Genomic DNA, 72,089 nt, shown 5'->3' on the forward strand with positions numbered 1-72,089 from the left:
TTTACTCTTATCCCTGTTATTGGTACTCGTGATAGTTTTTTTATCAGGCCCTTCTGATCTCGAGAGCGTAGGTAATTTTGCAGCCTCGATGATAGGGGAGGGGTATCCTCTATCCTTGAGGCGATGCTCAAGCTCCAAAAACAGCCTATCACGGATTTGGCTGTTATTATTAATTCTTTCAATCCGAAGGAATTGGCTGAAGGGTAGTGATTTTTTTTGAGTGAGGAGGATGATAGCTATTGAAATGTAATAACGTATTTTTTGCTGTGGGTTTTCTGAAGACCTCACGGGTGAGGAGTCCGCGATTTAAGGTCAATTTTACATCTAAGAACTCCAACTCTGTGTCTCCAAAGACATAAGTGAATTTCATATTATAGATGTTATCAGTATTAAGATAGGTCACGAAATTTTGAAACTCTCCCTCGGATCCATCCCATACGATAAAAATATCGTCGACGTATCTTAGGTATTTTTTGATATGTCTTAAAAAAGGGTTTTGCATACTGTAAATCAAGTTGTTTTCTAAGGCCGCGAAGAATAAATTTGCAAAAACGCATGCTACGGGGGTACCCATAGCGGTACCCTCGCATTGTTTGTACCAATGAGGAATTTGAAGGAATTATTTTTAAGAACTAAATGTAAAGCCTCTTCGATGAAGTCAATAATTTTTTGTTCTACTTGCAATTTTGAAAGTAAATCCCTTATTGTTAGAATCCCCAGATCTTGTGGGATCCTAGTATATAAACTCTCGATATCGATAGATGTTAAATGAAAGTTGTCCTGCCATTCGAAGGTATCTAATACCTCTATAAACATCTTAGTATCCCTTATGAAGGCCGGGATTTTTTCCAATAAGGGGTTTAACAGCCAATCCAGATATGCTGAGATTGGTTCAAAAATGGAGTTGATACAGGACACTATGGGTCGGCCGGGTGGTGTAGTCTTATTTTTATGAATTTTTGGTATGCAATACCAGTGTGGAGAGGATGGGCGCGAAGGGAGCAATTTTTCTGCTCTGTTTTTTGAGAGAAATCCATCCGTGACTTTTCTGTTCAAAAAACTACGAAGTTTTTCTTTATATTGACTTGTGGGGTCAGACAGTAGTTTAGTATTGTGACGACATGGACTCTCATGGGTTAAAGTTTCTTAAAATCCAGCCAGACAGCATGATAGATTGTCTATAGATGGGGGAGAAGTCCCTCATTGTTTTTACAAGACTCTTGTTGACTCAATGTAATTGTGTTGGCCACTGAAAGCTAGACATATTGTTCTCCAGACATTTCCAGTAACCATTGTATTGTAGTTGTGTATTGATAATGTAATTACCTTAGTAGCCATTGTCTAGTCGGTGACTCCCAGTTTACATGTACACCCTCAGTCTTTCTATGCACATCATTTAAATAAACATTATCCATGTAGCTTGAAATTCATCCAATGGGAGAAGCAATCTTGTCCAACCAATCAATGAGAACGCAGTGTATCGTAAGGGAAGGTTATGGCTATAAAAGGGACTTCTTTAAGCCACCAGGGTTGATGAAGGTTGATGGATGCTGATGGATCCAGTCTAAGCTCTTTGGAGCTGACTAGAGGATCAGGATATCTTATGGCTTCAATCTAGGGACTCCGGACCCGGTTGGAGACCATATCCACAGCCTAGGGATTTCGACTCCGGCTGCCAGGATTTTAACATCAAACCAGGACTACCTAAGGAGGACACTCAGGTTGGGACAGTTCAGTCACCTGTTACAGACTTTGCAGACCTCACACAGCTTGGAACCTGTGAGGCAAGGACATTCTAATCCCTGGTGAGCCAGCGGAAGGGTGAGACTCTGTTGCCTGTTACATTTGTGTGTTTTGCTGGTTATGTGTTATGTGCTGTTAATTGTTTGGGGATCCAATAAAGTCTAATTATTGTGGTTCCCTCACCCTGTGTTGTCTGAGTAGTGTTACGCCCACGGTTAAGGAGGCCGGCGTTCAGTTGGGATGAGCCCTGAGCCACGCTGTCTTTCTAAAGGCGGCGGGTTTTAGTGGACGAGAGCGCCCACTGAGCCCCGTGTCTCCACAAGTATACGTGGATGTATCATTTAGTTGTTTTTTGGCTTCTGCCAAATACATGGTTTTTGGCCAAATCACGGTCCCTCCCCCTTTATCGGGCCTCCGAAAAACCACATCATCCCAAGATGACAGGATCTTTAAAGCTCTTTTCTCACCTAATGATAAGTTTTGGGGTGCTTTAGGGTATATAAGAGCCTCTATATCACGTTTAACGAGGCTTTGGAAAAGGTCGATAGAATTCCCTGGTGTAACCGGGGGGTGGAAACTAGATTTTAGTCCCCCAGAAAAAGGAGTTGATGGGCCAGATGTATCCATACTATTGCATTGATCAATAATGTGGGGTTCGGTCAGTTCCAATAACGACAGGGCGTCCTCTTTTATGGAACTTAAAGCATCATCGGCCTGAAAAAAGCCGAGCGGTCCAATAGTTATAGGATTTTTTTCAATAGCGTGTTTGTTCCGAGGACCTGTCCCTGCTGTTATAGTACTTGGACAAATGCATTTTACGGCACCCCTTGTCTAATTCAACGGAAAAATCACAGAAATCAAACTTTTCAGGGATGCAATAATGGAGTCCTTTGTTAAGGAGAGAAAGAATGTTTTTATCAAGAGGATGAGTGGAAAGATTCCAGACAGTCTCTTTTTCCAGGGAATTAATATTTAATCCCTCCATGAACTTGTTTCTCCCTGCTGGGTCCGGCGATTTTTTTTCTTCCCCGTCTGATTTTCTTTCTAAAGAGATAGGTTCAGAAGCATCGTCTGTGAGAGGGAAACTCCTCCTTCTTTTTGGTGGGGGGGGGGTTGATCGTCCACCCCACTTGAGTCTGTGGTCCAAGCCCCACGTTTTTGATGTACCGGTAAATTTGTTTTTAAACAATTATTTCTTGTTGTTAGCATTGGATTTTCTATATCCATATCCGCCTGATGCAGATGCTTCCCCTCCGAAAGTTTTTTTTCCATGAAAAAATTTGGTTGGTTTCATTGTCTTGTCGCGTATAAATTTTTCCTTCTTTCTCTCTTTTATTATAGTTTGCATAGGTATGAGTTTCTTGTCCAGTTTACTCAAGAATTGTGTCCATTGCTCTGATGAGTCTTTGTTCTAGTTCCATGGTTATAGAGGTGTGTTCACATTCATTTTTAGAGAGAACCACATCAAGAAATGGTAATGACCGGTCCTGCAGAGCTTGTCCCAGGCGGCTCTAATAGCAGAGGCCTCCTGATAAAAGGAAATGTTTAGGACTCTGAGGCCCCATTCTTTATAGGCTCTCAGTGAATGAATGCTCCTATTTCCTTTCAGCGCTGATGAATTGTAAACTCCAGGCTCTTGCTGCTGAGTATATCCGTGTCCAATGCGTCGTTACAGCTAGAAAAAACCGTCCCCGCATCCTCTCTCCCCTGTAAGATGTGAGGGTTATCCAGGCCCATGCTAACAGAGTCTGTGGTCATAAATAGAACCGCAAAATCTGCCGAAAGCAGCCCTGGCTATACTCTGCGTGCTCCCGCTATGGCTATACTCTGCGTGCTCCCGATATGGCTATACTCTGTGTGCTCCCGCTATGGCTATACTCTGCGTGCTCCCGATATGGCTATACTCTGCGTGCTCCCGATATGGCTATACTCTGCGTGCTCCCGCTATGGCTATACTCTGCGTGCTCCCGCTATGGCTATACTCTGCGTGCTCCCGATATGGCTATACTCTGCGTGCTCCCGATATGGCTATACTCTGCGTGCTCCCGCTATGGCTATACTCTGCATGCTCCCGATATGGCTATACTCTGCGTGCTCCCGATATGGCTATACTCTGCGTGCTCCCGATATGGCTATACTCTACGTGCTCCCGCTATGGCTATACTCTGCATGCTCCCGATATGGCTATACTCTGCGTGCTCCCGATATGGCTATACTCTGCGTGCTCCCGATATGGCTATACTCTACGTGCTCCCGATATGGCTATACTCTGCGTGCTCCCGATATGGCTATACTCTGCGTGCTCCCGATATGGCTATACTCTGCGTGCTCCCGATATGGCTATACTCTACGTGCTCCCGATATGGCTATACTCTACGTGCTCCCGATATGGCTATACTCTGCGTGCTCCCGCTATGGCTATACTCTGCGTGCTCCCGATATGGCTATACTCTGCGTGCTCCCGATATGGCTATACTCTGCGTGCTCCCGATATGGCTATACTCTGCGTGCTCCCGCTATGGCTATACTCTGCGTGCTCCCGATATGGCTATACTCTGCGTGCTCCCGATATGGCTATACTCTGCGTGCTCCCGATATGGCTATACTCTGCGTGCTCCCGATATGGCTATACTCTACGTGCTCCCGCTATGGCTATACTCTGCGTGCTCCCGATATGGCTATACTCTGCGTGCTCCCGATATGGCTATAATCTGCGTGCTCCCGATATGGCTATACTCTGCGTGCTCCCGATATGGCTATACTCTGCGTGCTCCCGATATGGCTATACTCTGCGTGCTCCCGATATGGCTATACTCTGCGTGCTCACGATATGGCTATACTCTGCGTGCTCCCGATATGGCTATACTCTGCGTGCTCCCGATATGGCTATACTCTGCGTGCTCCCGATATGGCTATACTCTGCGTGCTCCCGATATGGCTATACTCTGCGTGCTCCCGATATGGCTATACTCTACGTGCTCCCGATATGGCTATACTCTGCGTGCTCCCGATATGGCTATACTCTACGTGCTCCCGCTATGGCTATACTCTGCGTGCTCCCGATATGGCTATACTCTGTGTGCTCCCGATATGGCTATACTCTGCGTGCTCCCGATATGGCTATACTCTACGTGCTCCCGCTATGGCTATACTCTGCGTGCTCCCGCTATGGCTATACTCTGCGTGCTCCCGATATGGCTATACTCTGCGTGCTGCCGCTATGGCTATACTCTGTGTGCTCCCGATATGGCTATACTCTGCGTGCTCCCGATATGGCTATACTCTGCGTGCTCCCGCTATGGCTATACTCTGTGTGCTCCCGATATGGCTATACTCTACGTGCTCCCGCTATGGCTATACTCTGCGTGCTCCCGATATGGCTATACTCTGCGTGCTCCCGATATGGCTATACTCTACGTGCTCCCGCTATGGCTATACTCTGCGTGCTCCCGCTATGGCTATACTCTGCGTGCTCCCGCTATGGCTATACTCTGCGTGCTCCCGCTATGGCTATACTCTACGTGCTCCCGCTATGGCTATACTCTGCGTGCTCCCGATATGGCTATACTCTGCGTGCTCCCGCTATGGCTATACTCTGCGTGCTCCCGCTATGGCTATACTCTGCGTGCTCCCGCTATGGCTATACTCTGCGTGCTCCCGATATGGCTATACTCTGCGTGCTCCCGATATAGATCACAAGATGTATAGAAACAAAGCAAGATCAGGCACTGCAGGTCTGCCGGGCGGAGGAGCCGTACTCACAGGTTCTATGGTTATAATCTAACCCCAGAGTCACCGCCCATTATAATCTGACCCCGGAGTCACCGCCCATTATAATCTGACCCCGGTGTCACCGCCCATTATAATCTAACCCCAGAGTCACTGCCCATTATAATCTGACCCCGGAGTCACCGCCCATTATAATCTGACCCCGGAGTCACCGCCCATTATAATCTGACCCCGGAGTCACCGCCCATTATAATCTGACCCCGGAGTCACCGCCCATTATAATCTGACCCCGGAGTCACCGCCCATTATAATCTGACCCCGGAGTCACCGCCCATTATAATCTGACCCCGGAGTCACCGCCCATTATAATCTGACCCCGGAGTCACCGCCCATTATAATCTGACCCCGGAGTCACCGCCCATTATAATCTAACCCCAGAGTCACCGCCCATTATAATCTGACCCCGGAGTCACCGCCCATTATAATCTGACCCCGGAGTCACCGCCCATTATAATCTAACCCCAGAGTCACCGCCCATTATAATCTGACCCCGGTGTCACCGCCCATTATAATCTGACCCCGGTGTCACCGCCCATTATAATCTAACCCCAGAGTCACTGCCCATTATAATCTGACCCCGGAGTCACCGCCCATTATAATCTGACCCCGGAGTCACCGCCCATTATAATCTGACCCCGGAGTCACCGCCCATTATAATCTGACCCCGGAGTCACCGCCCATTATAATCTGACCCCGGAGTCACCGCCCATTATAATCTGACCCCGGAGTCACCGCCCATTATAATCTGACCCCCGGTTTCACTGTACATTATAATATGACCCCCGGTGTCACTGTCCATTATAATCTGACCCCGGTGTCACCGCCCATTATAATATGACCCCCGGTGTCACTGTATATTATAATCTGACCCCCGGTGTCACTGTACATTATAATCTGACCCCCCGATGTCACTGTACATTATAATATGACCCCCGGTGTCACTGTATATTATAATCTGACCCCTGGTGTCACTGTCCATTATAATCTGACCCCCGGTGTCACTGTACATTATAATCTGACCCCCGGTGTCACTGTACATTATAATCTGACCCCCCGATGTCACTGTACATTATAATTTGACCCCTGGTGTCACTGTACATTATAATCTGACCCCCGGTGTCACTGTACATTATAATCTGACCCCCGGTGTCACTGTATATTATAATCTGACCCCCGGTGTCACTGTACATTATAATCTGACCCCCGGTGTCACTGTATATTATAATCTGACCCCCGGTGTCACTGTATATTATAATATGAACCTTGGTGTCACTGTATATTATAATCTGACCCCCCGATGTCACTGTACATTATAATCTGACCCCCGGTGTCACTGTACATTATAATCTGACCCCCGGTGTCACTGTACATTATAATCTGACCCCCCCGATGTCACTAGTTACTATAGCCTCTGACGTCATGTGTGCGTTATAATCTCCAACCCTTGCTATCCACTATCGACTACCTGTCACATTCCTAAGAGCTGGGACGGATGGTTTGCCGGGACATTACACAGTATCCTCTCGCTTGATTTGTTGCTAGACCTAAAGAGGTTGTCCAGGCTTGGGATACACTCTGTGACTGCAGAGCTGTGCATCCTCACAGTGCGCAGGGTGTGCGCTGTCAGGATTCTTCAGCGCCAGTAGTGATTTGCCTACTTCCGGCCACATTCTGACTATCCGTATCTATCGGAGCTCACTTAATTCACCTGAGGCCACGTCCATCTAGTTTGCATGTGATCGCATTTATGCAAATCGCATATTTGCCATCATGCACCTGCCGGCATCAGTAGATCCTGACAGTGCACACACTGCGCCCTGTGAGGATTCACAAGTCTGCAATCACACAATATTTTTGGCAATTTATAGAATACATAATGTACAAAAAAATAAAAATTCAACTCGCCCCCATTTTACCCCTTTAAAAATAGACATTTAAAAAAACCTAACAAACTCATTACGTTTCCCCTTATTCACAAAAGTCCAATTTATCAATAAATAAAATTTATTATAACAGGTTGAAAAAGTGTAAACACCTGATTTACCATTCTTCAATTGCCGCGTGCAATAAAAGCAATCAAATCATCATGTATACCGCACAATGTGAAAACAGAGAAAGGTACATCTTAAGGAACGGACACTAAACAGATTTTGTTTTAGTCACAAACATAAAAAAATAAATCTAAATTTATCGCTGAGACTGAAATAAGTCTGTTACCGGGTCATTACCATACAATGAGCGCTGTAAGAACAGAACCCGCGTGAGAAAATACTAACTGCCTCTGCGTTACCTTCTCATCTTACCTGCACTGTGTATATATCCGAGGACATTATAGAATTTATCGCTGCTAGAAGTTCGTGTATCATTCCCTAGGTCAGAGCTCTGCAGGTACAACCAGGGCCATATCACAGTGTTGTGTATTCTGGAGCCGTGTCACATGACCCGAGGCCGTCTCGCACTGTCACATGACCCTGGGCCGTCTCGTAGTGTCGGACGACCCTGGGCCGTCTCGTAGGGTCGGACGACCCTGGGCCGTCTCGTAGGGTCGGACGACCCTGGGCCGTCTCGTAGGGTCGGACGACCCTGGGCCGTCTCGCAGGGTCAGACGACCCTGGGCCTTCTCGTAGCGTCGGACGAATCTGGGCCATTTCATAGCATCGGATGACCTAGGGCCTTCTCGTACTGTCGCACGACACAGGGCCGTCTCGTAGTGTTGGAGAACCCGGGGCTGTCTCGTACTGTTGCACGACCTGGGGCCGTCTCGTAGCGTCAGACAACCAGGGGCTGTCTAGCAGCGTCGCACAAGCCGGGGCTGTCTCGTAGTGTTATGCATTCTGTGGCCGTGTCGCACGACCCGGGGCCGTCTCGTATTGTCGCACGACCCGGGGCCATCTCATAGTGTCGTGCATTCTAGGGCCGTGTTGAACTACCCTGAGCCGTCTTGTAGTGGGGGACGACCCTGGGCCGTCTTGTAGTGTCGGCCGAACCTGGACCTTCTCGTAGTGCCGGACGACCCTGGACCTTCTCGTAGTGCCGGACGACCCTGGACCTTCTCGTAGTGTCGGACGACCTGGGGCAGTGTCACAGTGTTGTGCATTCTGGGGCCGTGTCGGATGACCCGGGGCCATCTCATAGTGTCGGACAACCTGGGGCCATCTCATAGCATCGGATGACCTGGGGCCTTCTCGTACTGTTGCATGACCCGGGGCCGTCATGTAGTGTCGGATAACCTGGGGCCGTCAAATAGTATCGGATGACCCGGGGCCGTATCGTAGTGTCGGACATCTTGGGGCCATCTGATAGTATCGGATGACCAGGGGCCGTATCGTAGTGTCGGACATCTCGGGGCCATCTGATAGTATCGGATGACCAGGGGCCGTATCGTAGTGTCGGACATCTTGGGGCCATCTGATAGTATCGGATGACCCGGGGCCGTATCGTAGTGTCGGACATCTTGGGGCCATCTGATAGTATCGGATGACCAGGGGCCGTATCGTAGTGTCGGACATCTCGGGGCCATCTGATAGTATCGGATGACCAGGGGCCGTATCGTAGTGTCAGAGATCTCGGGACCGTCTAGCAGCATCGCACAACCCAGGGTAGTCTCATAGTGTCGGTGTAGACGTGTCAGGCAGCCACAGCATGCTTCTTCATGTAATTCTGTCTTCTGAGCTGCCCTTAGTCATTCTGACTCTCTAAACCTCTTTGGTAGATCAGGGATGTTACCCGTGAAGCACCAGGAACCTTAGTATTGATTAATTCCCACTATCTGCTCTTCATGGATAGAAATCCGGCTTTTCATACGTTCAGTAATAAATTTTCAGGTCTGGTTTGTCTCTTTTCAGTTTTCTTATTTTTTCCTTCTCCTCTTCAGATAATTCATTGTCCCATAAACTAAAAGAGAAACCGAAACAGACCCCACTGCAGTGTTAGTGACTTTTCACATTAATCAGTGAATTGATCGGTCTGAGGATGCAATCTTTACAAAGTTCTGTTTTCTATCCACTACGACAGCGAGCGCCACCAGAGAGAGGTCCACCCATTTTAAGGGGGCTTTACACGCAACGACATCGCTAACGAGATGTCGTTGGGGTCACGGAATTCGTAACGCACATCCGGCCTCGTTAGCGACGTCGTTGCGTGTGAAACGCACGAACGACCGATAACGATCAAAATTACTTACCATATCGTTGATCGTTGACACGTCGTTCTAATCTCAAATATCGTTGCTGTTGCAGGACGCAGGTTGTTCATCATTCCTGCCGCAGCAAACATCGCTATGTGTGACACCGCAGGAACGACGAACATCACCGTACCTGCGGCCGCCCGCAATGAGGAAGGAAGGAGGTGGGCGGGATATTCCGGCTGCTCATCTCCACCCTCTGCTTCTATTGGGCGGCCGCTTAATGACGCCGCTGTGATGCCGAACGAAACTCCCCCTTAGAAAGTAGGCTGTTTGCCGGCCATAGCAACGTCGCTAGACAGGGAGGTATGTGTGACGGGGAATAACAATGTTGTGCGCCACGGTCAGCGATTTGCCCGTGACGCACAACCGACGGGGGCGGGTGCTTTCATGAGCGACATCGCTAGCGATGTCGCTGTGTGTAAAGTGGCCTTTAGGCTGCTTTCACATTGCGTTTTTACCTCCATTCACTGGTCTTGTCGGGGCATCCGTCCGAACCCCCTCTCCCCACCAGCAAAACGGGTTTCAGATGCATACGCCGACAGGACATTGACTATAATGGAGCAGACGGAGTCAGCGTGTGCTCTGTCTTGCACCATTTTACGTAGTAGACTACATTTGGGCGTCCGCCTGCAGAAAACATATATGCCCGAAAATGGGGCAAAACAGACTCAATAGTCAATGGCCCTGTTGCTGTATGTGTCCGAAACCCGTTTTGGGGGGGAGGGGGGTTTGGACGGATGCCCCTATGGGACCAGTAAACGTAGTTAGAAGCACAATGTGAAAGCGGCCTTAGGATAGCAAACCTACTTAAAATAAAAGGGCGGTACCTCTCTACTGCATCAGTTCGGTTTCCTGTCCCAGGATGGGAGACCCAGAAGAGCTGTGGCGCAGCCACAGTGTTGGACGGCTGTCCTGGTGCTAAACCTATGGCCAGAAGAATGGTGGCCCGCCATGGCATCGGTCCTCAGCACTGGAAGTGTCTCCAGGGGTGGGTTTTTTTTCCCGACGGGACGTGAGGAAGTGATAGGTCCAGGAGGACGGGTCCTCTGCTCTGCGTGTCTGGCATACCTGCTCGGCGACCGGTCACTGTTGTAGCAGTGAGTGCTTCCGACGAAGATCCAGGTTGTGTTCCTGCTCTGCGCCCGTCGGCTGTCTCTGCAGGAATCGCTCTATTTGATGTCCTTCCATGTTTCTGTTCCTACTTGGTGCCCGTGTGTTGTCCTTGCAGTAGAGTGCTCCGGACAACGTTCCTGCCCGCGTCTCTGTTCCTGATCGGTGCCCATCAGCTGTCCCTGCAGTAAACACACCGGGTGAAGATTCAGAAGCAAGTGCTGGTGTCTGCAGCCACGGGGGCGAAATTCCAAAGCGCCTGAGGAACAGAGCCATGCAACGAGTGCAAGCTGAGGTAAAGGGCGCTCATACCCTCCTCCTGCTATGGAGGACCAGCAAAATGTGCCTTTTGGCCTTCTGATTTGTGCCTTTGGCCTTGCGCTTTGCACCTTTGGCCTTGTGCCTTTGGGCTTGCATCTCATGTTCTTGGCCTCCTGCCTCGCGCCTTTGGCCTCGTACCTTTTGGCTTTGCGCCTTTGGCCTCGCACCTTGCGCTTTTTGGCCTTGCGTTTTTGGCCCTGTGGCTTGCGCCTTTTTTCCTTGCTCCTTTGGTCGTGCACCTTGCACCTTTTGGCCTTGCGCCTTTTGACCTTGCACCTTTTGACCTTGCGCCTTTTGGCCTTGCGCCTTTTGGCCTCGCGCCTTTGGCATCGTGTCTTGCACCTTTCGCCGTGTGCCTTTTGGCCTTGCGGCTTTTCTCCTTACGCCTTTTGGCCTTGAACCTTGCGCCTTTTGGCCTCACGCCTTTGGTTTCTTGCCTCTGGCCTGACGTCTTCGGCTGCATGCCTCGCATCCTGGGTCTTTAACCTCAACTCCTGTTCGAGGGGCCTTGTTCTTTTGGACCTGGGCTTCACTTAGCCTGATAAGCACCATGTTCGGATTGCCATTATAATTCCCCTCCCTCACTACTGTTTCAGAACAGGAGTTCATTTGCAGTCCAAACTCTCGCTAGTGGGGATTCGCTGTGCTTAGTTCTTTAGGTCCGACCTCTCATTTATAACTTATTGCTAAAGAGAGAGGGTTATAGAGTTCATCCTTTAACATATCAGGCCCCGGTAGATATGATTCTTGAATTTCCTCGCGGTCTGCAGTTAGACTTATCTGTTAGCACCTTAAGGGTACAGATTGCGGCCTTAGGAGCCCTTTACAATTGCAACTTGGCAGGTGACAGGTGGGGGGAGAGGTTTATCTCCATTTGTCAGAGATCTAGACCTGTCCCCTGTTTAGTTTTTCCTCCTTGGGATTGAAATTTAGTTCTTGACTCATTAGCAGGGCCGATCTTCGAACCCCTTTCTCAGTCCACCATCAGGTCCCTTACCCTTAAGATAGTCCTACTGGTTGCTTTAACCTCATCTAGGAGGGTGAGTGATCTTCAGGCCTTTTCTGTCAGTCCCCCTTATAGAGGGTGGATCCCGGCACAAAAACGTCCATTTCAGAAGTATAATATAAAACTTCACATTTATTGGAAAAATAAAAACATCATAAAATAAGTTCCTCCGATCAACGCGTTTCAGATGCGATCGTCCTTACTCATGACTTTATACTTCTGAAATGGACGTTTTTGTGCCGGGATCCACCCTCTATTGATTGCCTTCAGCCTTCTTCTTCCAGCGAGCACCGTCCGGATTCTCCTCTAAGAATTTCCCCCTGTTTTGGTGAGCTGAATTACAGTGTTTTCAGTCCCCCTTATACACGGATCCTGGATGACAGACTAATCCTACGCATGGACCCTGCTTATTTGCCTAATGTGGCCTGGGCTTTCCACAGGTCTCTGGAGATAGTCCTCCCCTCCTTCTGTTCTACACCTAGGAATCCACAGGAGGAGAGGCTCCATATCTTAGATGTCAGGAGGTCGTTACTTCATTTCTTTAAGGTCACTAAGCCTTGAAGGAAAAGTCCGGCATTGTTCGTTTGCTTCCAGAGTCCTAGGAAGGGTCTTTCAGCTTCTAAGGGATCCATAGCTAGGTGGGTTAATGAGGCAATTAGGGAGGCCTATTTAGCCCAGAATAGACCAGTGCCGCAGGGTATTACCACTCATTCTACTAGACTGTGGCAACCTCCAGGGCCAAGTGAGCGGATGTGCCTCTGGAGCAGATCTGTGAGGCAGCAGCCTAGAGCTCTCCTACTACCTTCTTTAATCACTATAGATTACATCTTTCTTCCACTGTGGATTTCACTTTCGGTAGAAGGTTCTACAGGTTGTGGTCCTGCCCTAGTGGTTGTTTGTCTTCAGAATCTCTCTGATGGTGCTGTCGTGGTGAAGGGAAAAATCTGGATTATTTACCAGTAATATTTTTTTTCCAGAACCCACGACAGCGCCACCGCTTCCCACCTCTGTTCCATATTCAACCTTCGGGGATTGCTATCCACAGTTTTGTGGTGTTTTTTTCATGTTGGTGTTGGTTTTCATTAATATACTTTCTGGTATTCCTCTGTGTGCACTGTAACCGAACTGATGAGGTAGAGAAGTGCCGCCCTATTATTTCAGTAGGTTTCCTGTCCTAAGATGGGTGGACCTCTCTCTGGTGGTGCTGTCGTGGGCTCTGGAAAAACCATTACCGGTAAGTAATGTAGATTTTTCCACACCTGGTGATACTGGAGGATTGATTAATATAATTGCACCTGTTCTGGCACTTTGTAACAAAGCGGGCTTCCATGGTCACCACCGATTTTAGCGGTTCTTTGGTTTTCACCCTTATATCGGCACCTGCACTTTGCACAGAATACATTGCTTGTATCTGAGAAATGGCTACTGACCAGTGGAGCAAGCTTAGAGAAGAAATCGAGCTGGGTTGAAAAAGGTTAAGCCGAACAAAATATAACCCAAAGTGCAATTAGCGATATAGAGTCGGAGTGAAGGAAGTCAACTAAGTATGGTTTCCCTACACCACCTCTTACTCTGGTCCACATGTCCCCTTCTTGCACACATTTTGTTCTGTACTCACAGTAATTCCTCTATCCCGCATTCTTCACTGGACAGAGCCTCCATCAAGTCAGTGAATTGAGGACCGGACACACGGTTATTAGACAGGTCAAGTATCTCCAGGGACCGGATATTCCTTATTACAGACGCCAGCTGGGTGCAGGACGCGTCTCGTAGACCATTATCAGCCAAACTGTGAGAATAAGATAATTAAATGTTGTGGCTCATCTTTTAGAGAACGAAAGTATGGTCAATCCAAAAGCAAACACACAAGCCATCGCAAGAAGGGTCAATTTGTCCCTCAACATAGTCTAAAGAGCATGAAGCAGATACAAGCCATGGGACGTTACATGGGGAGAGTTGGACATGTGTCTTGTCTTATCTCCATTATCGTAGCTTTACTGATGAATTGTGTAAATTGGAGTTTCTGAAACATGGAGGGACCAGGAGTTACTCTACTCTTCACTGTCTACCCCTTCACCGTGGTGTCTCCAAGCTCGGAAGTAGGACATCTCACTGGTCAGGTACAGTCTCTGAGACATGGACTCATCACTCCTCTCTCCTCCTATACCAGTCTGTCTTGTACTGTTAATGATTGTTGTACGTATACCCTCTTTCACTTGTAAAGCGCCATGGAATAAATGGCGCTATAATAATAAATAATAATAATAATAATAATAATAATAATCACTGCTGCATGTGAGGAGCAGAATCCGTCTCACCTCCTAAACAGACGGATCTTTCATCACTAATTTGGAGAAGAAAAGTTTTTTCATTTTTTTTATGTATATGAAGGTGCAGCTAACGGTATGTAGACCTAACAATGGAATGAAATAAAATCCAGGTATAAGTTGTCCCCACACTTCTGCATCCTGTACACGTCTCTCACACTCACCACAATTCCTCTATCCCGCAGTCTGCACTGGACAGAGCCGCCATCAAGTCACCAAAGTGAGGACCAGACAGACGGTTATTACGCAGGTCAAGGATCTTCAGAGAGTGGTTATTCCTTATGCCATATGTCAACTGGATGCAGGACGTGTCTGGTACACCATTATTGCCAACAAAACTGCAAAAATAATATGACGATGTGGGTGAAACGTCTGCAGAGCATTAATATAAAACCCGTAGATTGGGAACTTGAGTCATCAAAATATCTTAAAGATAGAAAATCAGTGCAGATGTTATTACCTCTCGTCATGAGCAAGATCATCACTTACAGAAAATGATTACTTATCAGCTCTACAATAAGATGTTACTTTATAGTCTATGGCAGGGGTCTCAAACATGCTGCCTCTCAAGCTGCTTCATGCATCTCAGAGGCACCATAGACCCTTTGATGATTGTGGCCTGGTCCAAGGGGCCGCACACATCAGCGCTTTGTTTCAGTTGAATATGCGTCCCTGGACACATTCAATTCAAAGGTATCGCGGCACAGAGACCGGCTGTCTGCACTTCAATACCAATGCCGTCCGCCAGCCAATCAGATGCATGCAACTGGCGTGGCGTGCTGACACGGCTGGGTATGATGTTATTGCCATGCACTACCCCGGCTGGGAAGAAAAGAGGGTTGGGCACATTACTACAAGAAGGAGACCAGGATGGATGCATTACTGCAAGATGGGGACTAAGATGAGGGACATAAAAACAAGGGGACCAGGGTGGGCACATTACTACAAGAGGGGGACTAGGATGGGCACATTACTACAAGAGGGGGACTAGGATGGGCACATTACTACAAGAGGGGGACTAGGATGGGCACATTACTACAAGAGGGGGACTAGGATGGGCACATTACTACAAGAGGGGGACTAGGATGGGCACATTACTACAAGAAGGGGACTAGGATGGGCACATTACTACAAGAAGGGGACTAGGATGGGCACATTACTACAAGAAGGGGACTAGGATGGGCACATTACTACAAGAAGGGGACTAGGATGGGCACATTACTACAAGAGGGGGACTAGGATGGGCACATTACTACAAGAGGGGGACCAGGATGGATGCATTACTGCAAGAAAGGGACTAGGATGGGCACATTACTACAAGAGGGGGACTAGGATGGGCACATTACTACAAGAGGGGAACCAGGATGGATGCATTACTGCAAGAAAGGGACTAGGATGGGCACATTACTACAAGAGGGGGACTAGGATGGGCACATTACTACAAGAGGGGGACTAGGATGGGCACATTACTACAAGAGGGGGACTAGGATGGGCACATTACTACAAGAGGGGGACTAGGATGGGCACATTACTACAAGAGGGGAACCAGGATGGATGCATTACTGCAAGAAAGGGACTAGGATGGGCACATTACTACAAGAGGGGGACTAGGATGGGCACATTACTACAAGAGGGGGACTAGGATGGGCACATTACTACAAGAGGGGGACTAGGATGGGCACATTACTACAAGAGGGGGACTAGGATGGGCACATTACTACAAGAGGGGGACTAGGATGGGCACATTACTACAAGAAGGGGACTAGGATGGGCACATTACTACAAGAAGGGGACTAGGATGGGCACATTACTACAAGAGGGGGACTAGGATGGGCACATTACTACAAGAGGGGGACCAGGATGGATGCATTACTGCAAGATAGGGACTAAGATGGGGGACATAAATAAAAGGAGACCAGAATGGGGATATTACAACAAGAGGGGAACCAGGATGGATGCATTACTGCAAGATAGGGACTAAGATGGGGGACATAAATAAAAGGAGACCAGAATGGGGATATTACAACAAGAGGGGAACCAGGATGGATGCATTACTGCAAGATAGGGACTAGGATGGGCACATTACTACAAGAGGAGGACCAGAATGGTAGACATTACTGCAAGAAAGGGACCAGAATGGGGAGATTACTACAGGATAGGGACCAGGAGGGCTGGCATTACTAAAACAGATTAACCAGGATCAGGGCATTACTACAAGCGGGGGACCAGGATGGGGGACATTATTACAATAAAGCAACGAGGATGAAGGACAATTCTACAAGATGAGGATCATAATGGGGCCATTGCTACAAGATGACCAGTATGGAGCAGATTACTACTAAAATGGGACCAGGATGAGGACATTGCTACAAGAAGGGGACCAGGATGATGACATTACTGCAAGAGGGGGACCAGGATAGGGACATTGATACAAGAAGGGGACCAGGATGGTGACATTACTGAAAGAGGGGGACCAGGATAGGGACATTGATACAAGAAGGGGACCAGGATGGTGACATTACTGAAAGAGGGGGACCAGGATAGGGACATTGATACAAGAAGGGGACCAGGATGGTGACATTACTGAAAGAGGGGGACCAGGATAGGGACATTGATACAAGAAGGGGACCAGGATGGTGACATTACTGCAACAGGGGGACCAGGATGAGGCATATTATTACAAGATGTGGACTAGAGTGGGCACATTATTACAAAATGAGGACCAGGATGGAGGACATTACTCCAAGATGGGGACTAGTTTACTAGGAAGAGGGACATAACTGCAATATAGGGACTAGGATGGGGAACATTACTACAAAATGAGGACCAGGATGGGGACATTACTACAAAATGAGGACCAGGATAGGGACATTACTACAAGATGAGAACAAGGATAGGAACATAGAAAGGGGAGCCAGCACGATCTGAGAGTGGCATGCATCACATAAAAGTGCAAATTCACGGATCCATTCCAACTGTAGTACAATACAAAATGAGATTTCAAGCAAACAATCGACCAATTCCCTGAGCCACCCCTGCCACTTCACGGCAAATCTCAACGGGGGGTCCCATTCTACACTATATATTTCATGTGTCATGTGGCCTCCCAGATAAAAAAAAAAAAATTAAAATCAGAACCACATTGAAGCAAACATAGCTGTAACCTATATATAACCGCTTCCATGACTCAAAAAGAGGCAACTGCGGACAAAAGGTCAGCCCAGGTCCCACAAACTAAGACAATATCATAACTGACCCTCACAGTGCCAGACCAGCAGCCATAAATAAAGGCGGACCAGATCCAAGTATGGTGCCCAATTAGCATTGCCTGTGGAAAGGGTGAGGCAGCTGAATGCGAACAGCCACCAACAGGAGGAATATATTGCAAACCAAAGTCAGGCGTGCATGGCATGGTGGTGGTCAGCCACCAGACCAATGTAGCATAACTACAACCCTGTCCTGGTGTGTGAGGTGTCTGCTCCACATGCTGGGACCTGGCCTGCCTTTTATCCGCAGTTGCCTCTTTTTGCGACATGGAAGCGGTTATATACAGGTTACAGGTATGTGTGCTCCATTATGGTTCTGCTTTTAATTTATTTATCTAGGAGGCCGCATGGCACAATGAAATACATAATATAGAGTAGGACCCACCCTATTGAGATTTGCCGTGAAGTGGCAGGGGTGGCTCAAATAATTGATCAATTATTTGCTAAAGTTCTCATTTTGTATTATAGTACAGTTGGAATGAATCCGTGAATTTGCACTTTTTATATGGTGCATGCCACTCTCAGATCGCGCCGGCTCCTCTTTCTTTTTTTTAGGTTAGGAACATAACTACAAGATGTTGGGCAGAATTACCATATGGTGCAAACTGTAAGACAATGTTACTGTATGGGGCCAATTGGGGAGGGAGGAAGGGAATTGTAAAAATGTAAAAAAAAATCAAAATAAAGCATGAAAAAAATCTATTGACACTAAAATGCTGTTTTATGTATAAACTAAACAAAAAAATGTGTTTGTTATCGCCACATCTGTAATAGTCCAGGCTATAAAACAGAACCTTAAACCATAATATTAATGCAATTTAAACAAATAAAATAAGAAAAACACCACAAATGAAAGAAAAAGTGATCAAAAGGTGTATAGAAAAAAAATATATGGTATCACTAAAAATGTCACTTCATCCTGTAAAAAAAGTACCCCCCCCCCAAAAAAAAAATAAATTCTTCTATGTGTGGTCCATATAAACTGCCAATTTTGAGACCCCTGGTATACAGCCTATATCAAAGAGGACATTGGTGCTTCAAAACGGTAAATCTGCAGGCAGAAGTCACAGCTGCTTCTAAAGGGTTAGGTCAACTTCAAATAGAGGTTCGGTTAAAAGCACGTAAGAGGAGCAAGTATTTTAATTTACACTTTTACACTCCTTTTCTGTAGCTTCTACCGACTTTTACTATTTTTCCTGTAAGATCGAGCTCTACAAAATAAAGTTACTATTTGTTCTAAGTTAACACATGAACCAGCTGTCACAAATCGAGCCGGGGGGAGTCACGCAAGAGCCCTCCGCTCGGTTGTGGACCTGTCGCTCCCGGACGACACTGCACCACGTGTCCTCACCCTGACGTCTGTAATATGTTGGACCCACGCGATACGGCCTCGTCACTTCCACCAACACGCGACGTGTTCCGTGCCCTCAAGGGGTACGTAAGGTCCACTTGATGCAATGTAACACTGACACCTGTGGGCACAGGAAAGCACGGGGAGGGGGAACAGAGCAGGCCGCATAACCTCCGACACAGCACCCAGCTCTCCCACGACCCCGACAGGCCGATAGATCCTTTTCACTAGTCCCAGTGAAACAGGACTCTCTCAGCCAGTTCAGTATGGTAGACTGCCACCAGTTCATCATTAGATATAGGCCTGGTCCGTTAGCAGGACTATGTCGGACCAGAAACCATCCCAGCTGATTCACATGTCATACTATTTATAGGAAATATGTGTGACGTACGTCTTACTGTCATGAAGCCGGAAATATACCTGGCCTATATGTGGGAGCAAAGCGCTCCCCAATATTGTACCTCTTACATAGGCACCTCGAGGTCTGGACCTTTCTTTGAAGCTTGGTTGTAAAATCTGAAATTGCCCACCTATATCCTGAGCTGAATACTCAGCTCAGCATGGGGACATGCTGGCTTCCTTGGTCTTAATTGGATTTTGTCACCTTGGCCATTTGGTGAGTAGATCTGGGGAATTATTTGCTGCACGTAAGGGTGTGTGTAAATGAATAGTGACAGCTGACTGACCTTTGACTGTCATATCCCTTATAATATTTATCAGAATAATTCTCACACCAACCATAAACATGAAGAGCAGAGACTTCAAACCTTTTTTTTAGATACTTGAATAACTATGTGAATCACACCAAAGATACAAAGAAGTCATACGTGCTTTATTCAGATGGATAAAATAAACTATCACTATCTGCTATGAGTTGGCTGGTGGAGTTAGTAGTTTGTCACAGACATAACAATGGTGCAGAGCCGAACATATAATAAAGTCCATGTATAACTTGTCCCCACATATCTCCGTCCTGTACATGGATCTTATACTTGCACATCGCCATTATGTACACGTCTCGTACACTCACCGTAACTCCTTTATCGTGCAAGATGGACTTGACAGCGCCTCCACAAAGTCACTGAAGTGAGGACCAGGCAGACTGTTATGAGACAGGACAAGTTTCTCCAGGGACCGGTTGTTCCTTATTACAGATGCCAAATGGAAGCAGAAAATCTCAGGTAGGTTATTTTCAGATAAACTGTGAGAATAAACAGATGAAATATAGGTGACCCAGCCATAGAGCGTTAGTGTAAAATCAGTAGATTGTGAATGTGGAGAGAAAATATCCCCGACTGTTAATAAAAATCCATGAATGTCATCACTAGAAGCCACCTCTTATACGTGGTGGATGTTAGGACTAGAAGCCACCTCTTATACGTGGTGGATGTTAGGACTGTCGGTAACTGTATGATGTGTCCACCAACACCAGAAATCTAGAATCCCTGACTAGTGTCCTCACTTTATGGCATGTCATAAATCAGTGATTATTGCTACCAGGGCTGTGGAGTCGGAGTTGGTGTCCATTTTGGTGGAGTCAGAGTTGGAGTCGGTATAAGATGCCTGCTATAGTTGGTCTATACTGGTCTGGTGAGATGTTGTAATCCAGACTTCCTGGCAGGGTTGTGGGGTCGGTGTCCATTTTGGTGTAGTCGGTATAAAATGGACCGACTCCTAAAATATGTAATAAATTGGGTACAGTAGTTCAATGTCCTATGTGCTAAATATTTTTTTCATGAGAATTTGGAAAAGTTCTGAAATATCCTATAAATGTTAGTTCTATTCCTGATCAAAGAATCTTGGCTTTTAGTTGAGATGAATCTGTGCTGCACTTTATGTACAGAAGTAGTGAAGCTCCTCTACAGCTAAGGGTAAAAACACACTGGGAAGGAAGGAACGCCTGCACTCCTCTCAGAACTGCTAGAACAGGCTCTTGCTATTGTAATTGACAATGCTTCACACATGGTATGTACAATACATAAATAATTGAGCAATGCACATCTCGTATTTAATGCATATGCCACTCCATAAAGGACTTTCAAAAAGAATTGGAAACGAGTTTTAAGGCTGAATAAAAGTAACAATTTTATTGAATATGAAAAATTTAAAAAGTTTTTTTTCGTTTATATAATTACAACATCAAGGTGCAAAAAGATGGGTGAAAACCCACATGCTGGTGAGAAAGCCCAGGCAGAAACACCCAAGGAATGGGAAGTCGATAAAAGGATATAGTCCTATAATAGCTGACAAGTAAAGCCCTCAAGGCATATTTAGAAGGGTAATAGGTAAAGTGAGTTACCACTGACTAGTGTCAGACTATTACTATGCAGAAGGCAGCAGAATGACTATTACTATGCAGAAGGCAACAGAGTGAGTCAGCATAAAGTTGTAAATAATAAAGTCCTAAGACTTACACATGGCTAGGGTGGTTGTCTAGACGTCTCACAGCAGCATAAAGACCATCCAACGCGCGTTTCGCGGATTATCGGATGTTATAAGCTTCTTCAGGGAAGGTACCTTCCCTGAAGAAGCTTATAACATCCGATAATCCGCGAAAAAACGGAAAAAAACTTTTTAACTTTTTCATATTCAATAAAATTGTTACTTTTATTCAGCCTTAAAACTCTTGTTTCCAATTATTTTTGATGGTATGTACAATGAAGCTTATGAATGAGAATAAGGAAGGTGAAAAGCAGCTAGAACTTTGGCTTCACAATGTTTATGATGGAGCCACAGTCCTGTTCCTGTAACTGAGGAACAAGCAGATATTACAACAGAAGAACAGCAAAATCATCCTTTAGAAAGAGATCATCTTGTTGAAGCAGCTTCACATCTCTCCTATTTATCAAATGCGCTGTGTTGTGCACATGTTGCAGCCGGCAATAAGAGATCATCTGCAAAACGGACATGCTGGAACTCTGGCAAAGTGAGGAAATTGGTTATTGCTGCCAGAACCCCTAAAATGGATTCCATCTTGAAGAGACGTGCTGGAAAAGGGGCAATTGTCGATCAAGCCACTCAGTGGGACAGCACTTATTTTTTGATTGAGTGATTGCTTGAGCTGAAACCCTTTCTTCTAGACATGGCCAACCCTCAGTTAACACTAAATGAAGGTCAATGGAAACAGGTGGATGAATTGAAGGAATTACTTCATCACCCATTGACAGTGACTAAATAATTACAAGCTGAGGATTTAACGCCTGACATTTTCATGAATGAGTGAAAGAACTTGCTGTTTTGCCTGTCCCAAATAGGAGGTTTAATTGCAGATGGCATTGATGCTTCAATGAAAAGGAGAGAGAAAATGCTATTAGAAAATAAAATACTTTTGGCAGCGGTTTATGTGGACTCAAGTTATCATATATTGCTGGATCAGCAACAGCTTACTAAAGGAAAAGAAGCTCTGACAGAGGTAGCAGTTAGGATGAAAGGCTACAGCACTGCCAAGAGTAAGAGGACTTGGATCCTGCCAGTGCTACTGCTGCCATATCTTCAGCCTCATAAGATGATGAGTTTAATTTTGAAAAGTATTTGGATGAAATAGAGCAGCAAAGCGTTGTCGCAGGAAAGAAAGATTTCAAAACTGTAGCAAACAGGTTGACCATATATTAGCAAATTTTTCACTTGCTCCCAAAGTAGAAGAGTTCAATAGTTCATCAAAACTGTGCATGAAGCAATTGCTTTATACTGGAGACTGTTAGAGATATTGGCCATGTGGTCACAAACCCAAGTTATTATAGAGACGTTGTTCTCTAACCTTAATTTAATGAGGTCAGATTTGAGGTCATATATGAAGGAGGATCTGATGGAGGCCATACTATGTCTCAGATCAAATTCACAGACTGCACAAATGTTATTCTGTACATTTTTGTTGAAAACTGTTTTTTTTCCCACTTACTGCATAGTGTATTGTATATTTACTTTTTATATTTTTTTTTTCTGTTTTCAGCTTGTATTCAAATAAATATATTTTATGTTCTATCTAAATAGCTCGATTCTGGCATCATAATAATGATTAAAAGACGGATGTTACCATTTTACTACGGTAAATTCATCACAAACATGAGTCCTGTATGAGGGAGTCGTGGAGTCAGAGAAATTGAGGAGTCGGAGGTTTGGCTTACTGACTCCACAGCCCTGGTTGTATTCCAATAAATATATTTTATATTCTATCTAAATAGCTTTATTATTGCATCATAATAATTATTAAAAGCCGGATGTTACCATTTTAGCACAGTAAATTTATCACTTAAACAGGAGCCATGTATGAGGGAAGTTGGAGTTAGGGAAATTGAGGAGTCGGAGGTTTGGCTTACTGGTGGCTGTTGTATGTTACTGCTGTGACCCTTGTGGTCTTGTATCTGTTTGTACTGTTTATTCCTGTATGTTTGCATTGTGTCTGAGTTTTGTGTTTTCCCTGTGTTAGCATTTCACCCGTCTTACTTCTCTGTAGGGGTGAACAAATTAGTTCTGGTCAGGAAAACACTAAGGCACAGGACTCCAGCATCTCCACCGTCAGGGGTAATCCAGAGGTTAGGGATAGCCTTGGGTCCCCTAGTGTGAGGGACCGTATAGGAGCCACTTTCCCTCGCTAACCTACCGTCATCACATCGTGACAGACTCTTTCTTGGAGTCGGGAACATTTCCTTTTTTATTGTATCGCCGATGTCCCAGCAGAGATTGCAACTATTATGAAAAAGCTCATGTTTTCGACATGGAACATAGTTGGAGCAATAGAGTTGGGTCTGGGTGGATAAAAGCCTCTCACTACCGACATCTCAGTAATAAAGTTACAGAGGACGTGGCGGTGTATTGGAGAACAAGGAACACACAAGTGGTAAAAAGTTATCTTTTCTCCTGTACGGAGACATTATATTACGGTATATGGTCACAGAATGGTCATATTAATGTGCGCGGAGAACGTTTACTGGCCTGATTACAAAACACAGTAAATATCTGTTCATTGGCTTGCATATGACCAGTCGTCATGGCCTGGATCTATCAGTCTAAAGGGGCCATGACAGACATGATTTATAATACAAGAAGTTTATCAGATGAATGAAATATAATCCGTATTTTACCTAATATTCTGCAGGTTTTCCAACGCTGGTGCCAGTGTCTCCATTCCTTCAGTGTATAAGGAGCATCCATATAGATTGAGTTCTTCTAGTTTTCTGCAGGTTTGCAGAATAAATGCCAACACCATATAGTCCAGAGATGAGATCTGAACACAACAAAGGTCCAGTCTTCTGTGTGATTTTAATGACTCTTGTACCAGAGCCATATTCCGGGTTTCAAATAAATAGAAGAATGTATTGAGAAGACGTCGTCTGTCCTTAATTTCGTTCGGCCTCTGTTCTTCTGAAAATAAGTCCTTCACCCAAGTGATGACTTCTCTGGAGGCCTGAGCTGCTCGTGTGTCCAGATATCCAGTTAGGGCTGACCTGGTGGAGTTATCTGATAGACCACACAGGAACCGGAGGAATATTTCACCACGGCCATCAGAATGAGTTTTGGCTTCTTGTAGTGATTTCTGTAACTTCTCAGGAGAATAATCCACATAATGAACCAAGGCGGAGAAGAATTCCTGCACAGTGAGATGTAAGAAGGAATAGGACACAGGTTCCTCCGATTCCATCAGAAAACTTGATAAAAGCTTTGATGTCTTGTCCACATGGAAAGATTCCAGATCTCGGTCATCAAATATAACCCTGTGATTCATGACCCCATGTTCTGCCATCCACCCGATGGAGCGCAGGAGCTCCTGGGCGCCACTTTTGTGCAGGCTGTGATTGGACAGGATGTTGGCGATAAATATGGCAAAGAGTTGAGTCACAGTTTTTGGTAATAATGACACCGGCTGATCATTACTTGCGGCCTGGAAGCTCCTGGATAACACTGTACAGATGATCCAGCAGTAGGACGGGAGGTAACAGAACGTGTACAACGTCTCATTCTGCTTCACGTAAGTAAAAGCCTTTTCTGCCAGTTCAGGGGTAGAGAAGAAAGTCTCAAAGTAAATCTGTCGTTCCTCTGGAAAAAATCCAACGATTTCTACTACTCTCTGGAAAATCTTACAACTTATTGATGCCAGTCTGGTTGGGCGACTGGTCATCAGAACGGAACAACCATTCAGAAGAGACTTTCTCACCAAACTGACCACAATCTGACCACAAGGTTCGGCCTGCTTAGGATGTGAGCACAATTGATCGGTTGTGAAATCCACTGTATGAAGACTTTCATCTAATCCATCAAATATAAAGAGAAGTTTCTCTGGATCTTCTAAGATGTTCCCGAGCTTCTCCTCCAGATGTGGGTACTGGTGAAGGATCAGGGTCTCCAGACTAACATTATCCAGTCTGTTCAATTCCCGAAATTTGAAGAAAAACACAAAGGAGAATCTTTGATAGAGATCGCCCCTCGTCCAGTCATAGACAAACTTCTGCATCAGGGTGGTCTTCCCTACACCGGGCACTCCGCTCACCATTACCATACGTGGCACCAGTCTGGATCGGTGACACCAACGGAATAACTTGTTGGGGGAAATGTGCTGTAGTTGATTTTGTTTTCTGTTGAAATATTCCACGTGTTTTTCACCGGTCTCTATGAGCTCATTCTCAGAGCGTTCCATGAAGTGATCGGTGGAGACAATGATTATGTTCACGTAACGTGTGTAGAATGGAAAACTTTCCTCTCCCTGGTTACATGTCGGAGGTTGGGATTCAACAAGATTCTTAGTTTTACTATGTAAATATGTCTTGTGATTGTTCCGGACATCTAGAGAAAAACGGAAAATAAAGATCAGAATAAGAAGCTGTAACAAAACCAAATATTTAGCTGAAAAATTGGGGACATGTTTTATTTTTGTGCGTGTGTTGCATATTATAACATACTCATGTGGCATAATAATGTCACACGAATTCCAGCAGATCCGGCACCAACATCGCGAGAATGACGGTGAGCGGTAAGGTGAGTGTTAATTTGTATATGGTAACTCGGTATTTTTTTTTATCTGGCAGGGGCCTTCTATTTTGTTACAGGATTTTTTTTCTATAATTAATAACAATGATCGTAATATCCATTTGACTTATTTATTTTACCATGACGAGATTGACTTTCTGGATGTGGTCCTGAAGCGTGATGCTTCGGGATTTATACAAACGGATCTTTTCTGTAAACCAACGGCTCCCAATGCATTTCTTCATGCCTCATCCTTCCATCCTGACTATATGATCAGAGCAGTCCCTGTACAGCAATTTCTAAGAATTCGTAGGGTTTGCTCAACAAATGAGGATTTTGAGATTCAAGCTAGAAAATTGATGGAGATGTTTAAGGACCGTGGATACAGCAACCGGTCAATTAAGCACGCATACCATCGTGCGAAATATGCTACACGAGACCAGTTGCTGTACCCTAAGAGGAAGCCACAATGTGACGAGACGGTTAGATTCATCACACAGTATCATTCGCAGTTTTCTGCCAAGAGAGATTGTATATCCAAATCGTGGCCTATCCTCAGGGCAGACCCTACTCTTTGTAAAATCCTTCCTGCAAGGCCTTTGTTTGGCATTAGGAGATCTAAAAATTTATACGATCATCTTGTACGCTCTCAGTATAGGCCCCCTTCAAGCCATACTATGTTTGGCCAAAAATTACCATCGATTCGGGGTGGGTGTGTCCCCTGCGGTAGGTGTGTTGCCTGTCCCAACATATTGCGCTCTGATTCCTTTTGTGATTCCACCAATCAAAAAATATTTTCTATTAAGCAACGGATTACGTGCACTAGTTGTGCAGTGATATATCATGCTACTTGTCGTTGCGGCAAAATTTATATCGGGTTGACTACCAGACAACTTAAAATACGGGTCAGGGAGCATGTGTTGGGAATTTTGGCGGCCGCCACCGTTGAGGACGCATCCACTCTTAAGACCTTACCAAGACACCTCAAATTACACCATAGCTCGGATGCAAGGGGCCTTAAAGTTAAAGGCATTGACATGCTTAATGTCGATGCCAGGGGTGGAGCCATTAGTGTGCGTTTGGCTCAACTTGAGGCCAGATGGATATGGACGTTGAATACGACACATCCATCTGGCCTCAATGAAAATAATAGCTTTTCCTCTTTTTTATGATGTTTTTAGTTTTGAGAGTACTGATTTTAATTTTTCTTTCACCTTTTTCTCTTTTAGATTCTATCATATTCTTTTTTTCTTCTGCATGTGACTTTTCTATGGCACAGTGCCTTGTCAACTGCAAGCGCCACAGTGAAAATTTCGATATGAATATATTCAAGTATCTATGTGTTATTATTGGAGACACCCGAATCATGTTGTGATATTATGCTTATTGCATTATGGATTTTACTGTAATTATGCATTTATGTATTAATGGCACGATTATGTATCTTATTGTAATCATGTTATATTATTTATGATGTTCTGGTACTATTATCGGAAGATTATTTCTACCGTTTTATCCATTTACAGTACATTACAAGCTCTTGGACTCGGCTTCTCCCGTCACCGCCGTGCTCCTGCTCTGTACATTACAAGCTCTTGGACTCGGCTTCTCCCGTCACCGCCGTGCTCCTGCTCTGTACATTACAAGCTCTTGGACTTGGCTTCTCCCGTCACCGCCGTGCTCCTGCTCTGTACATTACAAGCTCTTGGAATCGGCTTCTCCCGTCACCGCCGTGCTCCTGCTCTGTACATTACAAGCTCTTGGACTCGGCTTCTCCCGTCACCGCCGTGCTCCTGCTCTGTACATTACAAGCTCTTGGACTCGGCTTCTCCCGTCACCGCCGTGCTCCTGCTCTGTACATTACAAGCTCTTGGACTTGGCTTCTCCCGTCACCGCCGTGCTCCTGCTCTGTACATTACAAGCTCTTGGACTCGGCTTCTCCCGTCACCGCCGTGCTCCTGCTCTGTACATTACAAGCTCTTGGACTTGGCTTCTCCCGTCACCGCCGTGCTCCTGCTCTATACATTACAAGCTCTTGGACTCGGCTTCTCCCGTCACCGCCGTGCTCCTGCTCTGTACATTACAAGCTCTTGGACTCGGCTTCTCCCGTCACCGCCGTGCTCCTGCTCTGTACATTACAAGCTCTTGGACTCGGCTTCTCCCGTCACCGCCGTGCTCCTGCTCTGTACATTACAAGCTCTTGGACTCGGCTTCTCCCGTCACCGCCGTGCTCCTGCTCTGTACATTACAAGCTCTTGGACTCGGCTTCTCCCGTCACCGCCGTACTCCTGCTCTGTACATTACAAGCTCTTGGACTCGGCTTCTCCCGTCACCGCCGTGCTCCTGCTCTGTACATTACAAGCTCTTGGACTCGGCTTCTCCCGTCACCGCCGTACTCCTGCTCTGTACATTACAAGCTCTTGGACTCGGCTTCTCCCGTCACCGCCGTGCTCCTGCTCTGTACATTACAAGCTCTTGGACTTGGCTTCTCCCGTCACCGCCGTACTCCTGCTCTGTACATTACAAGCTCTTGGACTCGGGTTCTCCCGTCACCGCTGTGCTCCTGCTCTGTACATTACATGCTCATGGACTCGGCTTCTCCCGTCACCGCCGTACTCCTGCTCTGTACATTACATGCTCATGGACTCGGCTTCTCCCGTCACCGCCGTACTCCTGCTCTGTACATTACATGCTCATGGACTCGGCTTCTCCCGTCACCGCCGTGCTCCTGCTCTGTACATTACAAGCTCTTGGACTCGGCTTCTCCCGTCACCGCAGTGCTCCTGCTCTGTACATTACATGCTCATGGACTCGGCTTCTCCCGTCACCGCCGTGCTCCTGCTCTGTACATTACAAGCTCTTGGACTCGGCTTCTCCCGTCACCGCTGTGCTCCTGCTCTGTACATTACATGCTCATGGACTCGGCTTCTCCCGTCACCGCCGTACTCCTGCTCTGTACATTACATGCTCATGGACTCGGCTTCTCCCGTCACCGCCGTGCTCCTGCTCTGTACATTACATGCTCATGGACTCGGCTTCTCCCGTCACCGCCGTGCTCCTGCTCTGTACATTACAAGCTCTTGGACTCGGCTTCTCCCGTCACCGCAGTGCTCCTGCTCTGTACATTACATGCTCATGGACTCGGCTTCTCCCGTCACCGCCGTGCTCCTGCTCTGTACATTACAAGCTCTTGGACTCGGCTTCTCCCGTCACCGCTGTGCTCCTGCTCTGTACATTACATGCTCATGGACTCGGCTTCTCCCGTCACCGCCGTACTCCTGCTCTGTACATTACATGCTCATGGACTCGGCTTCTCCCGTCACCGCCGTACTCCTGCTCTGTACATTACATGCTCATGGACTCGGCTTCTCCCGTCACCGCCGTACTCCTGCTCTGTACATTACATGCTCATGGACTCGGCTTCTCCCGTCACCGCCGTGCTCCTGCTCTGTACATTACAAGCTCTTGGACTCGGCTTCTCCCGCCACCGCCGTGTTCCTGCTCTGTACATTACAAGCTCTTGGACTCGGCTTCTCCCGTCACCGCCGTGCTCCTGCTCTGTACATTACATGCTCATGGACTCGGCTTCTCCCGTCACCGCCGTGCTCCTGCTCTGTACATTACAAGCTCTTGGACTTGGCTTCTCCCGTCACCGCCGTGCTCCTGCTCTGTACATTACATGCTCTTGGACTCGGGTTCTCCCGTCACCGCCGTACTCCTGCTCTGTACATTACAAGCTCTTGGACTTGGCTTCTCCCGTCACCGCCGTGCTCCTGCTCTGTACATTACATGCTCATGGACTCGGGTTCTCCCGTCACCGCCGTGCTCCTGCTCTGTACATTACAAGCTCTTGGACTCGGCTTCTCCCGTCACCGCCGTGCTCCTGCTCTGTACATTACAAGCTCTTGGACTCTGCTTCTCCCGTCACCGCCGTACTCCTGCTCTGTACATTACAAGCTCTTGGACTCGGGTTCTCCCGTCACCACCGTGCTCCTGCTCTGTACATTACAAGCTCTTGGACTCTGCTTCTCCCGTCACCGCCGTGCTCCTGCTCTGTACATTACAAGCTCTTGGACTCGGCTTCTCCCGTCACCGCCGTGCTCCTGCTCTGTACATTACAAGCTCTTGGACTCGGCTTCTCCCGTCACCGCCGTGCTCCTGCTCTGTACATTACAAGCTCTTGGACTCGGCTTCTCCCGTCACAGCCGTGCTCCTGCTCTGTACATTACAAGCTCTTGGACTCGGCTTCTCCCGCCACCGCCGTGCTCCTGCTCTGTACATTACAAGCTCTTGGACTCGGCTTCTCCCGTCACAGCCGTGCTCCTGCTCTGTACATTACAAGCTCTTGGACTCGGCTTCTCCCGCCACCGCCGTGCTCCTGCTCTGTACATTACAAGCTCTTGGACTCGGCTTCTCCCGTCACCGCCGTGCTCCTGCTCTGTACATTACATGCTCATGGACTCGGCTTCTCCTGTCACCGCCGTGCTCCTGCTCTGTACATTACAAGCTCTTGGACTCGGCTTCTCCCGTCACCGCCGTGCTCCTGCTCTGTACATTACAAGCTCTTGGACTCGGCTTCTCCCGTCACCGCCGTGCTCCTGCTCTGTACATTACAAGCTCTTGGACTCGGCTTCTCCCGTCACCGCCGTGCTCCTGCTCTGTACATTACAAGCTCTTGGACTCGGCTTCTCCCGTCACCGCCGTGCTCCTGCTCTGTACATTACAAGCTCTTGGACTCGGCTTCTCCCGTCACCGCCGTGCTCCTGCTCTGTACATTACAAGCTCTTGGACTCGGCTTCTCCCGTCACCGCCGTGCTCCTGCTCTGTACATTACAAGCTCTTGGACTCGGGTTCTCCCGTCACCGCCGTGCTCCTGCTCTGTACATTACAAGCTCTTGGACTCGGGTTCTCCCGTCACCGCCGTGCTCCTGCTCTGTACATTACAAGCTCTTGGACTCGGCTTCTCCCGTCACCGCCGTGCTCCTGCTCTGTACATTACAAGCTCTTGGACTCGGCTTCTCCCGTCACCGCCGTGCTCCTGCTCTGTACATTACAAGCTCTTGGACTCGGGTTCTCCCGTCACCGCCGTGCTCCTGCTCTGTACATTACAAGCTCTTGGACTCGGCTTCTCCCGTCACCGCCGTGCTCCTGCTCTGTACATTACAAGCTCTTGGACTCGGGTTCTCCCGTCACCGCCGTGCTCCTGCTCTGTACATTACAAGCTCTTGGACTCGGGTTCTCCCGTCACCGCCGTGCTCCTGCTCTGTACATTACAAGCTCTTGGACTCGGGTTCTCCCGTCACCGCCGTGCTCCTGCTCTGTACATTACAAGCTCTTGGACTCGGCTTCTCCCGTCACCGCCGTGCTCCTGCTCTGTACATTACAAGCTCTTGGACTCGGCTTCTCCCGTCACCGCCGTGCTCCTGCTCTGTACATTACAAGCTCTTGGACTCGGCTTCTCCCGTCACCGCCGTGCTCCTGCTCTGTACATTACAAGCTCTTGGACTCGGCTTCTCCCGTCACCGCCGTGCTCCTGCTCTGTACATTACAAGCTCTTGGACTCGGGTTCTCCCGTCACCGCCGTGCTCCTGCTCTGTACATTACAAGCTCTTGGACTCGGGTTCTCCCGTCACCGCCGTGCTCCTGCTCTGTACATTACAAGCTCTTGGACTCGGGTTCTCCCGTCACCGCCGTGCTCCTGCTCTGTACATTACAAGCTCTTGGACTCGGCTTCTCCCGTCACCGCCGTGCTCCTGCTCTGTACATTACAAGCTCTTGGACTCGGCTTCTCCCGTCACCGCCGTGCTCCTGCTCTGTACATTACAAGCTCTTGGACTCGGCTTCTCCCGTCACCGCCGTGCTCCTGCTCTGTACATTACAAGCTCTTGGACTCGGCTTCTCCCGTCACCGCCGTGCTCCTGCTCTGTACATTACAAGCTCTTGGACTCGGCTTCTCCCGTCACCGCCGTGCTCCTGCTCTGTACATTACAAGCTCTTGGACTCGGCTTCTCCCGTCACCGCCGTGCTCCTGCTCTGTACATTACAAGCTCTTGGACTCGGCTTCTCCCGTCACCGCCGTGCTCCTGCTCTGTACATTACAAGCTCTTGGACTCGGCTTCTCCCGTCACCGCCGTGCTCCTGCTCTGTACATTACAAGCTCTTGGACTCTGCTTCTCCCGTCACCGCCGTGCTCCTGCTCTGTACATTACAAGCTCTTGGACTCGGCTTCTCCCGTCACCGCCGTGCTCCTGCTCTGTACATTACAAGCTCTTGGACTCGGCTTCTCCCGTCACCGCCGTGCTCCTGCTCTGTACATTACAAGCTCTTGGACTCGGCTTCTCCCGTCACCGCCGTGCTCCTGCTCTGAACATTACAAGCTCTTGGACTCGGCTTCTCCCGTCACCGCCGTGCTCCTGCTCTGTACATTACAAGCTCTTGGACTCGGCTTCTCCCGTCACCGCCGTGCTCCTGCTCTGTACATTACAAGCTCTTGGACTCGGCTTCTCCCGTCACCGCTGTGCTCCTGCTCTGTACATTACAAGCTCTTGGACTCGGCTTCTCCCGTCACCGCCGTGCTCCTGCTCTGTACATTACAAGCTCTTGGACTCGGGTTCTCCCGTCACCGCCGTGCTCCTGCTCTGTACATTACAAGCTCTTGGACTCGGCTTCTCCCGTCACCGCCATGCTCCTGCTCTGTACATTACAAGCTCTTGGACTCGGCTTCTCCCGTCACCGCCGTGCTCCTGCTCTGTACATTACAAGCTCTTGGACTCAGCTTCTCCCGTCTGCGCTGTGCTCCTGCTCTGTACATTACAAGCTCTTGGACTCGGCTTCTCCCGTCACCGCCGTGCTCCTGCTCTGTACATTACAAGCTCTTGGACTCGGCTTCTCCCGTCACCGCCGTGCTCCTGCTCTGTACATTACAAGCTCTTGGACTCTGCTTCTCCCGTCACCGCCGTGCTCCTGCTCTGTACATTACAAGCTCTTGGACTCGGCTTCTCCCGTCACCGCCGTGCTCCTGCTCTGTACATTACAAGCTCTTGGACTCGGCTTCTCCCGTCACCGCTGTGCTCCTGCTCTGTACATTACAAGCTCTTGGACTCGGCTTCTCCCGTCACCGCCGTGCTCCTGCTCTGTACATTACAAGCTCTTGGACTCGGCTTCTCCCGTCACCGCCGTGCTCCTGCTCTGTACATTACAAGCTCTTGGACTCGGCTTCTCCCGTCACCGCCGTGCTCCTGCTCTGTACATTACAAGCTCTTGGACTCGGCTTCTCCCGTCACCGCCATGCTCCTGCTCTGTACATTACAAGCTCTTGGACTCGGCTTCTCCCGTCACCGCCGTACTCCTGCTCTGTACATTACATGCTCTTGGACTCGGGTTCTCCCGTCACCGCCGTACTCCTGCTCTGTACATTACATGCTCTTGGACTCGGGTTCTCCCGTCACCGCCGTGCTCCTGCTCTGTACATTACATGCTCTTGGACTCGGGTTCTCCCGTCACCGCCATGCTCCTGCTCTGTACATTACAAGCTCTTGGACTCGGGTTCTCCCGTCACCGCCGTGCTCCTGCTCTGTACATTACAAGCTCTTGGACTCGGGTTCTCCCGTCACCGCCGTGCTCCTGCTCTGTACATTACATGCTCTTGGACTCGGGTTCTCCCGTCACCGCCGTACTCCTGCTCTGTACATTACATGCTCTTGGACTCGGGTTCTCCCGTCACCGCCGTGCTCCTGCTCTGTACATTTTAGTGTTATGAAAACTGAGAATTATTTCTATTACATTTATTTGCTGTGATTTTTACCTTTTATTTGTAAGTTAAGTGTGTGTCCGCATTTATCCAGTAGGATTTGGTCCAGCAGCGAATCACCTAATAACAAATGACAGATGAGTGATTTGTTTCAGTACAGACATCATCAGTGCAGGGGGCACAAATATAAGTAACATGCAGTGATCAGAGCAAGGGGCTGGATCTAAGACAAACAAAAAACAGCAGAGACCACGTGCACCCACTAATGACCAAGGTTAACTGATTTAGACTATTTGGGATTTGTTTTTGTTATTACTAGATCAGAACTTACCAATTTCTGTAGAATGCACTGTAGTTGGCACTCACTTTATGTGGAGCTCTGTGGCACTCACTGTAGGGGTATTCTTCCCTGTGTAACACTATAGCACTCACTGCAATGGTGGCGCTCACTTTAATTGTGGCACTCACTTTATGTAGAGCTCTGTGGCTCTCACTGTATTGGTGGCACTCACTGTGGAGCTCTGTGGCACTTAGTGTAGGGGTACCTCTCACTGTGCAGCTCTGTGGCGCTCATTGTAGTGGTGGCATTCACTGTGGAGCTCTGTGGCACTCACTTTAGGGGTACCGCTCACTGTGTAACTCTATAGCACTCACTGTAATGGTGGCACTCGCTGTAAATATGGCACTCACTTAATGTGGAGCTCTTTTGGCTCTCACTGCAGTGGTGGCACTCACTGTAGGGGTACCTCTCACTGTGCAGCTCTGTGGCATGCACTGTAATGGTGACGCTCACTGTAAATATTTGATTCACTTTATGTGGAGCTCTGTGGCTCTCACTGTAGTAGTAGCAATGACTGTGGAGCTCTGTGGGGTATTGTAGGGGTACCTCTCACTGTGCAGCTCTGTGGCATGCACTGTAATGGTGGCACTCACTGTATGTGGCGCTCGTGTGATGCCCCTGGACTATCAGGTCATCACAGGGTATTGCACAATTTTCCTTTCCGTGCACTATCCATCTCCTCCTTGGTTCCAGGTGCCACCTAATGATGTTGCAAACACCAGCATGCAAATCTCATTCACACACACACCAGTGGGTAGGTCCATTGGAGAAAGGGCCGCCCACCTTAGAGTCAGGCAGACGGGTGGGAGGTGACAGGGCAGTCATCAGCAGGGGAGCAAGGAGAGTAGTAGCTCTCAAGTAGCTCTCAGGGAGAGAGCAGGCTGGAGAGTTGGAGCTCCCAGGACAGCGAGGCAGCAGCCCTCAGAGTGTGAGGGGCTGAGTTGTAAAAGCTCCCAGAAGGTCGGACTAGACTGGAACACACCAAGCAATATCATTGGGAACGGTCACTTGGACGAGCTCCCCTCCTCAGCGGCAGCGGTACTACTGGACTTTTGGTTTAATTACAATCTGTGTGTTTACTGACCTTCCAAAGCAGCACCAGCTCATCCAGCACCACCACTACTAACTGTGAGTTCCCTGCTCCCTGCCTTCCAACCCCCTTGCATTTAACGGCACTCCCTTACCATCACCGAGCCCCGGGGCATCCCCCTACCCGTGGAGGGAGTCTAACACCTGTCTGCCCACTCCATAACCCCTAGGTACTCTCAGCTGCAGCGGTGGTACTCCACCTTACCACACACCACGGGTGGCGTCACGAACTTTAGACACTATCCTCTGTAAATACTCCCTTAATTTGAGTGGCCGCATGACCCCCGGGTTCGGAGACCCCTCGAGCCACCGCGGATCTGGATCCGAGCAGCCCGGCTGCTGTCACGGGGGTGGTACACTCGCATTAAGTGTTCCCCAGCCTATGGCTGAGAGTCCCTGAGTATTTAAGGCACCTTCACCTGTAGGGAGATACCTGAGCAGTTAGGTTCCTAGGGTTCCTGTTCCTGCTGGTACTCTACTCTGGTGTTGCTATCCCATTTTGTCATTCTCCGATTCCGCCTCCGGCTGATTGATCCAGTCCTGTCCTATCAGTCTCCAGCACCTGTCCCGTCCCACCTTTCTCCAGTTCCTGGTCCCATCCTGCCTGTCTTTTGAACATACTCTGTCCAGTCAGCCTCCTCTACCCGCTCCTTCCTGTCTGCCCTCCGTACCTGCGTCCCTGACTTCTGGGTCAGCTGCTGCAGTACCAGGGACTGCCCTGGACTGGTACCTGGTGTCTGCCGGTGGCCCAGTCCCTCCTCACCATCAGAGGCTCTGGTGAAAACCCAGTAGGCACTTAGTCACGGCCCCCAGGGTAAGCTCAGTCCATGGCACAATGGGTCCACACCCGCTAACGTGACCATTATTAATGACTGACATTTCATATACAATGTTATTGGGATGCCAGTCACTATATGGGTTAGTCGTAATTCATGATAGTCAAACGTTCCAGGGTCAGGTACCAGGAGATCGTTTTAAGATTAAGGGGCTAGGCAGAGGCGTAGTCAGGTCACAGTCCGGAGTCAGAAAACCTGGGGGTCCAGAGCAGAAGAACAAGGCACTAGGATGGTCAAAAAATGGCAATGGTCAGGCAGCAAAAGATTATTTCCCAGAGCCCAGATACAAGAGGCCAACTAGCACAACTGAACTGAAGAGTAAAGCTGTGAGTGTTCGGGGGCGGACCGCTCCGCTAAATAGCCGGGCCATCACACCGAACAGGACACACCGGGAAAACCTAGGACCTCCCACCAGTCTCTGATTGGACGGCTGAGCTGTCACTGAACACATCACGCTACTTCTCTAGATCGGTCAATTGAGCTGTCAATCAACATACTGACAGCTCAGCACACCCGGCATCTATAGTGCAGCAGTCATCTATTGCGTGTCGGCTACCTCTGTGCCGGAGCTCATCCAGTACCGCGTCCAGGCCGGGGGATGGGTGCCTCTTATGTAACGCATAGAGACTGATCCAAAATCCAATCACAGCTTCTTTCCTTCCAGAGCCAATATCATTCAGTAACGTTCGGGCTAATTTTTTTCTGTCATTTTCCAGACACCGGTATCTCTAAAACAAAAGCAAGATCCCACATAAGGGTTATTATACAGAGACAATGGATAGCAAAGCGTTAACACACACATCATGTCTGTCTGTATAGTCCAGAGAAAGATGGATATAGTGAATGGGGAGAAGCAGTAAGACACGCTACAGCTCAGAAGTTTAGGGCCACTTAGATAGTTCCTTATTTTTGAAAGAAAAGCACATTTGTTTTCAATGAAACTAACATTAAATTAAACAGAAATCCCCTCTATACATTGTTATGTGGTAAATGACTATTCTCGCTGCAAACGTCTGATTTTAATGCAATGTCTTCATAGGTGTATAGAGGCCCATTTCCAACAACCCCCACTCCAGTGTTCTAATGGTACATTGTGTTTGCTAACTGTGCTGGAAGGCTAATGGATGTTTAGAAATCCCTTGAAAACCCTTGTGCAGGTATGTTAGCACAGCTGAAAACAGTTCTGCTGATTAGAGAAGCTATAAAACTGACCTTCCTTTGAGCTAGTTGAGAATCTGGAGCATTACATTTGTTGGTTCCATTCAACTCTCAAAATGGCCAGAAAAAGAGAACTTTCATGTGAAACTCAACAGTCTATTCTTGTTCTTAGAAACAAAGGATATTCCATGCAAGAAACTGAAGAATTCCTACAACGGTGTGTACTACTCCCTTCAGAGGAGAGCACAAATAGGCTCTAACGAGAGTAGAAAGAAGTGTGAGGCCGCTCTGCACAACTGACAACAAGACAAGTACATTACAGTCTCTAGTGTGAGAAATCCACGCCTCACAGGTCCTCAACTGGCAGCTTCATTAAATAGTACTTGCCAAACACCAGTGTCAACGTCTACAGTGAAGAGGAGACTCCGGGATGCCGGCCTTCAGGGCAGAGAGGCAAAGAAAAAGCCATATCTGAGACTGGCTAATAACAGGAAAAGATTAATATGGGCAAAAGAACACAGACATTGGACAAAGGAAGATTGGAAAAAGTGTTATGGACAGATGAATCCAAGTGTGAGGTGTTTGGATCACACAGAAGAACATTTGTGAGACGCAGAACTACTGAAAAGAGGCTGGAAGAATGCCTGACGCCATCTGTCAACCATGGTGGAGGAAATGTGATGGTCTGGGGTTGCTTTGGTGCTGGGAGATTTGTACAATATAAAAGGTGTAGTGGGTGGGCCTACCCCCTACTAGTTTAGCATAGTTACCCGGCATTGTGATTATTAAAAGTGTTGATTTTTATTATTGTATATGATGTGTTAGGGCACCCCCCTAGTGGCCGGGTGGGACGGCTGTTGCCACCGGGGAGGAGGAGTCGGCCGGATATCTAGGCAAGGTCTGAATGTGTGTGCAGAGAGAGAATCCGGGGCAGCGGAGAGTGCACATCTGCAGCGGCAAGTGTGATTGTGTGAGCGGACCATCAAGGGACACCGGAGATAAGGAGGTGAACGCAACCTCAAAGCCTATTCTGCCGGTGTGGGTCCGGTGTATGCTTGGCTGAAGAGTGGAAGCCCGTAGGAAGTGGAGTACTTTGGGCATATTCCCACCAGAGGGTGCGTTCGGGCAGGGTGTCCCCAGCTCCACTAATATTGCCGGAATCTGCTGCCCGGAGTGTTTTATCTTGGTGAATAAATGTCGTTTTTATTGCATCTGGACTTTTGCCTGCAGCCTTTTTGTGCATCGGCCGATGAAGACACCGACATACACTCTCTCAACATTAAAGAAGTGATGAAGCCAGGGATGTGCCTTGAATACAGTGCTGCCACGACTACACAGCCAGAGGCCTCCCAGTCTTGTCACTTCAAGTGGCGTAGTCGGCAGGATACGATTCCCCTGCCAGGAACCCAAGAAGCCGGAGACCAAGTGGTGCCGAGTGCACCGTCTCCGGGCTATGAGAACAGATTTCCAGTCCCATGGTGGGAGGAAGAAGTGCCCAAGGCGTCGGACCGGGCACAAGATGGCGGCAAGATGGCCGTCGTCTGTGAAGATAACGAGAGCGCGCGAAAAGTTGGCGCCGAAAGAAGAGCCTGGGGCTGGCCGGTGCCGAAGAGAAAGCATGGAGTACTCCGCCCAAAGAGGGGAGGCGCCAGCTCCAGGGCACGGAAGAAGAAAAAGAAGTACCTCAGCGGAGGAGTCAAGATGATGCGTGAGGCTGGGGGTGGAGTCCGTTTAAGAGCGGGAAACGAAGACCCGCCTCCACTCTACCCAGTCTCAGCATTGACGCCGCCGCCGTTACCAGCAAGATTGTCAGGGGCAGCGACGCCTTCACCACCGAGAGGAGCTGCAGCAGCTGCGCCTGTGGAGCCACCCTACGCCCCTGCGTCCTTCCAGAGGATCCGTCAGCAGCCGGGACAATCCCTGGGGGCATACATCCAGGCCCAAGCGGAGGAATGGAAGAGGGCCTGGCCCCCAGAGTAAGTCACCACTGCTGATCTGTTGTTTAAGTCCGGCGCCGTTTAGCCGGCAGAAGTTCTTTTAAAGTTTCACGGGACGAGCTCCCTTCTGTGTGTTTGTACGGGCAGTCGCCCCATCTAAGACCGGGAGCGCTTTTGAAGCCTCCGGGCACCTTCAGCAAAGACCGGGAGCGCTATTGAAGCCTCCGGGCGCTATCCAGAGACCGGGAGCGCTGCTGCGCCATTAAGCGCCCCTAAAGACCGGGAGTGCCGCTGAACTGGTGCCGCTGTTGAGGACTGACCCAAAAGGTTTTTATGTGTCAATATGTTTAAAGTTTTAGAGCCTTGCCGGGAGGCTCGGATTTTAAGAGGGGAGGCATGTAGTGGGTGGGCCTACCCCCTACTAGTTTAGCATAGTTACCCGGCATTGTGATTATTAAAAGTGTTGATTTTTATTATTGTATATGATGTGTTAGGGCACCCCCCTAGTGGCCGGGTGGGACGGCTGTTGCCACCGGGGAGGAGGAGTCGGCCGGATATCTAGGCAAGGTCTGAATGTGTGTGCAGAGAGAGAATCCGGGGCAGCGGAGAGTGCACATCTGCAGCGGCAAGTGTGATTGTGTGAGCGGACCATCAAGGGACACCGGAGATAAGGAGGTGAACGCAACCTCAAAGCCTATTCTGCCGGTGTGGGTCCGGTGTATGCTTGGCTGAAGAGTGGAAGCCCGTAGGAAGTGGAGTACTTTGGGCATATTCCCACCAGAGGGTGCGTTCGGGCAGGGTGTCCCCAGCTCCACTAATATTGCCGGAATCTGCTGCCCGGAGTGTTTTATCTTGGTGAATAAATGTCGTTTTTATTGCATCTGGACTTTTGCCTGCAGCCTTTTTGTGCATCGGCCGATGAAGACACCGACCTACACTCTCTCAACATTAAAGAAGTGATGAAGCCAGGGATGTGCCTTGAATACAGTGCTGCCACGACTACACAGCCAGAGGCCTCCCAGTCTTGTCACTTCAAAGGGATTTTGAATAAGGAAGGCTATCCCTCCATTTTGCAATGTCATGCCATACCCTGTGGACAGCGCTTGATTGGAGCCAATTTCATCCTACAACAGGACAATGACCCAAAGCCACCTCCAAATTATGCATGAACTATTTAGGGAAGAGGCCGGCAGCTGGTATCTATCTGTAATGGAGGGGCCCAGTCACCAGACCTCAACCCTATAGAGCTGTTGTGGAGCTGCTTGACCGTATGGTGCCAAAAAGAGCCCATCAAGGGGGGGGGGGGAAGCATGGGGGTGAAATATCTCCAGATTACCTCCGCAAATTAACAGCTAGAATGCCAAAGCTCTGCAAAGCTGGAATTGCTGCAAAGGAGCGTTCTGTGCCGAAAGCAAAGTGTGAAGAGGAAATTATTATTTCTGACCTCGTCACTGTCTGGACGATATTCTCTATTCATTATGCAACTCATTTGATAAATAAAAGTAGGATTCTTCATGGAAAAGACAAAATTGTCTGGTGACCCCAAACTTTTGAACTGTAGTGTATGTTATATGACATACTCTGTGGGAATGGTAGAGGACTGACACTAATGGAGGTGTTCTTCAATACATATAATCTGCTGCTTCTACCAAGATGTAAATTGTTCTACGTTTTACTCTTCGGTGTGAATTAGAATCCAGCCCTTCATGGCGACATTTGCTAATCTGAAGCCCTGGTGGAGAACATCGGCAGGTCACGTCTCACCTCAACATCAGGGACGTGCTGCGACTTCAGCTCACTCAGAAGTGATGTTATATGCAGGTTCTGTACAATGTGGAGCAGATCCTCCTGGAAATACTCATGTATCCTCCTCAAGGCGTGATCTTCATACTGACAAAGCTGCTGGCGAAACTCCAAGATCTCATCATCTAGGAAATAAAGGAGACGCAAGAATGAGAAGTGCTCAGGCTGCAGAAGATGGCCTCATTTTATGCCCAATATGCCTGCTCTGGATCATTGTAGGAGGATCCATTAATTGAAGATTACACAACCCCTGTAATTTACTAATATAATTAGGATGTATTCACAAGAAATACAGATTTCTGTTGTGGTGGGGCAGGGGCTGTACCTCTCACAGAGGACTTGTCCTGTCCTACATGACGTAAACTAGAGCTGAGCAGAAAGCTTCGCCCTGTGAGCCTCGTACCCACCACCATGCTCAGGGCTTCTGTGTTCAGGCTCACCTGATGAGGTGGATCTTCTACACCCCTGGGCCGGCTGGGCACACGGATCCTGGGGCCTGATGCAGCAGCTGGAAGACATGGGTGGAGTGAGGACCTACAACTCTGGAGGCCACAGGCAGAAAGGAGGAGTGAGGACGCAGAACGTCCGAAACAGTGAAGGCCAGAAGCAGAATAAGGTGCACAGCCAAAGAAGAATGACAAAGAGGCTTAATACCAAGACACAAGTGTATGTCTTAGGCCTCCTTCACACGTCCGTGTCTCTGGTACGTGTTTGGTACGTTTCCTCACGTGCCGGAGACACAGGCACACGTAGACCCATTAAAATCAATGGGTCTGCGCTCACGTCTGTGTTTTGCCATGGGCCGTGTGTCCGTGTGGAGCATACGTGTGCCCGTGTGCTCCACACATAGACATGTCTGTTTTTCTCCGGCATCATGGGTGTCACACGGACACACACGGGAGAAAACACACGTGCCTGTGATATAAAAAGAAATTCTGTACTCACCTTCTCCAGCCCTGCTGTCTCTGCCGTTGCTGGCACTTGCTTCCGACCCCCGCTCATTATGCTCATTGCATATTCACTCCACTGCGGGCTGGAATCAACAGGGCCGGAGACCGAAGATCAGCACCACGGACAGTAACGCCAGGGACAGGTGAGCAGAAAGTTCCCGTTCTCCGTGTGTTATCACGGATAACACACAGAGAACACACGTGTGCCATAAACACGGCACACGGATGGCAATACGCACCTTTGACACGTCTGTGAAAAACGTGCGTGATTTTCACGGACGTGTGAAGGAGGCCTTAGAGGCAGATCATATCGTTGGAGCATACTGGGCCACTTGCAGAACCGACTCGGAGCACAGCAGAGCAGTGCCTATAGGCGAGAGTGTGGAAGCTCTGCCGGCTGTGGAAGATGTGAACCGTTCTGATCAGTGGCATAACTACAGTCTGATGAGCCCTGGTGCAGAGTTTGAGCCTGGGCCCCCCCCCATCAGATGTATGGGCCATTGTAGCATTCTAAATCCTATAAAGACATACAAGTTGCCCCCCCCCCCCCCCTGTCCCCTTCATCGTGTAGCTATGTCTCACATCCTGTACCAATATCCCCCATCCTGGTAAATATGTCCCCCATCCTGGTAAATATGTCCACTACATGGCCACATCCTGGTGTATGACCCCCATCATGGCTATATCCTAGTATATATGGTCTTATCCTGGTATATCTGTCCACTATCATGGCCCTATGCAGGTATATATATCCCCATCATACTATATCTTCCCATCATGGCCCCATCCTGGTGTATGACCAATATCATGCCTATATCCTGGTATATATGATCCCATCCTGGTATATGTCCCCATTATGGCCTCACCCTAGTGTATGACCCCGATCATGGATATAGCCTGGCATATATGGCCCCACCCTGGTATATATGTTCCCATCATTGCCCATCCTGGTATATATGGTCCCATCATGGCCCATCTTGGTATGTATGGGCCCATCCTGGTATATATCGCTATCATGGCCAAATTCTGTTATATATGTCCCTTTCATGGCCCCCTCCTGGTATATATTCCCCATCATGGCTTCATTCTGGTATATATTCCCCATCATGTCCCCATCCTGGTATATATGTTCTCATCATGGTTTATGTGGCTCCATCATGTCCCCATCCTGGTATATAGCCCCCATCCTGGTATATAGCACTCCATCCTAGTATATAGCCCCTCATCCTGGTAAATAGCCTCCATTGTGGTATATAGCCCCCCATCCTGGTATATAGCCCCCTCATCCTGGTATATAGCCCCCATCCTGGTATATAGCCCACTCATCCTGATATGTAGGCCCCACCGCACCGCACACAGTAAAAAAATTGATTGTACTATGTGTTTACTTTCATAATGAAGCATATGGAATTTTGTATAGATAGATAGGATGGATGTATAAATAGAGAGCTAGGATGGATGTATAGATAGATAAACAGATAGGATGGATGTATGGATAGGATGTACAGACAGACAGACATATAGATAGGATGATGAAACAATACTGCAGAAGAAAGAAGCGGAATAGGGTCTTAACCGGTAAAACACTTAAGTATAGATGTCAGGATCACTCACCTATAGTTGTTGTGTAAGTCACAACCCCTATTTTAGCCGAATTTGAGGTGGTCAGCTGCAGCTCCCCGAGGTTAATGCATGGAGGTGTATAGGAGAAAGGGTTTTTCGCCACGCTCACACCACACTGCTCCATTGTATTACATTTATGTCTTTTTATTCTATTGTAGGCACAAGTCAATGCAGCCCTCTTCATCAGGACAGCAAGCAAAAAGATCAGAAATATAGTTATGTTCTTTCTGCTTGCTGTCCTGATGAAGAGGGCTTTGTCCCTCGAAACGCGTTGACCTGTGCCTACAATAGAATAAAAAGACAGAAATTGAATACAATCGAGCAGTGTGGTGTGAGCGTGGCGAAAAACCCTTTCTCCTATACACTTCCACACAGATAGGATGGACAGACAGACAGATAGTATACACAGACAGACAGTATACACAGACAGACAGCTACATACTGCACACTATACAGGACACACATATCTTATACATTACACATACAGACAGCACAAAACATACGATTCACATTATACTCACCTCCTTCTTGGCCTCCTGGAGTTCAGAGGGTCTTTAGAAGCAGCTTCTCCAGCCGCAGCAGTGCAGGCGCCTCTCCTCCCTCTTTGTGTGGTGAAGATGGGAGCAGACGGGACGCAGAGGAGGGGGGGGCACCCTGTGCTGAAGCCTGTGCACCGCAGGAGGGGAGGGCACCCTGTGCTGGAGCCTGTGCACCGCAGGAAGGGAAGGTGCCCTGTGCTGGAGCCTGTGCACCGCAGGAGGGGAGGTCACCCTTTGCTAGAGCCTGTGCACTGCAGGAGAGGAGGGCACCCTGTGCTGGAGCCTGTGCATTGCAGGAGGGGAGGGCGGCCTGTGCTGGAGCCTGTGCACCGCAGGAGGGGAGGTCACCCTGTGCTAGAGCCTGTGCACCGCAGGAGGGGACGGCACCCTGTGCTAGAGCCTGTGCACTGCAGAAGAGGAGGGCACCCTGTGCTGGAGCCTGTGCACCGCAGGAGCAGCAAATGAACTGCTGCTCCCTGCGGTGCCCCATCTGCTATCTGCCGGAAGGGGCCCTGTGCGACTTGTGGCAATGGTACTCACATACCCTGCACTTACCCAGCGTCCTCCTGCGACGCTGGCGTGATGGCAACTGACCAGCATGTAAGTGGCACAGCACATGATGTCAGTTTCATGCGCGGCTACTTACAGCACCGGCAGATGTCTGCGTAGTCTCTACTCCCCATGCGCACAATCGTGTGCGTGGGGAGCAATATTCACGGCCTTAATTGGCAGCCGGCACATCGCAGTACAGGGACCAGACGGATCTCTGTGCTGCGATGTATGTCAGCTGGATGCCTGCCCTCCGACACACATCCATCTGAATCAGGGGCTGGGGCCGGCGGGCCCCCTGCACCCCTGGGCCCGGTAGCAGTGGTGACCTCTGTGACCGCGGTAGTTACGCCCCTGATTCTGATTTGTAGGTGCACGTTGTGTGGCATTTTGACTTGTGAGAAAACATTTTTTATCTTTACTTTACTACGGGACTTGAACTTGTAAGATAAACCTACAATATGCAGGAGAAATGAAGCAAAGATGGTGGTAACAAACGCCTTAATCAGGATTCCTTCTGCTTGGAAAGCGCAGTCGTATTCTGGGGATTGTGACCTGTGGATTCTCCGTATATTGGGAGCAATGGAGGGCAGCCCGTCACCTCTGTCCTAGTCTAGACTGCACTAAGCCGACTGCCATGTCCTGTCCTCACTGCTGAGCGGTCGTAAAATATATGGTTCTACATAAATTGTACTTATCCTGAAGAGTCATTCACCAAATCCATTGTAGAAAGAAGAGGAAGCCTCCTTACCATCCATCCCTGGGGGGTGGGACGTTCATACCTCAGTCCTAGGGAATAGTTCCTGAAAATGAGAAACGTACATGTAAGGGGTGTACACACATTTACTCTTTTAGGTGCTCAAACTCAAGGAATTTTGTAACAGATTTTGGATGACTTTTAATTCTTCTGAAGTGGCTTTAAAGTATTTTGGAAGAGATTTTCTTGAAGCATTTGATTTTTTGTTTTTTTCTTTTTTTTTGTTTGCAGCTGCATGTTGCTTCTGGTGCTATGATGAGCAGCCTATGTGGCCTAATGGGTTCCCTTGGCTGCAGCATCTCCAAAGTTGTCTCCCATAGCTGCAGCATCTCCAGAGTTGTCTGCCATGGTTGCAGTGTCTCCAGACTTGTCTCCCATGGCTGCAGCATCTCCAGATTTGTCTCCCATGTCTGCAGTGTCTCCAGACTTGTCTCCCATGGCTGCAGCATCTCCAGATTTGTCTCCCATGGTTGCAGTTTCTCCAGACTTGTCCCCTATGTCTGCAGCGTCTCCAGAATTGTCTCCCATGGCTGCAGCGTCTCCAGACATGTCTCCCATGGCTATAGCAACTTCATACTTGTCTCCCATGTCTGCAGTGTCTCCGGACTTGTCTCAAATGGCTGAAGCATCTCCAGACATGTTTCCCATGGCTGCAGTGTCTCCAGACTTGTCTCCCATGGCTGCAGCGTCTCCAGACATGTCTCCCATGGCTATAGCAACTTCATACTTGTCTCCCATGTCTGCAGTGTCTCCGGACTTGTCTCAAATGGCTGAAGCATCTCCAGACATGTTTCCCATGGCTGGAGCATCTCCAAACTTGTCTCCCATGGCTGCAGTGTCTCCACACTTGTTTCCCATGGTTGCAGCCTCTCTGGACTTGTCTTCAATGGCTGCAGTGTCTCCAGACCTGTCATCTCCTATGGCTGCAGTGTCTCCAGACCTGTCATCTCCCATGGCTGCAGTGTCTCCAGACCTGTCATCTCCCATGGCTGCAGTGTCTCCAAATTTGTCTCCCATAGCTGCAGCGTCTCCGGACTTGTCTCCCATGGCTTAAGCATCTCCAGACATGTTTCCCATGGCTGGAGCATCTCTAGACTTGTCTCCCATGGCTGCAGTGTCTCCAGACTTGTTTCCCATGGTTGCAGCCTCTCTGGACTTGTCTTCAATGGCTGCAGCATCTTCAGACTTGTCTCCCATGGCTACAGTGTCTCCAGACTTGTCTCCCATGGGTGCAGTGTCTCCAGACTTGTCTCCCATGGCTATAGCAACTCCATACTTGTCTCCCATGTCTGCAGTGTCTTCGGACTTGTCTCCAATGGCTGCAGCATCTCTAGACTTGTCTTCATTGAGTACATTTAGACATCATGGGTCGGTGATTACACAGGAGCTGCCTGCAGCAGATCCTGATTATCAGCCCAAGTGCTGGGATTTCTACATGTGGCGCTCACACTCCATAATAAAGAAATTTAGAATTGTTTTAAGTTTTGTTTTCATTTTTTCATCATTTACATATTATCAATCCTGTGATTACCATAATTTTAACACTTTTCCTTCTTGGTGTTGTAACGTAAGTGTACACATAAGCTGATGCATGCATACATGGTTAAATGTGTATAAACAGGTAGATATTATATATTCAACAAAGTCCAAAAACATAAGACATTATTTGAATCTGATGGTTATAATCATTCTGACCCATGGCGTACAATATTTATAGTAGTTGGTGTTAAAACTTGGAGGAAAAATAATGGTAGAGGTGCAGTATCTTCCAATAACAAAACGCCTTTGGCCCACAAAAATAAAAGCTTACATGTAGCTTTGGGTGACTATAAAATAAATAGATAAGTTATAACTTTTGGGCATTTTAAAAGAAAACAATAAATAAACCCCTCAGCCCCGAAGGCACAAGATGTCTCTGATTCCTGGTCTCGGCTGCCTCTATATACAGGTGACTAATGGCCCAATAACGCAGTAAGTAAATAAGTGGAATTTAATAGGGCATGGAGCAATCAAACAAACAAAAAAACCAAGACTAGCGCTTTTCTCTAATTCCGAGCTGTCGTAGAGGTTCACACTTTGTGCCAGCACCGGGTGATTCCCGGCCTACGACGTACTCTATAGTATCTGCGGCCGTCCGGTCTGCTGTGTCCTCAGGACGTGTATATAGGAGTGAGCTTGGCCGGAATCGGATCTGTCTGGACCTGGGTGTTATACTGTCCACCTTAAGAAAAAAGTGGCCCAATTGTAAATATAGCAGAGAAGAAGGTCTTACCTGGACGCCGAGCACAATGAGAAGAAGCAGAAGCAAGGCGGGTACAAAGGAAGGGCCGAAACTGGACAGGCAACATTCTGACGCTCCTCGGTGGATAAATACTAGAAGCCATATAGTTATATTCGGCTTTCTTCCCCCTGTAACAGTTTTTATGAATGTCTTTTATTATAGGAGGAAGGAATCATGCGGCACGAGAATCCTGGCTGACGTTCCCTGTCACCGGCCTCATATACATCGCATTGTGGATCCTCCATGTTACCCGCACTCCTCCGCACTCCTCCGCACTCCTCCGCACTCCTCCGCACTCCTCCTCACACCAAACAGCCACAGCCTTTGCTTTTTGAAGGAAGAGTTGTTTTTTGTCAGTCACATTTCTCATTACTTAGCTTTTATTAACTCTTCATGAACATTCAAAATGGAGTAGAGAAGGGGTTAAACGCCGCGCATCAGCCAAATGAAGATGTAGAGATGTTGATGATAATAACTTTCTTTTTTATTCCATAGGTGTGAGGCAAATCCCGGGATATGAAGATGAATTATGACTTCCAGTCATAATCGCTCATCACTCCCTGGCAGTGCCCCCCTCCCTTCTTGTCCTCAATGTCCAGCATCTGGGAAGGTGTCACATCCCCCTTACACCTCCAACAGCCATCTCCTGTGATATGGAAATGAGATGATGTGGGAACAATGGACACAGGATGACTCCCTGCCGTGACCCTGTAGTAGGGGCTGCTATCTAATTAGCAAGGCTATGGAAGTATCCAGACAGAACGACTCCAGTAAAAAATGGTTCATATCTCGCAAGCCATATTTCCGATAAATATGGCAACCATAAAAATGGTGTCTCCGCATGCGGACGATGCTGGCACACCCTTTTTATGGGAGCAGGACCTGGGGAAATACCCCAGGCGTGATATCAGCCAATGGGGAACTAGTAGACAAGTCATGAGTCCTCTCGTTCTGTAGCTAAATTCATAGCTGTCACAATGAGAGCGTCGGCGTCTGCCTACGACGCTCCCAGGCCAAGTTATGGCCATATTCCATGTTGTGGATTTTGTCCATAACTCCAGCCAGGGGTGGAGCAGTGCTCCCTCTGAGGTCACGAAGGTAGGAGGGGACCTGGATTTGCCCAGGTTGATAACCCTACTTCGGCCATTTTCCAGTGTTCTTTCGCTGGGGGTCACGTGTAGGAAACATCTGTGGGAAGGATCCTAGAAACCTGGCCTACAGCGCCCCCCTGTGGCCAGACGCACAAGGTAACTGCTGGAACTGTGTATGCCTGTTTGTAACCCATGCTTTGCTTGTAACTGTACTCTGACATATGTATATTCTGTAGATTCCCTATTGTATATATTGTAGTTTCTAGTGTGCTTTAGGCTGATTAAATTATATAATTAATCTTGGGCTGTTCTGTTATCTCGATCTTGAATCCCACGTCTGTGTGTTCGGCTAATAGTTACCGTGAAGCGGTTGGTGGCAGCGAGTTGTGCCAAGGATTATTGTGGGGAGGCCAGTGAGATCCGGGGAGGTTTTATATATTCCGCCCGCGGAGGTCGGGGGAATATATACCCTACTCTCACTGGGGACCCTTCAATAATCGGCATAAGTAGTATAGCGGCCTCCTTGCTTATTGTCGGGCAATTCCATAATTGGCCTGACTATAAGAGGGGCGCTAGAGAGCGCGTCACGTGCTCTGTCCGTCGGTCGGGAGGTATAAAGGAGGGGTGACCCCCACTTGTTACCCCCCGATTGTGACGTACTGGTAGCCAGCGCGGGGGATTTCTGAGTGACCCCCCCGGTGGTTCGTGACATATTGGTGGCAAGCGGTGGGATCGAGATAATAGTGTGTGTGAGTGTGAGACCCATACTCCCAGACACTAAAGACTGCCTGCAGCAGCTGTGGCTGCTGGGGTCTTCAGACTAGCTCAACACTAGAGTGTCAGAGTGCAGATACTGTAAGGTGTGTGGAGGCATCAGGTGTCAGTTCTGTGTCAGTGACCAAAAGTCTGCAAGAATGGCTGAGAGCACCAGGAGCAAAGCCAAAGGAATGGCCGATGCTAAGGCCAGAGACGATGAGGAGGTTGTCCACGAGTCCTCCAGGAGCCAGACGCCAGAGAACAGCTCTGCAGAGGACATCGCACAACCTGGCACTGCTGGACAAAATGAGGAGGAGCTCGCCCAAGGGTCCTCAACGAGCCAGATGCCAGCCCTCCGCTCTGAAATGGACAGTGAATCACCTGGCACTGCAGCGTGCCGCAGATCACCACTTGCCAATCCCTCCGGCCTGAGAGGTGCAGAGGCCCTCCTTCAAGCTGCCTTGGCCAGGCTTATGGCTGGAGACCGGGATACCTACGAGATACTCATGGCCGAGCGTGGGCGACAGGCAGCGCGTGACGCTGAGGCTGCGGAGCGGCAAGCAGCGCGTGAGGCTGCGGAGCGGCAGGCAGCGCGTGAAGAGCGAGAGCGACAGGCAGACCGTGACTACCAGCTGCAGCTAGCTCAGCTCCGGCCCTCATCAGCCACATGTGACCTTCAAAACACCAAACTTCCAAAGGTCCGTGTTGAGGACTTCCCAGTGCTGGAGAAGGATGGAGACTTGGACTCTTTCCTGACTGCTTTTGAACGGACTTGCTTGCAGCACCATCTGGACAAGGATCAGTGGGCCAAATACCTGACCCCCCGTTTAAGGGGTAAGGCCCTGGAAATCCTTGGGGACTTGCCTGCTGAGGCAGATCAGGGCTACGACACCATCAAGCGGGCCCTGATCCAACAGTACAACCTCACTCCAGAGTCCTACCGCAAGAAGTTCCGGAGCCTACAGAAGGGACCAAAGGACTCCTGGGCTGACCACAGGCGGGCACTTGCCCGAGCTGCCGACCACTGGACCCAAGGCCTGCAGCTTTCCACCGGACCGGAGATCCTGGACTTGTTCATCACGGAGCAACTCTTGTGGAACTGCCCTGAGGATCTCCGCCAGTTCATCCGAGACCAGAAGCCAAAGGGGTCCACGGCTACAGCTGCCCTGGCCGATGACTACACCAACAATCGGGCTCCTGAGGCCAGGAGAGCAGCCACCAGCAGCACCTGGAGAGGGGGTAAGATGAATTCTGCGACTGCCCCACCTGCCCCTAGACTGCAGGAGGTGTCCCCCTCAACTCCCCTCTCCAGGCCCGTGGCAGAGCCAAGACGGTGCCACCAGTGCAACCTACCTGGACACTTCAAGGCCATGTGCCCTCAGCGTCCCAAGGCCCCGGCTCCGTCCCCGTCCCAAGGGCCGCCCAAGGTGTATTGTGTGGGTGGGGGTGGTGGTAGGTCCCTGGACAGCTTCCAACCTGTCACCGTCGGCCGGTCTGTGACCATAGGACTGCGAGACAGCGCCTCGGAGGTGACTCTGGTGCGGCCTGAGATGGTGTCCCCCCAAGACTTGATCCCTGGAAAAACCCTCGCTGTCTCCGGGATTGGAGGCATTGACCCGGCGCTGCCTGTTGCTGACATTTATGTGGACTGGGGCGCAGGGCGAGGGGTGAGGGAGGTGGGGGTAACTGATCGGATCCCCGCAAACGTGCTACTTGGGACAGATTTGGGGCAGATAACCTCCCAGTTTGGGCCCCCACCAAGGGCTGAACCTTCAGCCAGTACGGACATGACTCCTGACAATGTTAATGTGTTATCTATGAATGATGTGAGAGAGGGGGGAGTGAACTCTGATATTTCTGCTTGCACAGACACCATAGACACACACACAGCTGCAGCTGTGACAGGGGAGGGGGTCAGAGAAAGGTGTGACAATGCCTCTACAAGTAATCAGCCTGTGAGCTGGGATCTGCTGCCCTCTGCAGGGATAAGCAGAGAGCAGGGTGCTGCAGGGGGAGGACCAGTGTGTGGGGTGGGGGCTACCACAGCAAATGTGGGGTCCCCAGAGATTTCACAGCGGGGTTCTGTTGCTGCAGGAGGGGAACAGGCAGGTGAGATTGGGGCCGGTCCAGGAGCGGAAGTGCTCCCAGGTAAGATCTCGGTGCATGGTTCCCCCACAACCGGGGTGTCAGGAAGCCAGGTCGGTCTGCCTGAACCGGCGACTTGGTCAGGAACGGAGGAGGAGCAGGCACGACCCACGGTCGCAGCGGCTGTGGCCGCTGTCACCCGCAGTGGGAGTGCTGGAAGCCAAGGGGCCTCCCGGAGGTCCGATAGCTCTTCCCCTTCTGACCAAGTGGCAGCCGAGTCAGGTGGAGGCCAGGACACAGGTCCCGGGGTACTGACCGAAGATGTGACAGTCTCGTCGATTCTGGCCACATCTAGTCAGGGGTTTCAGGCAGCGTTAGAAGCTGACGACAGCCTGAAAGCTCTTAAGGAGCAGGCGGCACAGCCTCCCTCGGACTCGGACCCGGAGCGAGTGGTCTGGGACCAAGGACGGCTGTACCGGGCCACGGTCCAGCAGGGTTCACCGGAGGCGTGGCCCAGGGACCGACAGTTGGTGGTACCCTATCCGTTCCGGACGGAGTTGTTGCGGATCGCACATGAGATTCCGATGGCCGGACACCTAGGGATCGCTAAGACCAAGGCCAGGTTAAACCAGCATTTCTACTGGCCAAAAATGGGGGCCGATGTGGCTGCCTACTGCCGTTCGTGTGAAACCTGTCAGAGAGTGGGGAAGGCGGGGCCACGCCCCAAAGCCCCACTGGTATCTCTGCCCATCATCGATGAGCCTTTCAGGAGGGTGGCTGTGGATCTGGTCGGCCCGCTGGCCATCCCCAGCAGCTCCGGGAAACGCTTCATACTGACGGTAGTGGACTATGCCACCCGGTACCCAGAAGCAGTGGCCTTGTCGTCCATTCGGGCTGACAAGGTGGCCACCGCATTGCTGGAGATTTTCTCCCGAGTGGGTTTTCCCCAGGAAATGCTCACTGACCGGGGGACCCAATTCATGTCCCAGCTGATGGAGGCCCTCTGTAAGCAAGTCCAGGTGCGACATCTGGTGGCCAGCCCGTACCATCCACAGACTAATGGCCTGTGCGAGCGGTTCAATGGCACCTTAAAGCAGATGCTTAAGATGTTGGTCGACTCCCATGGGCGTGACTGGGAGCGGTATCTCCCACACCTGTTATTTGCTTACCGGGAGGTTCCACAGGCCTCAACAGGATTCTCACCGTTTGAGCTCCTGTACGGGCGACGTGTGCGGGGCCCCCTGGCTCTGGTGAAAGAGGCTTGGGAAGGGGATTTGGCCACCCCTGGAGTGTCGGTTATCGAGTATGTCATGCGCTTCCGGGACAAAATGCAGGCCTTGACGCAACTGGTACACGACAATATGGCTCAAGCCCAGGCCGATCAGAAGCGTTGGTACGACCAGAACGCTTGTGAGAGGACCTACCAAGTGGGTCAAAAGGTGTGGGTACTGGTCCCCGTACCACAGGACAAGCTTCAGGCAGCCTGGGAAGGCCCATACCTCGTGTACCAGCAGCTCAACCCTGTGACGTACCTGGTCACCCTGGACCCTGCCCGTGGAAGGCGGAAGCCCTTCCATGTGAACATGATGAAGGCACATCATGAGCGGGAGGCATGTGCGCTCCCCGTGTGCAACCTGCCCGAGGAGGGAGAAGCGGAAACCCTCTTGGATATGCTAGCCCAGGTTAGGGCAGGCGGATCCATTGAGGATGTGGAGGTTGGCCACCAGCTCTTGGAGGACCAACGGTCCCAGCTGTGGGCCACCCTCCTCCCCTTCCGGGGGTTGTTTACCAACCAGCCCGGAAGGACTGACTTGGCTGTCCATCACGTGGACACTGGGGATCATCCCCCGATCCGGCGTTCAGCATATCGGGTCTCCCTGGAGGTGCAGCAACACATGCGCCAGGAGATTGACGAGATGCTGAAGCTGGGGGTGATCCAGGCATCCAACAGCGCTTGGGCCTCGCCTGTAGTCCTCGTCCCTAAGAAGGACCGAACCACTCGGTTCTGCGTGGACTACAGGGGGCTCAATGCTGTCACGGTCGCCGATGCGTACCCAATGCCACGCATCGATGACCTGCTCGATCAGTTGGCCGGGGCTCAGTACCTGACCATCATGGACCTGAGCCGGGGATATTGGCAGATCCCCCTGACTCGCAAGGCCAGGGAACGCTCTGCCTTTATTACCCCATTTGGACTATACGAGTCCACGGTGATGCCATTCGGGATGAGGAATGCCCCTGCCACTTTCCAGCGGATGGTCAACACCCTGCTCAAGGGACTTGAAGGGTACGCGGCCGCGTACCTGGATGACATTGCCGTCTTTAGTCCCACCTGGGAGGACCACCTAGAGCATCTAGCACAGGTGCTCAGGCGGATCCACCGGGCAGGTTTGACCATCAAGCCGGGAAAGTGTCAGCTGGCCATGAGCGAGGTCCAGTACCTCGGTCACCGGGTAGGCGGGAGAACACTGAAGCCCGAGCCTGAGAAAGTGGAGGCCATCGCATCCTGGCCCACCCCCAGGACCAAGAAGCAGGTGATGTCCTTCTTAGGGACCGCCGGGTACTATAGGAGGTTTGTTCCACGCTATAGTAGCCTGGCAAAGCCCTTGACGGACCTCACCAAGAAGAAGCTGCCCTCTGCAGTCGATTGGACAATGGACTGCGAGACAGCCTTCCAGGCCCTAAAGGACGCCCTGTCCAGCCCGCCCGTGCTACAGGCAGCCGACTTCACGCGGCCGTTTGTAGTACAGACCGACGCCAGTGACTTCGGCCTCGGTGCGGTGCTCAGCCAGGTGGACTCTGCGAGCCAAGAGCACCCAGTCTTGTACCTGAGCAGGAAGCTGTTACCAAGGGAAGTGGCCTATTGCACGATGGAGAAGGAGTGCCTGGCCATAGTGTGGGCCCTGCAGCGTCTGCAACCCTATCTATACGGGCGCCACTTCATCGTGGAGACGGACCACAATCCCCTCAGCTGGTTGCACACCGTCTCTGGGACGAATGGGCGATTGTTGCGATGGAGCCTTGCGCTCCAGCAATACAACTTCACCATTCGCCACAAAAGGGGCCGTGACCACGGTAACGCAGACGGGCTGTCCCGACAAGGAGAGGTCGCGGACGGGCGCACGGGGGAACACCGGAGTGTGCTGCCCCCTAGCGCCCTCAAAAGGGGGGAGGTGTGAGGCAAATCCCGGGATATGAAGATGAATTATGACTTCCAGTCATAATCGCTCATCACTCCCTGGCAGTGCCCCCCTCCCTTCTTGTCCTCAATGTCCAGCATCTGTGAAGGTGTCACATCCCATGGCCATCTCCTATGATATGGAAATTATGTGATTTTGGAACAATGGACACAGGATGACTCCCTGCCGTGACCCTGTGGTAGGAGCTGCTATCTAATTAGCAAGCTTGGAAGTATCCAGACAGAACGACTCCAGTAAAAAATGGTTCATATCTCGCAAGCCATATTTCCGATAAATATGGCAACCATAAAAATGGTGTCTCCGCATGCGGACGATGCTGGCACACCCTTTTTATGGGAGCGGGAGCTTGGGAAATACCCCAGGCGTGATATCAGCCAATGGGGAACTAGTAGACAAGTCATGAGTCCTCTCATTCTGTAGCTAAATTCATAACTGTCACAATGAGAGCATTGGCGTCCGCCTACGACGCTCCCAGGCCAAGTTATGGCCATATTCCATGTTGTGGATTTTGTCCATAACTCCAGCCAGGGGTGGAGCAGTGCTCCCTCTGAGGTCACGAAGGTAGGAGGGGACCCGGATTTGCCCAGGTTGATAACCCTACTTCGGCCATTTTCCAGTGTTCTTTCGCTGGGGGTCACGTGCAGGAAACATCTGTGGGAGTTCCTAGAAACCTGGTCTACAGCGCCCCCCTGTGGCCAGACGCACAAGGTAACTGATTGAATTGCATACCTGTTTGTAAACCATGCTTTATCTGTAACTGTACTCTGACATATGTATATTCTGTAGATTCCCTATTGTATATATTGTAGTTTCTAGTGTGCTTTAGGCTGATTAAATTATATAATTAATCTTGGGCTGTTCTGTTATCTCGATCTTGAATCCCACGTCTGTGTGTTCGGCTAATAGTTACCGTGAAGCGGTTGGTGGCAGCGAGTTGTGCCAAGGATTATTGTGGGGAGGCCAGTGAGATCCGGGGAGGTTTTATATATTCCGCCCGCGGAGGTCGGGGGAATATATACCCTACTCTCACTGGGGACCCTTCGATAATCGGCATAAGTAGTATAGCGGCCTCCTTGCTTATTGTCGGGCAATTCCATAATTGGCCTGACTATAAGAGGGGCGCTAGAGAGCGCGTCACGTGCTCTGTCTGTCGGTCGGGAGGTATAAAGGAGGGGTGACCCCCACTTGTTACCCCCCGATTGTGACGTACTGGTAGCCAGCGCGGGGGATTTCTGAGTGACCCCCCCGGTGGTTTGTGACAGTGACACTGTTAAGGATTTATTCAAAATTGAAGGCATACAGAACCAGCATGGCTACCACAGCATCTTGCAGCGGCATACTATTCCATATGGTTTGTGTTTAGTTGGACTATCATTTATTTTTCAACAGGACAATGACCCCAAACACACCTCCAGGCTGTGTAAGGGCTATTTGACTAGGAAGGAGAGTGATGGGGTGTTACGCCAGATGACCTGGCCTCCACAGTCACCAGACCTGAACCCAATCGAGATGGTTTGGGGTGAGCTGGACCACAGAGTGAAGGCAAAAGGGCCAACAAGTGCTAAGCATCTCTGGGAACTCCTTCAAGACTGTTGGAAAACCATTTCCGGTGACTACCTCTTGAAGCTCATCAAGAGAATGCCAAGCGTGTGCAAAGCAGTAATCAAAGCAAAAGGTGGCTACTTTGAAGAACCTAGAATATAAGAGATATTTTCAGTTGTTTCACACTTTAAGTATTTCATTCCACATGTGGTAATTCATAGTTTTATGCCTTCAATGTGAATCTACAATTTTCAGAGTCATGAAAATAAAGAAAACTCCTTGAATGAAGTGTGTCCAAACTTTTGGTCTGTACTGTACGTCTGCCAGTGAGCCCGCCATAGGAAAAATGCAAAAACCGTTTCACATATTTTACCGACGCTCCTTGGTTTTATATTACGTGGTTAGTAAATCCCAAACAGCTGCTATATGTGAGAAGAATTTGATGAGCCGGATGTATACATTGGATATTTTCTAATTCCCTGTGGGACCCATCAGAGAAATAAGATCGGTGCAATACCCAGAAATGTTTACATGATGTTTTACTTTCTTAGTTGATTAAATGATACGAGGGGCTGCTGATAAGTCTTTGACTTTGGGATCTTTTTTTGTTTTTATGGTAACGAATGTTACATCACATGAAAGCCTTATTTGTCTAATACGGTATATATTTTCATAATTTTGTGTTTGTTGCTTATGGCAACAGTGTTCTATGTGTGTCGCCCTGGGCAAGCCAGGGGACACAGGTCACACACCACCACACCCTACATCCCAGGTAGGCACATCTAAGCTGAACCAAAAATCCTTGTTGCCTTCCTCCAGAGGCTGATGATTCACACCAGGGGGTGGGCCAGGCGGTTGGCTCCGCCCACCAAGGAGATCACAGCTCTGGAGGCGGGAAGTACCAGGCAGTCTGAGTTGGAGTAGAGTCCAGTGAGGGACATGAGAGAGTAAACAGCAAGATTAGCCCAGGCAGGGCAAGAGTGAAGTCTAGCTAAGGGCTAGAAAGGAGTAAACAACCAAGTGAAAGTGAAGGAAAGAGAAGGAGTAAAGGAGGAAAGCAAGAGTGGTGACAGAGAGAGAAAAGCCTGAAGAGTCCAGCTTAGTGCAGGACAGGTCAGCAAGGTCAGCAACGGCGGTGACTGTCTGGAGGGGGACCGTTTGGAAGTTCCTGGAAGGACCCCGTAGGCTGTGTGCCCGGTGGTCTGGAGCAGTGTTCCGAAGGACGGTCAGCACCAGGGCAGGGGCCTCTCGGACCCCGGCAAGGCTAGGAGTCGCCGTAAATTGCCGAATCCGTCAGTGAAGGGGACGTAGATCCCCCAACAACCAAGACCCGAGTGAAGGCAACAGCCCAACCTGTACAACAGAGACACCGCCACCGCCAGGGCACCAGTTTCTGAGGGCCAGCGCCTGCGGGCAAAGAGTAGAGCTCCTCCGGCCCAGCTTGAAGCCGGGGAGCGGGTTACCGGTGGGGACCCATCGCAACCAACTAGTACACAAGGTGCAAGGAAGAGGGACATCACCGTCACCTACCGGGAGAGCAAGTGCAGCCGTCCGTGGGACCGTCTTACCAGCCGTTTGGTTTACCGTACAGACTGTGTCAACGTCTCAGGCTGAGTGAGTACCACAGTGCCGCAAGGCACAGCGCTGCCCCCGCGTCCCTGCGCCAACCAGGCCCTGCACCTCCCAAACCGTCACCGGGCCCCGGGATCACCGACCCCTACCCACGGAGGGGCAACACAACACCTGGCTGCTCCACATCACCATCCCCGGGACCCCCGTATTGAGCAGCGGTGGTGAAATCACCACAACCGTGGGTGGCGTCACGGACTATAAACAATCCCCACACCCAACCAATCCCTTTCACTCACGGGCGAGGAGTGCCGCTCGAGAAACCCCCAGGATCCGGCCTACAGCTCGAGCCACCACTGAGCAGCGGCCGCCAGACCCGAGCAGAAGGGGTGAGCGTAGTGTGCTGACACCCTCCTCCCCGCCCGCGACAACTTGGCGTCACGAACAGGATCTTACCGCTCTGCCATCTGGTAGAGGTGCGCCTTGTTACCGCCGGAGGTATCCGGCAGGAAAATTTCAGAAGCCGCCATCTTTGGCGCGAAAAGTTCCCGCTCGAGCGTCTTCTCGAGCAGTAGAGGCGCGAAGGCCAAAACCCCGCCCCGAGAGAGGAGGGGCCGGAAAGAGCTAAGGGGGACGGAAACAAGATGTCTGCGCCCGACGGAGCCGCTGGAGGAGCGGTGGTCGCAGCCGCAGCGGCACCCGCGGATGGGAATGGACCTGCCCAGGTCCCGGCCGTACCGGCGGGAGGTGCCGCGGCCCCCACGCTCGCTCAGGTCATGCCGTTCTCCTTGCCCTATGTGCCCGGAGCTGCCTGGCTACCGCAGTATGACGGGAAACCGGATGCCCTACAGGCCTTCCGGAAAAAGCTTAACCCGTTGCTAGAGCTGTACCCCCTGACTGATAAGCAACGTGCAGCGATAGTGCTGGGCCAGTGGGCCAGTTAACCGGTGCGGCGGAGCAGGAAGCGGAGACCTGGGCCGAGGGGGACCGGCTCTCTGTAGCCACCATCTTTGAGAAGCTACAGACTGCCTTCGAGACCCGGACTGAAGCTGAGCTGAGGATGCAGTTTTACCAGTGCCGGCAACGAGTTGGGGATAGCATTCGGGACTATGCTCTACGTCTGCAGACCGCCCTCCGCACGCTGAAGCGGGCGAACCCTATTAATGAGGCGGATAGCAACAAGATGTTAGTGGAGCAATTTGCGCAGGGGATGAGGTCCCCTGAGGATCGTAAACAACTCCGGCTGTGGGCCCTGGAGCACCCTGATGTGGACTTTGCTGTGTTAAAGGAGCGGGCCATTAAAGCACTACAGCCCCCAGCAACCGAAGTTCTGGAACCCGCCCCGTGGCCCGTCGAGACGGCTCCCGTTGTGGCGGCCTCTGCCAAACCAACCTCTCCAACACCTGCAGCCCCGAGCAGCACAGTAGAAGAACTGGCAGCCCAGGTCCGTCGCATGGACGGAGACCTTGCCAAAATCCTGGCTGCACTACAACCTCTGACCAGACCTCAGCCTCCGGCGCAGATACAGCTTGCCGACAGTCCCGAGGATGTTCCCTGGATGCAGCGGAAAAGTGCTAACAACCCGCGGAGCAGACCCCCAATCTGCTACAAGTGCCGTAAGCCGGGCCATTACTACCGACAGTGCCCGTTAAACGAGCAACCCCTGGGGCCCCGGGCCAATCCTCAGGAGTAGAACATCGTGGCCCCCCGGACTGGCGGGACCGATATATCGGGGCCCGCCCTATCATCCCCGTGGCTGTGGACGGCATACCAGTGATGGCTCTCTTGGACACTGGATCACATGTAACTACCATATCGTACACGTTATACCAGCGGTACTGGGCCGTAGACGAACTGGCGCCCCCAGACGATAGTATAACGTTGATTGCCGCTAATGGACTCCCATTGACCCAGGTGGGGTATAAACAAGTGGCTATGACAGTGGGGCAAGCCGAACTGCAACATCAGGGTATGATTGTGATCATGAATGAGCCCAGTGATCATAACCCGAAAATAGTGCTGGGAACCAATGTGATGGAGCACTGCATGGCTGATGTGTTAACCCTATTACAACAGCTAGCCGCCACAGCAGCAGGGAGCCGGCAGAGGGCTGTGCAGCGTGAGATCCGAGCCCTGATGTACCGCCAGCATGTGAGCTCAACAGGAGGGGAGATTGGTGGAGTGAGAGTGATGGATGTTGCTCCATTGACTGTGCCCCCTAGGAGTGAGATGATGATCTGGTGCAGGGCAGCAGTAGGGCCTCAGGGGCGTGACTACCCTGCGATGATGGAGCCTATGCCTTCCGAGCACTGGCCCACTGTGATGGCCGCCCGAGGGGTGGTGGATGTGAAGAAAGGGAGAGTGCCTGTGAGAGTGCTGAACTGTGGAGAGGAAGAAGTCAGGCTTACCCGGTATGCCACCATTGCCAAGCTGCTCACCCTGGACCCTCACACTATCCATGAAGCCAGTCCATCCACACTCCCACCTACCACCGGCACTTCCCCACCACAGCGGGAGACAAAGGAGTGGCACCAACAGCTACATGTAGGCACTGATGATACCCCTACTCATCACAGGGCAGGGGTATACAGGGTGGTGCAGGAGTACGAACAGGTTTTTAGTAAGCACCCCCTAGACTTTGGGCAGATTAAGGGGGACGCGATGGCGGCTGGACGCATGTAGCTGCAGCTATAAAAGCAGGGACGCCAGGACTCTGCAAACATACCGTTCCTGGAAAGAAAAAGAAGCCATCATGTGGATGCCGTCCTGCGACACCGTAGCCCCCGCGCCTGGAACCGCGGCGTGGGTGGAAATCCGAACTGCGCAACTCTATCAAAGGCTGCAGGTGAAGATGCAGCTCCTCATGGAGGAGTGGGAGGCCGACATGGCGGACGTTGTAGCCACCGTGCGGAGACGCGAGGAGGAAGCGGAGAAAGGGAGGGTGAGTGACCCACGTCCCGATGCCCAGGAAGGGTCGTCATCGCGGCTGCGGGGCCCGGTCCAAGCCCTCTCCCTTCGCTGCCTCCCTCGCCACCCGTCCCGGAGGCCGTGACCCCGCCACTAGGCCTGCTACCACCACAACCGGTAGCAGTACCCAGCGTCCCCGCCCAAGCGGGCCAACCTGTAGCCGGAGCCCGCAGCACCCCGGCGGTGTTGCCGTGGAAGATTCCGAAGGTAGAACCGGAGGCATCCCCAGAAAAGTTCCCCGAGCCGGAGCCGATAGCCCGCTCCGAGCCGAAGGCCCAGCAGCGGAAAGCCCCTAGGCCCATCCCCCACACCTCGGCTGAGGTCGCGCCGGGTTGTTGCTGCAAGGCAGCGCCCAAGGCCAAGACACCGCGGGACATGCCGCCCAGATTCTTGACAGTGGGCAATGTCCAGGATGTCCCGCGGGGCCCGACCCGTGCGCCGGCGCTGGCGGCAGCGCCGTACTGGGATAGGGAGCCGGTACCGCTGGGCCTGGAGATCGCTGAGAGGGAGCGGAAGAAGGCCGAGCTTGTGGCTCGAGCTATCCGAGAAAAAGAAAATCTCCGCCAGGCCACGTTCCGTGTCCGGGGACCGTTGTACGAGGGGCAGGTGAGGCGGTTTGATGTCCGCCGGGGCTACGGGTTCATCTACGAGCCGGGCCTGGAGACCGAAGTATTTGTAGCCTGGCGGGATGTGCATGCCCACCTGCCCGAAGAACATCCCGGCCGCAACCTGATGCCGGGAGACATTGTACAATATACCCGGCACTTTGGGGAGCGAGGGTGGTTTGCGCTGGACGTTAAACTCAGGAGGGGCCCGGAGGCCCGAGCGAGCGCAGACTTCTCCCCCTTGGCAGTGGCCCCGGCGCTAGAGGAACCGGAGTAGGGCGGCGGATGCCCGCAGCACCGTCCCCGTTGGGACCACCTGTTTGTTTGAAGTTCTGCCAATGATAAGAAAGATGATTAACCGAAGTTTCACCTGATTTGCTTGTGATTGAACCGGCCGGAGCCGGCACCGTTGTCCCCGTGGGGACCGTTAAAAAGTTTTTGCATGGGAACTATCCATGGACAAGCCCGTGAACTTGCAGGGCACCCACAAACGTTAGTGGCTTGTAAATATGTTGTTTACCGTTACCGTTTTCCGCAGGCCGCCTCCGGAGAGGCAGGTTGGAGGGAGGGCCCTCAGCAGAGCAGGCTGGGGCCCAGCCACCAAAGGAACCGGTGGCTACCCTCTGGAGGGAAGGACAGATCCCGCTCGGGTACCGTGTGCTGGACTGTGGGTCAAGGGGTGCTGCCTGGGCTTTAGGGGCAGCATCAGGGCCAGGTTGCTTGGGTGGGAGAGAGCGGAAACCGTAACCGTAAACCGTTGCAACGTTAAAGTAAAATGTGCCTCCCGTTTTGGGAAGAGTTATTGAAAATGTATTTTTGTTGGTTTACCTTGTTATCCCTTTTTGCAGAAAAATAAAACCGGTGTAGGACGGCAGCCCGCGGACGGTCTGCATTTTGCTAAGGGGGAATGTGTCGCCCTGGGCAAGCCAGGGGACACAGGTCACACACCACCACACCCTACATCCCAGGTAGGCACATCTAAGCTGAACCAAAAATCCTTGTTGCCTTCCTCCAGAGGCTGATGATTCACACCAGGGGGTGGGCCAGGCGGTTGGCTCCGCCCACCAAGGAGATCACAGCTCTGGAGGCGGGAAGTACCAGGCAGTCTGAGTTGGAGTAGAGTCCAGTGAGGGACATGAGAGAGTAAACAGCAAGATTAGCCCAGGCAGGGCAAGAGTGAAGTCTAGCTAAGGGCTAGAAAGGAGTAAACAACCAAGTGAAAGTGAAGGAAAGAGAAGGAGTAAAGGAGGAAAGCAAGAGTGGTGACAGAGAGAGAAAAGCCTGAAGAGTCCAGCTTAGTGCAGGACAGGTCAGCAAGGTCAGCAACGGCGGTGACTGTCTGGAGGGGGACCGTTTGGAAGTTCCTGGAAGGACCCCGTAGGCTGTGTGCCCGGTGGTCTGGAGCAGTGTTCCGAAGGACAGTCAGCACCAGGGCAGGGGCCTCTCGGACCCCGGCAAGGCTTGGAGTCGCCGTAAATTGCCGAATCCGTCAGTGAAGGGGACGTAGATCCCCCAACAACCAAGACCCGAGTGAAGGCAACAGCCCAACCTGTACAACAGAGACACCGCCACCGCCAGGGCACCAGTTTCTGAGGGCCAGCGCCTGCGGGCAAAGAGTAGAGCTCCTCCGGCCCAGCTTGAAGCCGGGGAGCGGGTTACCGGTGGGGACCCATCGCAACCAACTAGTACACAAGGTGCAAGGAAGAGGGACATCACCGTCACCTACCGGGAGAGCAAGTGCAGCCGTCCGTGGGACCGTCTTACCAGCCGTTTGGTTTACCGTACAGACTGTGTCAACGTCTCAGGCTGAGTGAGTACCACAGTGCCGCAAGGCACAGCGCTGCCCCCGCGTCCCTGCGCCAACCAGGCCCTGCACCTCCCAAACCGTCACCGGGCCCCGGGATCACCGACCCCTACCCACGGAGGGGCAACACAACACCTGGCTGCTCCGCATCACCATCCCCGGGACCCCCGTATTGAGCAGCGGTGGTGAAATCACCACAACTGTGGGTGGCGTCACGGACTATAAACAATCCCCACACCCAACCAATCCCTTTCACTCACGGGCGAGGAGTGCCGCTCGAGAAACCCCCGGGATCCGGCCTACAGCTCGAGCCACCACTGAGCAGCGGCCGCCGGACCCGAGCAGAAGGGGTGAGCGTAGTGTGCTGACACCCTCCTCCCCGCCCGCGACATATGCACGCAGGAAAACAAAATGGCGGAGTCTAATGCGATATTCACAGCAGCTGAGAGCAGAGGAGGATAAAATTCTTGTTTCTGCAAGGAAAGTCCGCGGCGGATATTGATGGTGATATGTCGCAGACATTGGGGGATCAATGCCCTTCATATTCCACAGGTAAGAACTGGGTCTCCAAATGTAAAAAGGGCCACTTCAGCCCCAATGATGAGGAACGTCCTGGACGCCCGAGAGTGGTTGTTGTTCCGGAGATGGTCGATGCTGCGCACAACCTCATACTGGAGAATCCACCAATTTCAGCTAAAGCAATAGCAGACATCATGGGGATTTCCCGGGAACATGTTTGTGTCATTATCCATGAAAATTTGGACATGAGGAAGCTTCTGCAAAGTGGATCCCAAATGTCTGACAACAGATCAGAGAAGCAGCGAGTGACAACTTCCCGCTCCATTTGTCAGCGTTTCCGGACTGATAAGAACCTCCTGGAGCGACCGGTCACTGTGGATGAGACCTGGATTTATTTGTATGACCCTAAAAACAAGGAGCAGTCAAAAGAGTGGAGGCACAGTGGTTCTCCTCGTTCAAAGAAGATCAGGGTGCAAAAATCAGCCACTAAGGTGATGTCGTCTGTGTTCTGGGATAAGGAGGGCGTGCTGCCAGGGCCGGCGTCAGCACCTGACACACATGGGCAAGTGTCGGGGCCCTGGACCGCCGAGGGGGCCGACTCGCAGACGGCAGGGTGGTGTACCGCCAATGGCGGCAGGCCATGCAGCCGCTTTGGAGCCCCTGAGTCAAAGAGGAGAGGCCCAATGCCAGTGCTGCACCGACCTCCCTCACCTCCCGTGCTCCCCCCCCCCCCCGCTGTGGATCGTACTTTCAATTGTATCAGCATTGCAGATGCCAATACAATTGAAAGCAATGATGATAGAGGGAGCGGCACGCTGCCTCTCATCATTCTCCTGCAGCGTCTGTCTGCGCTCTGCCTCTGACAGCTCAGTACAGAGGAGCGCAATGATGTCATTACTGTGCGCGCCTGTGTCCTGAGTAGAGATGAGCGAACCGGTCGCGGTTCGGCTCGAGGCGGTTCGTCGAACGGAGCTCCCGTTCGAGTTCGGTTCGTCGAACGTTCGACGAACCGAACTCGAACTGCATAGGAAACAATGGCAGGCAATCACAAACACATAAAAACACCTAGAAAACACCCTCAAAGGTGTCCAAAAGGTGATAAACAACTCACAACACAACACAAACACATGGGAAAGTGACAAGGACATATACTCATGCGAAAACAAAACAGCTGGACAAGGAAAAAGAGGAGGACACACAGATATATGAGTATATGCAAGGAAACATCGATGCCATTACTGTGCAACTTGAGCCCTGCTCATTTTAGGCTTCCAATCTGGATAAATTGCCTGAGCTCGCCACGTACGCCTTGGGGATCTTGTCGTGTCCTGCAGCCAGCGTTCTCTCGGAACCTGTCTTCAGTGCTGCTGGGGGTCTGCTGGCAGATAAGCACACGTGTCTGTCCACTGACAATGTGGACATGGCTCTCAGAGGACTTTTCTTCCCCTGGGTCAGCCAGGGGACGGGAAAGGCACGCATATTTTTGAGAGTGCTTCATGCAAAGCATCTTTTTCTTTTTCAAAAGGGGGGTCAACTGATGCCAGTCAAGTGGGGTGTGTGTGGCCCAATTAGTGGCAACGAGGGAGACTGTGGTTGGAGTCCCCTCGCTGTGTTTCTAAAAGAACCAAGATGAACAAGTCATGGCTCTCAGAGGACTTTTCTTCCCCTGGGTCATCCAGGGGAGGCGAAAGGCACGCATATTTTTGAGAGTGCTTCATGCAAAGCATCTTTGTAAGCTTGAAAATGGGGGTCAACTGATGCCAGTCAAGTGGGGAGTGTGTGGCCCAATTAGTGGCAACGAGGGAGACTGTGGTTGGAGTCCCCTCGCTGTGTTTCTAAAAGAACCAAGATGAACAAGTCATGGCTCTCAGAGGACTTTTCTTCCCCTGGGTCAGCCAGGGGACGGGAAAGGCACGCGTATTATTGAGAGTGCTTCATGCAAAGCATCTTTTTCTTTTTCAAAAGGGGGGTCAACTGATGCCAGTCAAGTGGGGTGTGTGTGGCCCAATTAGTGGCAATGAGGGAGACTGTGGTTGGAGTCCCCTCGCTGTGTTTTACATGATTTTCGAAGGGCATGACATGCCTAAGAGGTTGAGTTTCATCATCTGCAACTTGTTGGCAACAGAAAGGCTGCCTTTACACCCTTTTGAGACCGAGGATTTTCGAGACCTTATGCCCATTGCAGTGCCCCAAGAGCCGATGGCCAGTCGTCACTCCTTCTCCAAGAAAGGCGTGCCCGCGCTACCACAGTAGGTCGCACACAACCTCACCGATTCCTTGAGAAACTCTGTGTGTGACAGGGTGCATTTCACCACAGATACTTGGACCAGTAAGCATGGACAGGGGAGTTACATGTTGCTGACTGGGCACTGGGTAACTATGGTGAGAGATGGAGAAGGGTTTGCTGTACAAGTCTTGCCGTCCCCACGACTTGTGTGTCAATCCTTCCTCTGTATGTACAAGTTCCTCCACTGCTTCTGCCTCCTCAACCTCGTGTGGGTCCTCCACCTCGGCCCAAACCCTGTGTGGTCAGGCCACCCTTCCTTGTAACTGCGCCCAAGGAATCCCACACACCTCCTTACTATGCTGGCAGCAGAGCTCAAGGCCATCAGGCGGTCAAATGTTTACTTTGAAATGTAGGGGAAATGTGAGACACCGCTGAGGAATTGTGGACGGTTAGCTCTGGAGAGTGAGACCGAGTTTCATCAATGGTTGTCTCCACTCAACCAGCAGTCAGGGAAGGTCGGGTGCGACAATGATGCAAACCAGTCTGCGACCCTTCTTCAGGGCAATGTGACACACGTGCCTTGTATGGCTCACGTGTTGAACCTGGTTGTCCAGCAATTTTTAAAACACTATCCCTGCCTACATGGCCTTCTGCAGAGGGCACGGTGTAACGCCTGCCTGGATCGACACACTCAGATGGGCTGTAAAGGATAGGCTAGAGGGAAGCCACTCACCAAGCTGGACACCCAGAACCCTGAAACCCTTTAACCCCTATACAGTGATTTGGAATTACACAGGGCCCAAGGTGATTAATACCTGTGGAAGGCTGCAGTTCCAGAGAATAGTAGTCATGCAGGGTCAAAAACATTAATTGAGGAAGAGGAACAGAATGGGATGGCCAGGACTTAATCAGAAAACAAGCAGAGGTGAAATGCGGATCGGCCAACGAGGTACATAAACAGCAAGCAGGAAAAGTAGTCAGGTAACAAGCACACAAACTCATAAAACTGAACTGGGGGTAACAGTAACAAGAGGTTCATAGCTTTGTCTGGCAGTGGTCTGCAGACAGGAGGGGCCTAAAAAAGGGTGTGGTGTCTTCCCATTGGGACCAGAGTACAAATTGATTGAGTGGACTACGTTGGTGACTTAAAAGCCGTGTGCGGCAATGATGCAAACCTGTCTGCGGCCCTTCGTCAGTGCAATGTGACACACGGGCCTTGTATGGCTCACGTGTTGAATCTGATTCTCCAGCAATTTTTAAAATACCATCCCGGCCTACATGGCCTTGTGCAGCGGGCACGCTGCTATTTGCTCACTTCCATCGTGCGCACCCAGCAGCTCAACAACTTTCATCACTCCGGAAGTCTTAGGGTCTGGCGGTTAAACGCCTGAAATGCGATGTTCTGACACGCAGGAATTGGAATCTGCACATGTTGCAGCGTTTGTGGCAGCACCGCAGAGCCCTGCTGAAATACGGTAAGACATATAGCCTGGGATAACTTGATCCAGAGGTGGTGCAGATCACGCTGCTGGAGTGGTGTCAGATCAAGGACCTATGCACCCTGCTACACAGTTTACAAATGTCGACGAAGATGTTTAGCACTGGCAATGTCATTCTCAGCGTGACAATTCTGGTCATCTACATGATGGAGCACACTGTAATTATTATTCGGAGTCAGGTGTTGGGACAAGAGGAAGGGGAGGAAGTACAGGAGGAGTCATATGCAGAAGGGATAACAAGATCTACAAGGTCCATACGTTGAGCGGCACCTAGGCAGCAGTTATGGTGGGGGATAGGGATTAACAAGGGCGCATAGTATCAGCAAAAATTGTTGAGGAAGGTGCAGGAGCCATGAAGAAATGGAGGACGAACTGGCGATGGGCATGGAAGACTCAGCAGATGAGTGAGAGCTTGCTCACATTTCGGTTGTGCGAGGTTGGGGGGAGAGGGCAGAGGAAGTATGCACGATTCTCACCTCTCTGCCACCAACACACCAAGGACTTGGTCCTCCTGGATGCACAAGACACATGAGCGCCTTCTTGCTGCACTACCTACAACATGACCCTCGGATTGTACGAATTCAAAGTCATGCTGACTACTGGGTTGCCACACTGTTAGATCCCCGGTACAAGACAAAATTTGGCAAAATAATTCCTGCCATAGAAATGGACGCACGTATACAGGAGTATCTGCAGAAGGTGGTACGCAATCTTAGATCTGCTTTCCCACTAAACACCTGTGCTGCACAGAGTGAATCTCAACGCTTTGTCAGGGATAGGAGGAAATGGTCTTTTACTTGTCCACATCGGAGGGACCGAGGGATGGCTGCTGTGCTGAGATGGCGTTGAGTACGGTGTCCCTGCAGAGTTGCATTTTTGGTCATATACCAAAATGAGTTGAAAAAGGACAGATGCTGGTGGAAAGGGGAACAGGTGTGTTGGAAAGGGGAAAAAAGTTTTGGTCCGTGGGTTTGGTGGTTAAGCAAAAGTAACATTTGCTGAAGAAACACCATCTGTTACGGTGGGACTGGCAGATTTGGATAAGGTGGTATATACTATGTTACCGCTATATAACGAAAATTAATAAGAAAAGAAAGAGAAAGGTATATATCCCCATCAGCAGTCAGTGTCCACCGTGCTCCCAGATGGAAAAGGAGAGTTTGGCAACTGGAAGGTTCGGTGGAGGATACAGAGCTGTGTGGCTATGAAACTAATAGTAGCCTGAACCGAGTTAGACGCCATTCGGATCTTGAGACTGGGAGCCCTGTTAGCGTCACAGGGTCCACATGCCCACCCAGCCCAGGAACTCCCTGTTAACATCACAGGGGCCATTGAGTACGCTGACCGTGTGCATTGGGGCCACACCTGTGAACAGCAGGCGCATCAGCAGCAGCAGGCCTGTTAATGCCACTGGGCTGCACAAGCAGGACTTGTAGGACAGGAGCTGGTCTTAACCGTTCTGTGTTACCAACTGTGGTGGCGGCCTGCATCCACCACCCTATCCCTGCCTACCTCTGGCCTAAAGCCGCAATGGGTTCAACACATGGAGGTGTGCTCTTTCGGAGCATAATAGAAGACTGCGCACCTCCTTGTTGTCTCCAGCACCTTCTATAACCTGGGTCCGCCCCAAACCAGGGTGGACAACAATGCACCTCCTGGAGACAAAAGCAGAGTGACACGTCATGAGTGGCATAACTAGCATCCTATTTGGAACCGCAACTTCAATAATGACCTCATGGCTGTCATGACCCAAACACCTCACCAGTCATCGTCTGACCATCAATAATGAGGTGACAAGTCATAGGGGCGGGCCTCTGCAAGCCATTTGGGAGTGGCCTGGCCACATCGTCAGGACACCTGATGCCCTGTGGTCTAAATGGGCCCCCCACATCAGGGGCAGGGCCAAAGAGTTCATTACCGGACCTAGTTTCTGATGCAGTAAGTGCCTGACCATGGTCAGTTGCATGAAATACAGTCTCTGAAAAAAGACTATCAGCTTTAGCATGGTGTCTAGGCACAACACAGGACCTAGACCCGACACGGAGTGCAAGTACCTGTGCAAAGAGGCTTTTCACACTAAGTGTGGGAGCATGCGCTGTATCCCGAAATAAAGACTTAGCGTCAGGAATGGCACAGTCAGGCAGAGCATACTCACTAGGCGAAACACTGGAGTTAGGCTCCGGCTGGGGTAAATCGGCACACGCATGCGCACTAGCTGCCTCTCCACACTTAGACGTGGAGGAGAAAGCAGCCAGCTGGACAACCCGAGGCACAGGCCTAAATGGCAGCTGATGCCTGGGCGCAACTGAAACCGCAGCAGGCTGCTTGCGTTTAAGGCGTCACCGTTTTGTAACAACAAATAACATCCAAAAGAACAGGTGTACTTCTTCCCATGGATAATCTGATATGATCCCTTTTTTCATGGACACGACCATCGCTAACAAATGTAGATGAGGCCAAAACAGCAGCTGCTTCAATGGATCTCAAGTGCTCCATAAAGTGGCCTCTCCTCCACCTCAAGTTCAAGATTGCAAATACTCCATTCCATTGTGGTGTCAATCCAATCGCACTTGCTTCCTAACAGCTCTCAAGTTTCCACCAGCCCTGCTGAGTATGGGGTGACAGAGATGGTTGAGTTTGCATAGCTGTTCAGTCGCACTATAGCCTGGGAATCAGAGGTCTGCTCCAAAGCTGCAATGAGTACAGACAAGGAAGTTATTATTATTTTTATTATTATTGATTTATAGAGCACCATTGATTCCATGGTGCTGTACATGAGAAGGGGGTTACATACAGAATACATATACAAGTAACTATAGACAGACTGGTACAGAGGGAAGAGGGACCTGCCCTTGCGGGATTACATTCTAAAGGATTTTCGGGAGGAGACAGTAGGAGTGGTGTAGGTTGAGCGTCAAGTACGTATGGTGGTGGTGTCATTGAAGGTTATAGTCATTTCTGAACAGATGAGTTTTCAGATTCAGTTTGAAGCTTGCGGGTGTAGCAGATAATCTGACGTGTTGAGGTAGCGAGTTCCATGAGGCAGGGGAAATGATCTGCGCAGATAACCAGAAGCTTTATGAGTGGGATCCAGGCCCCGATGAAGAAGGTGCGGAGCCTAATCTACACCATCATTTCCACAAAGTAAATCCTCCTGATGGAGACAATGGGGAACATGATGAGGAGCACAGATACCTGATTGGAAGGACAACTTTACTATTCGGTCAGGGCAGGAAGAGGTTGTCTCGGAGGACTCAGGACGAGGGGAATGAAAACACACAGGGTTATTGATGAGGTTGGAGACCACACTTACTGTCAAACCAAAGTCAGCCAGTCGATGAGGTCAGCAGAGGAGGTGGAGGAGGATGCTACTGACGACGAGGTTACGTTGCGTCTTCCTGGCCAGAGACAAAGTACTGGAGCACGTCAACAACTGAATCCTGGACCACAACTTTGACTCTGAGCAGATGTCGTGTTGGCTATGCAGGTCGCATGGGCTGTAAGCCTTGCCTAGCCTGTGAATTTTTGGACATCGCAAAGGATCACCCAAGTCATGTAATCTGTAAGATTTGTCAACAATCTGTAAGTAGAAGGCAAAAACTCACACTTTTGAGTACTTCCTCCATGAAGTATCACATGGATATGAATTGATAGCGTGAAGGTGTATTGCTCAGCTTTAGCAACTGTCAACGCAATATGCTTATTTGCCGTTCATTGCATGCATTGTTGCAGACTACACACAAGGGGCTGCTGTTTTTTTGGATCTGCCTTTGGTCACTATAGCAATATAAAATTGCTCTTTGGGTGTGGACTTGGAGATGCTGTCTATGAACAGAAGGAAAAGCTAAAGGTGTGTGTTACAGCAAGGAGCCACCGCGGAAACACTTCGTTCAATTGTGAGGGGAGTTGTGTTGTACTTTGATGAGCACTGTAACGTCAGTGAGCAGCATCCTGTGCCACAGACCAACATTCTTACGGTACTGTCTATACTGTTTACCGTGAGAGGAGCGTAAAGTCTGTATTTCTGGCAACTGGACATCAGAGTACCCGGGTATGGTAGGCTGTGCCCAGACAATAATGCGGGCACGCAACACTTTGTTTTATTAGCAAAACACATATCTGTTCTGGGTAGGCCGACTATATAGACAATAAGACTTGCTGCCTCTGCACTGTCAAATTGTCACGTACAGTTTAAATCATAGAGGGACAGCAACACATGTTTGCATTGACTGTTGCTTTTCAAGATTTCCATGACTGTGTTGCAGAGCTGTGTGGTTTGCATTCACACTGTTATCATCTACATTATCTGTGAGGCTTCAGCTAACAAGGGTATTCAGGGGGGGTAATGTGTTTTGTCTATGTTTAGGTAGATAACTTGGAAGCTCTTGTGATGCGCCACTGGTAAGTCGTGTTCACACACACGCACAAACACACAAATTACTGCTACACAGAGGAATTAGCAGGTAGTAGGCAACAGAATAGATTGTTCAATTATTTAAATTGTATGCATGGTTCTTATTGTTTGTTTTGGTAAAGTTAAACAATCATTTATCA

At 50.2% G+C, this 72,089-nt stretch overlaps 1 protein-coding gene across 1 annotated transcript; it reads right to left on the minus strand.

The window, feature by feature from the left end:
• Positions 1-7,556: 7,556 nt before the first annotated feature.
• LOC142257683 (NACHT, LRR and PYD domains-containing protein 3-like) lies at positions 7,557-41,385 on the minus strand. The gene is made up of 9 exons (XM_075329819.1): positions 41,298-41,385; positions 40,934-41,097; positions 36,631-36,802; positions 33,864-33,929; positions 24,181-25,876; positions 20,130-20,300; positions 14,647-14,820; positions 13,774-13,944; positions 7,557-9,426 (listed from the first exon to the last, which is right to left on the minus strand). The coding sequence occupies exons 1-9, from the start codon at positions 41,383-41,385 to the stop codon at positions 9,339-9,341; spliced, it is 2,790 nt and encodes a 929-aa protein (XP_075185934.1). The 3' UTR covers positions 7,557-9,338.
• Between the last annotated feature and the right edge of the window lie 30,704 nt (positions 41,386-72,089).

The sequence above is a fragment of the Anomaloglossus baeobatrachus genome, chromosome 12 (genome assembly GCF_048569485.1).
Source record: "Anomaloglossus baeobatrachus isolate aAnoBae1 chromosome 12, aAnoBae1.hap1, whole genome shotgun sequence".
NCBI lineage: Eukaryota > Metazoa > Chordata > Amphibia > Anura > Aromobatidae > Anomaloglossus > Anomaloglossus baeobatrachus.

Coding starts and splice junctions, on each gene's coding strand:
- LOC142257683 (XM_075329819.1), bottom strand. CDS start 41,385: ATGGTGGTGGGTACGAGGCTCACAGGGCGAAGCTTTCTGCTCAGCTCT. Junction 25,877..33,863: donor ACTTAACTTACAAATAAAAG/GTAAAAATCACA, acceptor GTTTTTCTCTAG/ATGTCCGGAACAATCACAAG. Junction 20,301..24,180: donor GAAAACCTGCAGAATATTAG/GTAAAATACGGA, acceptor TTATTCTCACAG/TTTATCTGAAAATAACCTAC.